Source organism: Labrus mixtus, chromosome 13 (assembly GCF_963584025.1).
Source record: "Labrus mixtus chromosome 13, fLabMix1.1, whole genome shotgun sequence".
Taxonomy (NCBI): domain Eukaryota; kingdom Metazoa; phylum Chordata; class Actinopteri; order Labriformes; family Labridae; genus Labrus; species Labrus mixtus.
This window is the reverse complement of record NC_083624.1, coordinates 10,575,100-10,636,047: the sequence shown is the minus strand read 5'-3', so window position 1 is coordinate 10,636,047 and position 60,948 is coordinate 10,575,100. Positions and strand designations below refer to the sequence as shown.

General features: G+C 43.9%; 7 protein-coding genes across 12 annotated transcripts; 4 read left to right on the top strand and 3 right to left on the bottom strand.

The window, feature by feature from the left end:
• Positions 1-237: 237 nt before the first annotated feature.
• On the bottom strand, positions 238-6,545 carry dnajb11 (DnaJ heat shock protein family (Hsp40) member B11). Its single transcript, XM_061053712.1, has 10 exons — positions 6,367-6,545; positions 5,375-5,531; positions 3,885-3,982; positions 3,557-3,689; positions 3,287-3,429; positions 2,557-2,639; positions 2,422-2,479; positions 2,210-2,321; positions 1,943-2,102; positions 238-1,247 (listed from the first exon to the last, which is right to left on the bottom strand). The coding sequence occupies exons 1-10, from the start codon at positions 6,438-6,440 to the stop codon at positions 1,183-1,185; spliced, it is 1,083 nt and encodes a 360-aa protein (XP_060909695.1). The 5' UTR covers positions 6,441-6,545; the 3' UTR covers positions 238-1,182.
• Positions 6,546-7,471: 926 nt separating this feature from the next.
• tbccd1 (TBCC domain containing 1) lies at positions 7,472-16,708 on the top strand. Of its 2 annotated transcripts, XM_061053707.1 has the most exons (9): positions 8,305-8,659; positions 8,750-8,930; positions 11,679-11,764; positions 11,946-12,104; positions 12,265-12,381; positions 12,910-13,159; positions 13,258-13,444; positions 13,676-14,203; positions 15,103-16,708. In XM_061053707.1, exons 1-9 carry the CDS (start codon positions 8,576-8,578, stop codon positions 15,317-15,319), a joined length of 1,809 nt encoding a protein of 602 aa, XP_060909690.1. In that variant the 5' UTR covers positions 8,305-8,575; the 3' UTR covers positions 15,320-16,708. The 2 variants fall into 2 exon arrangements, with proteins under 2 accessions (XP_060909689.1, XP_060909690.1); XM_061053706.1 differs by lacking the exons at positions 11,946-12,104; positions 12,265-12,381; positions 12,910-13,159; ... (1 more) ...; positions 13,676-14,203; positions 15,103-16,708 and having other exon boundaries at positions 7,472-8,659; positions 8,750-11,728.
• A 1,912-nt stretch (positions 16,709-18,620) lies between these two features.
• crygs2 (crystallin, gamma S2) lies at positions 18,621-21,875 on the top strand. Its single transcript, XM_061054656.1, has 3 exons — positions 18,621-18,629; positions 19,124-19,381; positions 21,603-21,875. The coding sequence occupies exons 1-3, from the start codon at positions 18,621-18,623 to the stop codon at positions 21,873-21,875; spliced, it is 540 nt and encodes a 179-aa protein (XP_060910639.1).
• On the bottom strand, positions 21,165-30,784 carry lcmt2 (leucine carboxyl methyltransferase 2). The gene is made up of 14 exons (XM_061053725.1): positions 30,662-30,784; positions 29,667-29,791; positions 29,133-29,214; positions 28,859-29,039; positions 28,590-28,746; positions 27,638-27,827; positions 26,314-26,421; positions 26,064-26,151; positions 25,752-25,979; positions 25,382-25,627; positions 25,195-25,292; positions 24,243-24,430; positions 23,995-24,130; positions 21,165-23,894 (listed from the first exon to the last, which is right to left on the bottom strand). The coding sequence occupies exons 1-14, from the start codon at positions 30,707-30,709 to the stop codon at positions 23,730-23,732; spliced, it is 2,040 nt and encodes a 679-aa protein (XP_060909708.1). The 5' UTR covers positions 30,710-30,784; the 3' UTR covers positions 21,165-23,729.
• A 512-nt stretch (positions 30,785-31,296) lies between these two features.
• Positions 31,297-35,868, top strand: rab5b (RAB5B, member RAS oncogene family). 2 transcript variants are annotated; one of them, XM_061053713.1, is made up of 6 exons: positions 31,297-31,425; positions 33,066-33,370; positions 33,481-33,632; positions 34,032-34,154; positions 34,609-34,702; positions 35,338-35,868. In XM_061053713.1, exons 2-6 carry the CDS (start codon positions 33,205-33,207, stop codon positions 35,451-35,453), a joined length of 651 nt encoding a protein of 216 aa, XP_060909696.1. In that variant the 5' UTR covers positions 31,297-31,425; positions 33,066-33,204; the 3' UTR covers positions 35,454-35,868. The 2 variants fall into 2 exon arrangements, with proteins under 2 accessions (XP_060909696.1, XP_060909697.1); XM_061053714.1 differs by lacking the exon at positions 35,338-35,868 and adding an exon at positions 35,194-35,329.
• Positions 35,869-39,917: 4,049 nt separating this feature from the next.
• dbr1 (debranching RNA lariats 1) lies at positions 39,918-44,739 on the bottom strand. 3 transcript variants are annotated; one of them, XM_061053710.1, is made up of 9 exons: positions 44,718-44,739; positions 43,369-43,583; positions 43,155-43,279; positions 42,987-43,067; positions 42,821-42,906; positions 42,510-42,734; positions 42,320-42,397; positions 42,089-42,234; positions 39,918-41,080 (listed from the first exon to the last, which is right to left on the bottom strand). In XM_061053710.1, exons 2-9 carry the CDS (start codon positions 43,563-43,565, stop codon positions 40,324-40,326), a joined length of 1,695 nt encoding a protein of 564 aa, XP_060909693.1. In that variant the 5' UTR covers positions 43,566-43,583; positions 44,718-44,739; the 3' UTR covers positions 39,918-40,323. The 3 variants fall into 3 exon arrangements, with proteins under 3 accessions (XP_060909693.1, XP_060909691.1, XP_060909692.1); XM_061053708.1 differs by having other exon boundaries at positions 44,593-44,728; XM_061053709.1 differs by having other exon boundaries at positions 44,698-44,722.
• A 250-nt stretch (positions 44,740-44,989) lies between these two features.
• armc8 (armadillo repeat containing 8) lies at positions 44,990-59,844 on the top strand. 2 transcript variants are annotated; one of them, XR_009675569.1, is made up of 23 exons: positions 44,990-45,271; positions 47,525-47,601; positions 48,845-48,916; positions 50,342-50,484; positions 50,604-50,701; positions 51,114-51,206; positions 51,310-51,390; positions 51,476-51,551; positions 51,636-51,726; positions 51,822-51,882; positions 51,969-52,169; positions 53,616-53,711; positions 53,838-53,920; positions 54,575-54,656; positions 54,760-54,846; positions 55,083-55,175; positions 55,262-55,411; positions 56,721-56,816; positions 57,060-57,155; positions 57,375-57,447; positions 57,881-57,974; positions 58,463-58,712; positions 58,818-59,844. XR_009675569.1 is itself a non-coding variant. In XM_061053661.1 (22 exons), exons 1-22 carry the CDS (start codon positions 45,227-45,229, stop codon positions 58,494-58,496), a joined length of 2,022 nt encoding a protein of 673 aa, XP_060909644.1. In that variant the 5' UTR covers positions 44,990-45,226; the 3' UTR covers positions 58,497-59,844. The 2 variants fall into 2 exon arrangements, 1 of the variants encoding a protein (XP_060909644.1); XM_061053661.1 differs by having other exon boundaries at positions 58,463-59,844.
• The last annotated feature ends 1,104 nt before the right edge of the window (positions 59,845-60,948 follow it).

Below are 60,948 nucleotides of genomic sequence, written 5' to 3'. Positions count from 1 at the left end.
GTACTGCATGTGAAGAATGTTCTCTGGAGGGGCATTAAATGTTAAAATGATATAAGGAAAGTAGAGGCCTCATATGTGTTCATTAGAACTCTGCTGTTCTACCTGAGAGGCTAAACTCAGGGTGAAGCCCCCGCATTGCTTCTTTGGGGAAACTCTCTAACTCCTTTCAGGTGTTTTTATTTGCCTGACACTAAACTCTGGCAACCTCTGCTGGTGAATTTTGTGTATGACATCTGATCAGACTTTGTAGAAATCTTTATTTATATTGTCAGTCAAAAGTACATTATCCCCTAAACACCCGGTAAAAATGGCCGAATATTTCACATTTAAGGCCGAGAGGACTCGCTCGTAAAATTCTGGAGGCAGCTTTGCATTTGACAGTAAAAACAGAGAGGAGGACATTTTAAAATCACGTTTATAAACCAACCAGAGGATGATAGTTCTGGTCAGGAGTCCCTTTGAGTCACAGGAGTTCAGCCCAAACAGGGAGAGAGAATCAGAGGAGGAGGATGTGCAAACCCGTCCTTGTTTCTCCAAAATAATGAAATGTCACCGTTTTATTCAAGAGGTCAACTCTCGTCACAGTGAACAGAAACGGGAAATTATGAAGCAACAGAGACCGTTCTGTCGGCACAAACAGACAAGTCAGAGGCAACAGAAATAAGGAAAACTGAAACACAACAAACTGATGAGCTTTGTTCTTCCCTATTTACAAAATAAACCATTTCAGGCGGGGCTGTTACATTCACCAAATAAGTAGAACCAAAAAGGAGAAACGTCTGTTCTTTCTTCTGGCGCAAGTTTAAAGGTTTGTAAAGATCTTCTTCTTCTTCTGTCGTCAGCAGCTCGCTCTTCAGCATACGTAGTGACTGAGTCAGAGTGTCCTCTTCACTCAGAAGAAAAATTAATTTTAGCTTTTCAAAATAAAAGAAAGGCCGTGTTACTAAATAATGAGGGGACACAGAGAGTACAACAAAACATGGCATCATTTCCATTTGTACACTTTAAATAAAAACGTCTGCATTAAATGTGCCGCTGCTGTCGGCCTGCAGAACATTAAAACGTAAAAGCTGAAGTGGGTTCGAGCCATCCTGAGAACAATCTGAAAATAATAAATACACCCTGGCCCTCCTGTTGAGCGATGAATCAGATAACTTAGTCCAGGCTGTGTCTGCTGCTGTGTCAGTATCCTTGTAGTCCATTGTAAACTTTCTGTACAGATCCCTGCTTCAGGAGGCTCCGAATACCTGCAACGACAACATGACTGTTAATAACTTCAGCTTCTAACAGCTTTATACTGATTCAAACATGTTTACTAAATACAACTGATGATGCAGCATCTTAAAGGAGCAATATGCAACTCTGACCCCTAGTGTTTAAAATGGGTACTGCAGTCCAAATTCTAAACATTGTAGAGAGCTGTCTCCCCCCGCCCCCTCCTCTCTAGAGTCGATGCTCACGCAGGTTGCCATGTGGTGGACACTGAAGCTTCAGTGTTTAGCCAGCTCTGCATCGGTCTGTAAACCTTTCTGCGTTCTAACCTCTCTCCATTTTTTCAAAAGCATCTCCAATATCGATCCTAGTTTGAGCACGTTTCTGCTCGTGGAGCTTATTAGAAACATGCAGAGGCTTTTTAGGTCGGGTACAATCACTTCTATCTGAACCAGTTCTCTTGCCCGCTTCCATCGCTGCAACACCTGTTGGTTTGACCTAATAACTGCTCTCATATCTGGCAAGGGACGTCCAAAAAGACTGTGTGGGGGTGCCTTAAAACCGCCTACCTTCTCTGGTCCAATCAAATCCAGAGCATTCAGGACCAGAATCTAAAGTTAGAAGGAGGACATACTGGCTGCTGCATTGTTGTCAGAGAAGCCCGCACTGTTGCTTTAAAATGTAACCCGCATGGTCATTTGATCGCACCAGGATGGATGTCCCTGCTCACCCTCTTTCTGCTGCTCGTCCAGCTGCGTCTGAGGAAACTCCACGTCGAAGGTGATGATGAGGGAACCTCTGATGTTGATGTTGTCGAAGTTTGGCAGACCTTCTCCTTTCTTCCACATCCGAGCGCCGGGTTTGGTGACTTTATCTCTCTCTATGTGAACCTGTGAGTCAGAGGCAGACGTTCAGTTTACACCTCTTCTCTTCGATTTGAAATAGGATGATTTTAAATACACTTTTCATAGTCTGCACTCAGAAAAAAATTTGCCACCTTATGGCCGTCCAAATGTACGATCTCCATCTTGAAGCCGACCAGCGCCTCCACCAGGGAGATGGTGACGTTGGTGTAAAGGTCGTCTCCTCTGCGCTCAAACACTGGATGTCTGAAATAATAAAAACATGTCTCAAGTCACGTAACCGCTCGTCACTCATGTAATACTTTGTTACAAAGTGCAGACACATAGAGAGAAAAGAGATTCATACTTTAACACTTTGATTCTGAATCGTAGATCTCCAGGTTCTCCATCGATGTGAGGCTCACCTGCGGTCACAGATACAGATGTTAACAGCAGGTGACATTTAAAGAACACGTTATTATTTATCTTATGACAAACTTACCTTCTCCAATGAAAGGGTACTCCATCTCATCTCTCACTCCCTGCTCGATTTCTACCTCCAGGGTTCTCTCTTCATTAACCAGCCTGTAGGAAAGCAAACATGATTTATAAATGTAATGACATCTCAGGTGTCAGCGTATGAGGAACACCTAGCTCAGGGCCATTTAAAACAGGACTGCAGTAAAAAAAAAACCTCCCTTTTGAAGTTCAGGTGTCGTTAAAAAAAATATTTTTGCGTGGCATCTCCGAGCGCTCAAGTTGAACATTTTTCAACTTTTCAGAAAGTCGCTGTTGACGTCACCGGCGCTCTTTTCCAAATTTATGATACTCCCCGTAGTTTTGCCGCCTACAGATTGTGTCTTGTACCTTCATCCTCCTCGCTCCGTGTCTGATCGGGAAATAGACGATCTCAAATAAAAATATATGCAGTAAAAAGTAACAGAGCAGTGTCGGTCATACAGCGGCCGTTGTCAACAGACTGTTGCCATAGAGACAGGACGGACGTGCAGCCCTTTTCTTCTCAGCACAAACGCTTCATGCCAGCACTTTTCTGCCCGGAAAAAACGCTAGGTAGAGGACAGGGCCTGAAGCATGGCACATGACACCTGTAGACTGTGTTGTGACCCGTTTTTTTTTTTTATTGCACAGACGTTTGAGTGCAGGGATGAGAGGGTTCCTTGTTTTGTAATTTCTGGCCCTGATAAAGAGTTTTATGAAGAGCAGCGACTTACTTCACATTTGGACACTCGTCACAGACCATCTCCTGAGTCATTTGAAAGCGTCCAGGTCCGAGCTGCGTCGTCCTCATCTCCTGCCTGCAGTTACACTTCCTCTTTCCGGGAGCTTCTTTGGCTATGGGCTTGTTACGAACGACCTGAGGGACAAAATTATTCAAGAAAATATGTTTTCACAACTTCGATAATACGACAGAGTTTAAGTTAGAAACCATCTTCAACTAGTGCAGGATTTTATTTTTTCAGAGAAGAATATTTTCTCCTCACCTCCACAAAGTTCCCAGAGTACACCTCTTCAAGCGTGACCTCCAGGTCAAGTATGATGTCATTTCCTCTGGGGATGTTCCTGTCCTGCTGCTGTCTGTTTCCTCCAAACATGAACCCAAAGTCTCCAAAGAAGCTGCAGAGAGAGGGCAGCGTGAGAGACATAGGAGCCTCAGAGGATTCTTTTTTTAAAGTTCAAACACATCTTATCTGAACTGCGATCAGATTCAGCGTCATTCTCCCTCTGTGCAGAAACTTACCAAAAAGTACCCAGGGACTAAATCTCAATATACATTTCTGTTACAGCCTCCGCTAACATCAGGAAACTCACCTGGAGAAAATGTCGTTGTGTGAGCCGTGATGACCCTCTTTGAGTCCATCTTCTCCGTATGCGTCGTACTGTTTTCTTTTCTCCTCGTCTGAGAGAACCTACGAGAGAAACAAGGTCTCAGAACGAGCGATAACAAAAGATATTTTTCATACCAGCGTGATCTAAAATAACAACATGAGAAAACATCACATCATCATTCAAAACTCTATGATACAGAGCTCTGTTTTTCTTATTATAAAAAACAGTGTTATTTTTATTTTACAAGATATGGTGGAGCTTGTAAATGTATTTTCTAGTCTTCTGACGACTCAAAGCGCTTTTACACCGCAGGTCACACCTACACATTCACACACTGATGGTAGAGGCTGCTGAGTAAAGAGTCCATCAGTATTAACTAATCCATTCATACACATTTATATGCTGCAGTCGAAGCAGTGCGAGCAACTTGGGGTTAAGTGCCTTGCCCAAGGACACATCGGACATGTAGCTGGGGGAGCTGGGGATCAAACCCCCGACCTTCATGTTGAGAGAAAACCAACTATACCAGCTCTACAGACTCCACCAACTGAGCCACAGCCGCCCCTAAGTAAGGCCGCCCACAAAAATGGCAGGGCCCCTGGTAGGCCCAGTGAATGGGCCCTCAACAGATTTTATTATTATTTATCTTAAATGCAGAAGAAGCATATAACTGTTGTTGTTGTTGTTGGTTGAGGTGGAATTATTAAGTTTTGCAACATAGGCCTGCAACTAATGATCATTGTGGACAGCTTGAATTGAGCATTAACAGATGGATTATAATAATAATAATAATAATAATGATAATATGAATGTGTTTGTGTCCTTAACACAGGGTTTAGATTTGTTTGGATTATATATACTATTGTATTATTAGATTTCTAAAATGCCCAAAAGATTAAAGTTCACTGATTTCAAGCAGATGTTTACTTTATAGGCAGATTTAACTTTATAAGTATTTATTCAATAAAAAAGACAATGAGAGAAAATCTTAAAGTTGAAGGAGTAGGAGACATTATTGATCAACTTTAAGGTAATTTAATTAATGTGTATTATGCAAAAGTAAATACTTAACAGATGAAACACATTCTCCTCTATGATAAAAGTGAAGAAGAGTGAGACTAATCACTTTGATTTGTAGGAGCAATGTGAATATTTGATCGGGAGACACCTGCTTAGAAATCCACTCCCACTGCTCCACGTCTTGTTTTTCTGTATGTCAGCTGTGCCAGGCAGCAGCCAATCAGAGGCAGACACACGGTCTAGTCAACCAATCACAGTAGAGATTCCGTTTCCAACAACAACCAAATAGCTACCGTACAAAATACTTCTGTATCGGTCTCTCAGGCTCTTCTGTTCTCAGTCATACATGAACAACTATGTAGATAAAACAATCTTTTGACTAAAAATAACGTTTACAATGCCACCATTCATCTCCAACTGAAGAAAACACACTGCAATAGCTTCATACGCACCTCATAAGCTGCCCCCAAGTCTGCAAATTTATCTTGAGCTTTTGGGTCGTCTTGGTTTCTGTCGGGATGTAGCTGCAGAGCAAGCTTTCTGTAGGCCTTCTTTATGTCCCGGATCGATGCAGACTTGGTCACACCCAAGATCTGATAGAAATCTCGCCTGCAAGTCAAGAAAGGGGAAATAATCAAAGCTATGTGGCTGTTTTTAGTCGGATAGCAGAACTAGTACTGCTACACATGGTTATGCATGTAGAAACACAGCTAACAGTGAGCTAGCTTCATAAACTAACAAGGAAGCAGGTGTGTATTCAACACCGGTTATAACTACGACAACAGACGCACACCGGTATGAAAGCGTCCTAGTCCTAGTCGATGTTCAATTATTAAAAAAAAAAAAAAAAAGGTACCCAGGTAAAACTGGCCCATTAATTTCACAGGAAAGATCAGTTTTATCCACACATTTATTTTTAAACGTCCATTCATTGAATAACTATAACTGAAAGAAAATCCGGCTACGTCCTTTACTTTGAAATCCGGAAGTGTTACGAGGATTTACGGTAACTTGTTCTTGACCTATTATCTTACAAGATACTGGAATACTACAATAAAATCGACTCCTTGCTTTGAGTTATTTAAGTTGGAGAGTATTTTTGTTTAATTGTTGACCGTTTTTCGTACCAGTTTGTTTAAAAAGTCACTAATAGGGCCACATCGTAATTACCGTAAACCTCGTATCAATGCGCACATCGCAAAATTAAACACACTGGTAGCTATCTTTAAAGCTCATAGCAGTATTCGCTGAGTTTGAGTTTAGTTTAATAAAATCACAACAATTAAAATGAGAGTTTAGTGCGATGTCAGCCTGCCCCAGATTCATCCACACATGCAGAACAGCTCTGGACCAATCACAGAGGAACATGTGTACCACCTGGCGACGCTCTCTCTCTGCTGTGTGTTTGTGTGTGTGTGTAGCATCCCAGCGTAACCACACTTACCCTGCAAGCACAGCCGAGATCACATAAAGAAGCAGGCAGCACACATTGCAGAGATTCATCCCTTTGGCAGCCATAGATCCCAGTGTACGTAGAAATGAAGGAGCGGAAAGAAGAGCCGGCTTTTTTTTGGGGCTGGATCCCGCTGCCAGTCACAAGCCTTCTTCCTCCTGTCAGAGAGAGAGAGCCCGCCCACCGGATGACGACAGATCCGCCACTCAGTCAAAGCCCCGCCCACATTTAAAGAAAAATATCCGTTTTTTTCCTCTAAAGTATATTTTTATTTATTTATTTTAAAAAAAGTTCCTCGACAGTACAAAAAACCGTAAAAAGCTAATAATTAATTAGACTAAAAACAGTGAATATACCATAAACTGTATATACTGTTGGATAAACCCTTATATTCATACGTTTATAATATAAAAATAATTCAATGTAATACACAAACACGAAAAATGTCGTCAAAAAATGAATATCGTACAAATTCGTAGCCTATTAAATTCAGTAAACATTCCATTTACTTTCATTATTTAAATGAAGTGTTATGTCAGTTTTGAACAGCCCTTAGTGTAACAGGTTGCATTTAGTCTTTTTTGTTTGAGTTTGGGACATAAAACACGTCTTTTCCCATCTCATCCTTTATTTAAAGGTGCACTATGTAGTTTTGGTGGTGAAATTTGAAAGTTGGAGAAATGAAATAATTCTATGCTATATTTTCTGAACTACACAAACTTTACCCAAAGAAAAAAATGGGTCCCTGGACACCTGTTTAGAGATTAAAAGCTTCCAGGAGAGTTACAGTTTCACAACATTTTATCTTCAAACAGTGTTACAGGGACAACATTTTCCTCTGAGGACAGTTTGTGTACAGAGTTATGAACAATCTGTACACTTCTCCAACTTTCACATTTCTCTCCAAAAACTACATAGTGCACCTTTAAATCCAGCCTCTGATGTAAGTCTTCAATTATATGCTAGAAAGTATTCAAGATGTGTAGTATAATTCAACTGCAGCACAACAATAACAGCTTTAGTTTTCTGCATGACAACAAACCAGGGGAGGCTGAAGCGCGCTCCCGCGAGCTGCGCGCAACAGATGTGAGTTCGGGTCTCGATGGAGAGAGGAGGGCGCCAAACAGGAAGATGTGTGTGTCTCTGAGTCCTCCTGGTTCTGCCTCTAATCACAACAACCAGCTTGTCAACGACATGACTTGAACGAGTGAGCTGAAGCGTCAAGAAGGAGCAGATCGTTTCCAGACGGAGAAGAAGAAGAAGAACAAAGTAAGATCAAACACAGGAAGCCATCACCCTGCTCGTCTTTGGAGCTAACGGTAGCTAAGTTAGCCGTAAACTAGTTTGGTGAAGTTAAACAGCACTTCAGTAATTCCTGTAGCCTGTAAATCTGCTTTTACATTCAGTCAAAATAAAAATAAAGAGCTGAGCGTATTCTTCGCTGTCTGATTGGATTAGTTTTAGCTTAACAGTCACATTTGTTAGCTTGCCAAACTTGATGTCAGGTGTTGGTGTCATGAACTGTCTGGCTGCCTGTTGTCATGGGAACATCATGAGGTCATTACAGGAGATGTTCATATTATTCCACCATAAAGAAACTTTTTTCACATGTTTTTGTTGTAACCTCACCCCGCTGGTGTTGCAACAGTAGTAAGTCTTTAAGTAAGTTTTTTTAATATTTCTTAACATTGCTACTTAATACTGACATTCTTACATTAGTTTTAAGTTTTCATAATTTCCGATACTTTTCCTTTTTTTTTTTTTTGTCTTGGACTTGTGTTTTTTTTGTTGCAAACGTATTCATCAGTCATTGTGTCTCTTCATTTTTCTTGTTAACCTGGAATTTATTTAATGCAAAAATTATCAGGGATCAGCCGAGTCCCTTTGCACCTTTAAGAAAAGCTAAAGACCACCTACGACCTTCATGATGATGATGATGATGTTGAAGATTTAGGTTGGTTTTAATGCTGATTAGAACTCTCAAGAACAGCTGTCAGTGTTGTGATCTTCCTCTTGTCACTTCCTGTCAGCGTCTGTGTGTCTGATCAGACTTAAAGCTGTTTGTTAGCTCTTCCTGACGTTGTTTCCTCCTCTCTAGATCCTCGCTTGTGTTCTTACTCTCTGATGTACGTCGCTTTGGATAAAAGCGTCTGCTAAATGAATTGTAGAATTAAATCGTCTATCATATGTGAGCCTTTGAATGTGTTCTTCTCCTTCAGACATGGAGGCAGAAAGCGTGAGCGTATGGCCACGCATGGAACCCTTCTTACTGGGCGCCCTGCAGGTGAATCAAGTCTTTCCACATATTCATTTTATTTTTCAGTGGATGCAATTCCTTGTGAAATAACCAGAGTTGAATGGCCTTATATTATAGGTGTCTCCCCCCTCCAAGCTCAGCCTGCATTATTTGCGCAAGATGGCGACCTATGTGCGGACACGGGACGGCTGTTTCCCCTCTCTGGGCTGGTCCATGTGGAGACACATTGCCTGCGGTAAACTCCAGCTCCCAGAAGACATTGCATGGCTCTACTTTGAGACCTTTGACCTTCTTTTAGGCCAGTGATTCTTAACCATGGGGCCGCGGCCCACACTTGGGCCGCGAGCGCCACCTAGAGGGCCGCAAAAAACTTTCCGTTTTGCACCTGTGGGCCGCGGGGGCCGCGGCACCGCACCGCAAACCGCAGGTTATCCATCAGATGCTCAGCTACAATACCGCTTCCCACCACTTGGTGGCGGTAATGCGCCAGTCAGTTGTTTAACAAGCTCCAATAAGCAGAAGAAGACACTCGGTGAGCCGTTAGCCTGTAGTGAAGTCAGAAAGTGATGGAGAAGTTTTTGAAAAGAAAAAATGAAGAGGAAAGTGGTGCCAAACCCCCCACAAAGGCAAAAATATTGCGCAGGTACAATCCGGACTTTATAAAGTACGGATTTGTGAACGGAGGTACCGAGGCAACTCCAAGAGCTCAGTGTGTTGAGTGTGGACTTGCGCTATCAAACGAAGCACTAAAGCCTTCAAAATTAAAGCGGCATCTTGAAACCAAACATCCAACGCTCGTGGGAAAGCCGGTGGAATTTTTCAAGAGAAAAGAAAATGGACTTCAGATGCAGAAAATGTCTGTCGTGTCACTGACAGGTAATTCTAAATGTGCTTTGAAAGCCAGCTACCTCGTAGCCAGACGTGTGGCACAGAGTAAGAAAGCGTTCACCATAGCGGAGGAATTGGTTCTGCCTGCCGCTGTGGATATGTGCCGTGAGATGCTCGGAGAGGCTGCTGCAAAGAAGCTGCTGACCATCCCACTCTCAAACGACACTGTGAGTCACCGTATCGCGGACATGGCCTCAGATATCAGACATCAGCTTCTGGAAAGAATACAAAGTAGCCCATTTTTCTCTTTGCAACTAGATGAGTCCACTGATGTTACAAATGCTGCACTGCTGCTGGTTTTTGTTCGCTATCGCTGGGACAGTAGTTTGCACGAAGACATACTGTTTTGTGGAGAGCTACCAACACGAACTACGGCTCAGGAATGTTTCCGCTGCATGGATGAGTATTTCACTGAGAACGGCCTGGACTGGCAGAACTGTGTTGGGGTGTGCAGTGATGGTGCAGCGTCAATGACTGGCAGGCATCACGGCGTCATCAGGCAGATACTTGATCGTGCACCAGAAGCTAAATGGACCCACTGTTTCCTCCACCGTGAAAGCCTTGCATCAAAAAAGATGTCACCAGAGTTCAACGAGGTGATGGATGTAAGTGTGAAAACCATCAACTTCATTAAAAATAATGCTGTGAACTCCAGATGTTTTGCCAAGCTTTGTGAGGACATAGAAGCAGATCATGTCCAGCTGCTCTATCACAGTGAGGTGAGATGGCTCTCAAGAGGACAGGTCCTCAACCGTTTGTTTGAACTGAGGAATGAGGTCTTCTCTTTTCTGACTGAGAAAAAATCTCCTCTTGCACATTACTATGCCAACACGAAGTTCACAGCTAAACTTGCCTACCTCTGTGACATTTTTTCATTGCTGAACCAGCTGAACATCTCACTTCAAGGGAGAAATAGCAACATGTTTTTTGTTGCAGACAAAGTTCAAGCTTTCAAGAGGAAACTTGCTTTGTGGACTAAGAGGGCCCAGGAAAAGAGGATGGACATGTTTCCACTTTTGTCTGACATTTTGGAAAACACCCCTCAGGTGAAGATCAGTGACTCGGTCTCTCAGCACCTCTCACAACTGGCAGAGAAATTTGATGAGTACTTTCCTGAGGATCCCAGAGAGGGACACATGTGGATATTGGACCCATTTTCTGTGGATCCCACTGAAAATGATGTTGCTTTGCCCTCACATCTGGAATCCGAGCTTCTGGAAGTTTCCACCGACAGCACTTTAAAGTTGCAGTGGGGCAAACTGGACCTGGGCTCCTTCTGGATTGCTGTCTCAAAGGAGTACCCATGTCTAGCACTGAGGGCTGTGAAACTCCTTCTCCCATTCACGACTACATACCTGTGTGAATCAGGATTCTCCATTGTGGCCACAACTAAGACCAAAGCCAGAAACAGACTCAGAGCAACACTGGAGGCTACTCTGAGAGTGAGCCTTTCCCCCATTCCACCCAGACTGGATCTGATCATGTCTGAGAGGCAGGCCCAAGTGTCTCATTAAGAGATGATCATAAAAAGAGTTTATTGTTGTGACTGTTGTTATTGTTCATTTGTCACCGATATGAAGAGCAAGTTCTGGTTCTGCAATGCAAAAATGAAGACAGCTGAAGCAATTGTCAAATTATTTAGCAGTTTTAAAGCTATATTTTCGTTTGCACTTTATTTCAATTTCATTTACAGTTTATTTATTTATTTAATATTAAACTTTTATTGTTTGAATTTATTTATTTTATTACCACATGATTTTATTTATCAAATTTCCTATTTTTATTTTTATCAGTAGTAAAATCTAAAATCTAATTCTAAATTATTTTTGTGTTTTTGTGTTAATAAGCCTGACGTTAGCCTTGTTAATTGTGTTGTGAATTGTTGGCCTGTTCGGCATCTTGTTGTATGTAGAGATTGACACTACACATTACAAATAAATGTCTTTGTGATGATCACATTGTATAATGTAATTTATTTCACAAGCTTTTAGTTTGTTAAACTGTAAATTGATTTGATTTAATTATTGAATACGAATCAAACCAAGAGTGAGGTCAATTATTATACCAATACAGTTTTAATATTTGAATGGGCCCTGGGCCACTTTGTACTGGAAAAGTTGGGCCCCGAGGTCAAAAAGGTTAAGAACCCCTGTTTTAGGCCACACTCCAGAGGAGAGGCTGGAGCGGGCCGAGTGTCTCTCCCAGTGCGCCGACAAAAGTGAGCTGAACCAACAAAGGACCAAGGTAACAAAAAAAAAAAAAAAAAAACAAGGGTGGAGGTGACTGAGTGTACCAAAGAATGTAACACTATCTGGTGACTTGTTCATGAAGGTGTGCTGCTCGTTGTTGTGTTTTTGCCTGAGGCAGAGGCTCGTGTCTCCACAGACTGATCTGAACCTGTTGTTTCTCTTTTCTCTTACTTCAGCTGTCTGTGGACACCCTGCAGTTCCTCCTCTTCCTCTACATCCAGCAGCTTAATCGTGTGTCTCTACGCACCTCTCTGATCGGTGAAGAGTGGCCCAGTCATCGTACTCGCTCCCCGTCTCCATCAGACCGAGAGGCCAAAACCAGCTCTCAGAACAAGGTCTGTGCTCCTGTGGAGGACAAAAGACAGTCTGAGAACTGATTCTGCAGTTCCCCGAGTTCCTCCTATTGTATTACCTTTAAAACACAGGAGCTATTGTCATGTCATTCCTTCTCATATGTCACTCATTGCCTTTTTTTGTTTGTTTTGGGGTCACTAGAACTGGGACGATCAGGCCCACCTGTCATTCGTGCAGAGTCATCTAGCTGAGATCCTGGAGCTGCTGGTGGAGCCAGGTCAGCTCTCACAGTCTGGACAGGCGCTCAGGGACTGCCAGGTGTGTGAGAGCACATCTTCTGTGTTACTTTACAGTGACAGACCAAAGGAGAAGGACATTTTTAAAATGGAGAAATGTCGTACAACAGGGTGAGAGGGGGTTGCTGTTAGTGATGAACCAACGGAAAGAAAGTCCCTAAAGCTCCTGCTGTCCCTTGGCTTTATGGGGATTTATGATTATAATAATGATAATACACGTCATAGTTATGCTTTTCTGAATACACAAAGATGCTTAACAAAGAACAACAAGAAAACAAAACAAAGAATGAATAATCAAAGAGAAGGAGGACATTACAGCCAGAAACAGACAGAAACATTTGGAGACGGGAGGTGGACATAATAATAATAAAAACAGATCTTTAACATCTTATCTCCATTTTTGTAGAAGAAGTCACTGCATTACATTTTAATTCTTGGTTCACAGAGAGCTGCTCTGGATGTGTTAGATTCAATCATCTGGTGGTTTGAGAAATGCTGAAACATTAAAACTGCCCATATGATGCATCGTAGCGTTGTTTTACTTTTCCAGATATCCCTGGAGGCTGTGCGGAGTTTGGGCCTGCTCTTGGAGGGCTCAGTCTGTCAGGGCAGAGTTGTTCAGCCCGTCCACCGACTGCTCACTAAAGGTCCGCTGCAAACACAGGCCGGCTACTCCTCGCACAGCCGCTCCTTCCCGCTGCACAAGCTCCTCTCCTGTCTCCAGCAGAGCCTCACACTCAACCCGTTCGGGATGACCGCCTGTCTACGCTCAGGAAAGAAACTGGCCTGGGCTCAACAAGGTAACCTGACACCTGCTGGCAAAAAGAAGCACTTTAATGTCCATGTCTGTCAGCTCAAGCTATTTACATTCCTTTGACCATGTCTTTGCTCATTACAGTGGAGGGCGCCATGAAGAGAGCCAAAATAGCCCGTAACACTCACATGGCTCCACCCGGCAGCAGGATGGTGCTGATGTCACAAGTGTTCAAACAAACTCTGGCTAAAACCTCCGACAAACTGACAGGCGCCAAAATCAAAATCCACAGATGCTCGGATGCCTTCATATACCTTCTGTCGCCTCTCAGGTAACGTTAGCTTCCTGTAAGGGACTTATTTTAAATCGTAAATGACTAATATGTACAAAATGGCTTTAGCCTGTAGCCGTGAAATGGGCTGTAATGGCTGCACCGTAGTCCTTGGGGGGGGGGGCAAAGGGTCCTGGTCTAAATGCATCCCGGTCTATCCCCTTAGAGATCTCTTCTGTAAAATGAATGTTTTGGACATGCTTCATCTGTCACTGGTACTTGTCGTTTCAGATCAGTCAGCGTGGACAAGTGCAGAGACACCACAGTGGTCCTTGGTCCTGTTGAGACCAGCGTCCACATCCACGGCTGTCAGAACGTACGGCTGGTCTGCGCAGCTGGAAGGATCGTCATCGGAGCCTCTTCGTCTTGCACCATCCACGCCTTGACGCCCACCCGCCCTCTGCTCCTACCAGGAAACACAGACATTACCCTGGGGCCTTTCCACACTTTCTACCCCTCCCTGGAGGACCACATGGCCAGTGTGGGACTGGCCGTCGTCCCCAACGTCTGGGATCAACCCTTACTTCTGGGGGCGGAGGGTCTCAACCCGTCGCCTAATGTGTCATCCAGCCAAGACCCTTCCTGCTACCGCCTGCTGCCCCCCGCTGAGTTCCACATGCTGGTTGTGCCTTTCAACATGGAGGGGGACTCGTGTGAGGTGCCGGGGGGGTTACCTCCTCTGTACCAGGCAGCTGTGGATGAGAAGCAGAGGAGGATACAGAACTGGCAGAAGACGGTGATGGAGGCGCGGCTGAACAAGTGAGTGTCTAAAAGGGGCCGTCCTGACGCCGTAAATAATAAGTGGAATCATTTGATAGACTGTGTAAAAGCACTTAAACGCCTGTGATCCATAACTGTAAAAATAACTCAGATTCCATTATCCAGCGTGCTTGTCTGATCAGTGGAAAGTTATAACCTAAAAGCCATCCTGAAAAATCAATAAGAATGTGAGTTAGCCTCTCAGCTGCTGAGATATCGTAGAGTTCAGAAAACAGGCTGGACAGGCTTCACACTGTGGCCCTGACTGAATAAAACAAATCATAGGATGCTGTTCCATGAGGAAAAAAAACACCTCTGATTGATTTCTATGTTCAGAGCTTTATCCAAAGGCAGCTGGACTTGGTTGAAGTTGGACTTGGTTGAACCTGAAAAAAACGCTTGGTGGATACGCAGTATTGAATGAGAATCAAAGTGTGTTGAATTCTGACGACCTCAGTGTGGGAGGAGTCTCACACCGACTCTGAGAGAGATCCGCCACATGCAGTTTGTAAGACCAGTGACGTGTCAGGAGGATTGACTACGAACAACAGTTTAAAAACCTCCAATCTCATAAAAGAGACACAAAGAATATAAAGAAGTAATGAAACAAATCTGTATCCACAATCGTCTAGATCGTTATCGTAAACATCAGTATCTGCCCGGATTCTCACCATCGATAATAATCTTCTGTTTAAAGAGGAGGTAGTAACTGTAAAGGATGCACCAGTCATTTAAACTCTTTTTAGGTGGAGGTTTTCGACATTGCAACTTCACTTTGATCACATGATCTGAAGAATGAACCGAGATGTCTTTAAATGTAATGTGTAGATCACCTGATGTGATGTTCACCTTTTCTTGTTTCCCTGTTGTGACCGGTCTTTCGTCTTTCTGACCCACAGGGAGCAGAAGAAGAAGTTCCAGGAGCTGGTCGAGCTGAAGTTCCACCAGTGGATGCTTGAAACGGGGCACAGGCTGGAACTGGACAGCCTCATCCCACCCACATTAACCTCTCTGAATGACTCCAACGGGACTGCAGCGGGCACGGCCCAAGTCAATGACGACAGAAGACCTCTGAGGAATGGCCGGCCGGTGGGACAGTCCCCTTTGGCCTGCTGAGCTGGAGGGTCTGGGTCTCTGACACGGAACAGGTGTCACTGTTGACTTGACACAGAAATATGAGCGTACATTTTGTTTGTGGTTATTAAAACCTCACTCTGACACTTCTGGAGATATCCATCCAGCGTTTAAAGAAACTTCTGAGCCTCTTATCTGTCAACAGACGGCTCGTACAGTAGAAGAAAAAGGCAGCTTAGTCGTTAAGATGCCTGAGCGAGGTAGGGAGTGGATGGGCAGGTTGTTGAACCGCATTGTAAGCACTGTTCTAACGAGGGGGAGCTTTAGTAAACAAACACACACAGGTGCAGCTCCTGAGAAGTCACAACAATCTCCTGAGGAGGTAAAGGTCAACACGGCTCTGACAGAAGCGAGTCTTGAAGTCATGCAGGGAAACTCTGTGTTTGTTACCCGTGAGCACTTCTTTACATAATCCGACGTCTGGATGGATGCATCAGTTATGACCGCATTATGGACAGGATCAGGTCAAAGATGAGGACTTCTTCCTTCAAGTATAAAGTGATTCTTCCCTTTTTCCTCCCAAACTCTGTACCCTGTGCCTCTCTCTTGTAAGTGTACTAACATGTCAGTCATGCCCAGTCACATGCTCAGGCCGTAATGTTTAGATGAAAGGGGAAAAAGAAAGGAATATGAAATGATTATTTGTAGGTACGTAATCTCACCGTCCACATGGTCACATTCTAACCACACTGGTGAACATTTGAGCGCTGCTCTGCATGAGCTCAGCCTTTTGAACATGTTTGATTTTTTCTGCCACAGCTCAGTTATTGATCCCACAGCGGGGGGGGGGTTTTCAGCTTTCGAATGGAAATATTTGCTCTGACAGCGATGAGTGCTGTTTGACCACAAGTGCACAATCACTTTTTTTTCTGCAGATTAATTTTTCGAGTACAACAAAAACAGCTGACACAAAGACGTGCCAAATGAGGCAGAATGACGTCCTGATGTTGCCTAAATGTCCGTTTATTTTTGTATGAACTCACCTGTATAAATATGTATATTTAAGCACTTAAAGCCACCCTGCACTGAAGTGTACTTCAGACCTTTGGGTTCCTGTTTGTTCCCACACACTCGTTCCAGCTTGTTTCTGTTTGAGTTTGCAGACTGGGTCGGTGTGTCAAAATCTGTACTGTACAATATGTGTCAGAGGAAATGGGATCAATATGTGACTAAAAGTTTTCCTCATGCTGAGAGATGTGTGTTTGATCTCTGAACATGATTTCACTGTACAATACCTTCCTGCTGTTACGTTGCTAACGTACCCTTTAACTTGAACACGAGTGACTCTTATGCAGCTGCTGGACGAGGAGGAGAAAATAGATTTAGATTTTTAATTATATAAAAATGAATAAAGTTTTTGGAATAAAGCTGCTTCGTCTGTCTTTACACTTCTTTGCTTCACATGTCGCAGTGGGAAAAATTATTTTTGTTTGTAATTTAAATTGTAAACAATACTTTGCACATCTACTTCATAAAGCATGTATATAGGAGAGTATTGCACTCGGTATTACTTGTAACAAACTAACCGGGAGCAAAACATTGCTAATTAATGTAATTTTGCAAGTTAGACACTGCAGGAGTTTGCATTCCAGTGCTATGCCGACGACATTGAGCTCTACCTCAGTCACTCGTCAACTTCTTTCACAGCATAAAAACATGGCCGTCATCTAACCTTCTCAAACCAAACGCTAACAGAACAGAGCTCATGGTTGTGGCCTCTAAAGCGATGCTCTGGAAGGTTGGAGACAGTCTCCTTAATGTGAACGACCGCTCAATCTGCCCAGCACCAGGAAGTCCGCAACCTGGGTGTCATTCTGGACTCCATCCTGTCATTCCAGTCACACATCAAATCCATCACCCAATCTGCACCCTACCATCTCAAAAATATCTCCAGACTCTCCGACCCTGTAGCAGAATCTCTCATTCACGCCTTCATCCCTTCTCGTCTGGATTATTGCAATGGAGTCCAGTCAGGGGAACCTAGCAAAACCCTGGACAGGCTCCAGTATGTGCAGAACTCAGCTGCCAGGGTTCTCACCCGCACTAAGCCCTGGCAGCACATCACCCCCACTGGCTCCGGGTCAAGTCTCACAGCGGCACAACATACAAAATCCTCCTCCTCATCTACAAATCTCAGCTTGTCAGACCTCCGGCACCTGTCAGACCTCCTCCACCCCTACACTTAGTCCTGAAACCTCCCGGTCCTCGGGCACCGGTTTGAACCTGAACACAGTTTGATTGGCCTCTTCATTGGTTTATTTATAAGCAGACTGAGCGAATAGTACAAGGTCCCATAAATGCCATGTGGCAAGTAACAACATGGTTCATTGTGAATGCACTCATGTTCTACTTCATCTTAATCTTAAAGGGAAGTTGGTTCTTTAATTCTCAGGTTGTTGCAAATTGGTGCAGGTTGCTGCAAAGTTTGGAAACTTATGGTGCATTCATGTGGTGTCACGTGATGAACACCTGCTCAAGTCGGAACAACAACTCAGAAACTCGGAAAAGAATGATGTGCCCGACTTCCCGACTTGAGTCTTCCCGGCTTTTTAGTCCTGCTTCAAAACGTATTTTTACATGTTAGCGTTTGAGTCCCCTGGTCCTACTGTATATATACTATAGATACTCTTACAAACGTTGTAAACTCCTGTTAGTTCTTTCTTTAATGCATTGTTTGGCTCTTTGGTCAGCTGCTGCTTTTTTAAAATGTTTATATTGTTGACAATATTACAGACATGAGATATAAAACGGAGGGTCTTTAACCTCTAATGGGGTACCCTGTGTACTTTTCCTCGGGTTAAGGATGTGAATACTTCCTCCTCCTCTGCACTCTGCTCTGTCTGGATGCATCCATAAGGCTGATAGAAGTCCTGAGTTGGCAGGTCCTCACCTGGTGGGGGCAAGCTGGTGGAGCTGGCATGTGTGTCATGGTGCGAGAGCTGGAGCGGGGGTGGGCACTGGACCCAGCTGGTACAGAAGTGGGGGTCAATGGACGCTAACCATGCCCGGCCTTTATGCCGTAATCCTTCCTCGCTTTTCTGGAAAAACTGAATAGCACTAGAATCACTGACTCAATTTTTTGGATCTCATTTTCATGACAAAGCGATTGTTCCCCTTTTGCCTCCAGTGTTGCTGTTTATGAACGTGGGAACGGCGGGGGTATAAAAGGGAGCGGTGAGGGGGCAGAGCAACATCGAGACCTCAGGGGAGCAACCAACACCACCACCAGCACCACCTTAACCAGCAGCATCTCCCAGCACCACCGAGGAACATCACATCCAAGATGGGCAGGGTGAGTGGAGACAGAGTGGCACCTGCAGGGTCAGGTTTTGGTTTAATGCGCCATTCCAGTCCAGGCGGACGGCTCGCCACCTACGAGTCTGGCTCTGTTTGAGGTTTCTACCTGTAGAGAGGAAGCTTTTCTGGCTCATGGTGGATATCGTTGGATCTCTGTAAATAATAGATAAAAAAATATGGTCCAGAGCTCCTTGTTTTTAAGTGTCCTGAGGTCATTTTTGTCATGTTTTGGATTAACTGATTGGATCTGTGGGGATTTAAGGTGTGGGAGAGGTTTTGTTTGTGGCCCTCTTTGCAGTTTTGATGTTGGTTTGAACTCATTTTAAGTGTTTTTGCAGGTTAAAGCTGAACGAGTGTTTTGAAAACTGAGAAAAATCTTGCAAAGCGATCATTCTCTGAAACTCAACTATGTCAAAAAAACAAACAAGATCAAACTTGTTGTGAAGTTTTTGCAAGAAAAATTGGCGCTCAAATCGATAATGCTCCAAGTGTGTCGCCCCCCAGATCGTCTTCTACGAGGAGAAGAACTTCCAGGGCCGTCGCTATGAGTGTGACAGCGACTGCTCCGACTTCCACACCTACCTGAGCCGCTGCAACTCCATCCGTGTGGAGAGCGGCGCCTGGGTGGTGTACGAGAGGCCCAACTACATGGGCTACCAGTACGTCCTGACCAGAGGAGAGTACCCGGACTATCAGCGCTGGACGGGCGTCAACGACCACCTCAGCTCCTGCAAGATGATCCACTTTGTAAGTCAGCCGTGGCCCGTGGTCTGATCAGCTGCACGCTCTGACTCTTCGCTGTGAAACAGAGAGAACAGCTTTTTATGACGACCCACTTTAATATTTAATCAGACGCTGTTAAAGATATCTTCATTCATGACGCGTTGGCATTGAATTCTAACGAGTTTAAAAATACATTTTTATCTCAATTCGCTGTCGTCAAAGTAGCAAAATATCTACAGTTTATTCTTCCATGGTCAAAATGTTTCTTAACAGAAGAAACTTTTATTGCAGAAATCTGGAACTGCTAAAACTGTACTTTTACCAACGACCGCTGTTCAAATGTCAATTCCAATATTCTTTCATTTTAATTAGAGCTGTCAAATGATTCAAATTTTTAATAAAGATTAATCGCATGTTTAAAATTCCATTATTTATCATTTAGAAATAAAAGTTGTCAGGCTGAGAGTACATTACTTCCTGTTTGAATTCAACCCTGCTTTTATTTTGAAATACAGTAAGGACCTTCTTATACTATAGATGGAAGCTTCCCAAACTTTTCGGCCAGGACCACAAAAATGTTGTTGAACTTAAACTTCATGCTCTATTGTTCCAAATAAATATTAACGATGCATCTATGAGAAAAGTCATCCATACAGAGAAAGTCAAAATGAAAAAGAAGCTTTAAAAAGAAAATCTGTTATTATTTATAAAGATTTAATTTTGTTACAAATGTTACTTTCCGACATGTGAAAAAGTACTTTCCACTTGTGAAATCGAAATGTTTCAGTCGCCTCTGAATGGCGTTTGATGTGCACTTTGTGGGTTTTGAACTCGAGTTCATGCCTCGGAACGCTCAGATTGTTAGACGAGCTGATAGACGCCACACAGAGTGCACGGCACAGAGGTTGTTGTTGATGCTCACAGTGACCGCGGGGCTTTGTCGATGCACACGGATATCTGGGTCGCTCTATTCCTACGATCAAACAGACACACAGCCTGCAGGCTCAGTCGGGGGTTTCATACAAAAATCAAACTCGTTCGTAGAAGCCGCTTGGCTCGTGTTGAGCGGATGACGATTTGAACAAGTGAGCTAAAAGGAGCAATTAAACAATGCTTGCTGCAAAGTGGTGTAGTGGTTAGTGCACAGTGAGGAGGTTCCTGGTTTGAATCCCTGTCCTTCAGGAGCCTCTGTGTGGAGTTTGCATGTTCTCCCCATGTATGGTGGGTTCTCTCTGGGTACTCCGGTGTTCCTCCCACAGTCCAAAAAAATGCTCATTAGGTTAACTGCTGACTCTACATTGTGGATAGTTCTCTGTCTCTATATGTCAGCCCTGTGATTGACAGGTGAACAGTCCAGGGTGTACTCCATCACTCGCCCGTTGACAGCTGGAATCGGCTCCGGCCCCGGTGACTCGAACGGGAAAAGTGGTATAGATAATGGATGGATGGATATGGAAGCAAGTCTTATCCAGGAAGCTAACGATATTGTAAAATAAAATCTGAAGAGGGCTCGTTCGCATGGCATATCAGGGGCCCTGCCATTTTTGGGGGCGGGCCTGCTCATAACCATGGCTACACTGACAACACGATGACTTGATTGACAGGATATTAATTGCTAAATATTTCAGAAGTAAAGAATCGTTTTGGTGCTTCCAGCTGCTTGAATGTTTGAAACTGCTGCATTTTGTTACATTAACAGACTAAACGATGAATCAGAGGATCGATGGGCGCCCTGTGGCCAGCCGGGTTGTAGCTAGAGCGGGAACAGACAGCTTTCTGGATCAGAGTAATCCAGCACACACCAGGATTGTGCAGATCGTCTTTAAAGTTTAATGCATATAACAGCGTGTTTCGCACAGTGGCTTCCTCAGGTTCGCTACAATAACCTTTGGGGAAGCTTTGCATTCATAGTGGGACAGGATACAGAAAGAAAAACATTATTTTTTCGCCCCAGCTGAAAGATAAACAGCCAAATCAGTGGTTCGGGGATTTTCCTCTTAAATGGCTAACAGTGTGAGTCCTACAGTGTAGCATAGAATCATATTTATGTCACGCTCTTCTACAAATATATCTTCCTCTTAGATGCAAATCTCACCTCCCTCTATATCCCTCCATCCCCTTTTTTCTTACCCCACATCCCCTCCCCATTTTTCCCCAACCCTCTGCACTAACTACCCCCTCCTCACCTCCACCCATCACTCTCTGTCTGCTACTTCTTTCCACCTCCTGCCCCCCCTCCTTCCAGACCAGCGGGACCATGTACAAGATGCAGCTGTATGAGAAGGCGGACTTCGGTGGTCAGGCCTACGAGACCTCGGAGGACTGCCCCTCCCTCGTGGAAAAGTTCCGCTGGAGAGAGGTCTACTCCTGCAAGGTCTACGACGGCTGGTGGGTTTTCTACGAGCACCCCAACTACCGCGGTCGCCAGTACTTCCTGGAGAAAGGAGAGTACCGCAAGCACGGAGACTGGGGCGCAGTCAGTCCCACCGTCCAGTCCTTCAGGCGCTTCACGGAGTAATCACCCTACATCCAAATCGCTAAAAGCAAACGACCTACCATGCTGACATTTGACTCTGATTTTCATTGACTATTTTGTGATTTGAACTGAGGTCTCGCAAATAAAAGCCTGTCCTGAAAGCACACTGAAGACATTTCTACGGGTTTTCATTCATGAGTTGTTTCATGTCCACTTTTTAGACTTTTTAACACTCGTCTGCAGCTAAACGGACAGACACTATATGTGTAAGCTCTGAATGCACCTGGTTAATTCAAGGTTGACCTTTTTATCCGTTGACCTTTTTATCCAGTTTAAAACGTTTGAATCGTCACCTCAGCTGCATCATAGGTCTCTGAGGAACTACACCGAAGTGGGTTCACTAATCGGTTTGTTTTGCAACTGACAGGCTCAAAAGTTTATCCTCGGTGTCTCAAAATACTTCAGAAAAAAACCCCACCAGACCCCACATCATTTTACCTTCCAGTTCATGGCAGTAGCTCGACTTACGCTGCCTCGATTAGTCGATTTTTATGTGTGTTGGGACTGTTACACAAAATATTTTGGATCAGATCTTACCGTCGTAAACAAGTCAAGGGATAACAACTACAGAATAACCTTTCGAGGCAGCAGTGATCAAAAAGTGATGTGCTTCTTTTGCATTGTGCTCGAAACCCATTTAAACGGAATGGAACATTTACGTGTGTATACCTTTAAGACCTGAGGAGAAGTTGGCATGCTTCTAGCTTTAAGACCAAGCAGCAACCTCTGGTGTTGAAAAAATTAAGCCGATGCTTCATCCTGCAGTCCTACAAAATCCTGCAGTTCCTCGAGTGTCCACTAGAGGCTGGCTGCAGAAACACAGGAAGTCACACACACACCCATTCTAAAAAGCCTGTTTTTACAGCAGAGATTAACATGTTTACAGCCTGGTTCAAAAAACCAAACAGGTTTGATTAGCTCATGTCTCGATGAGCACACACTGTACGGAGGGTGAATGTTTTGATGACTCATCCGTTTTGATTTGATGAAGGATAAGCGTTATTCACAATAAGGTGTGTAGCTGACCTGATTCACAGGCGGGCGCGGTGTAACGGTTTGTCAGGAGGTTTAAAACCCGCCTCAGCTCCAGCTCTCAGCCTGTCGTTAGGTCGACTGAAAGTTAGGCTGAGACAGCATTTCCAGCATAGGGACCGCCATCGATGGGACTCCAGCGTCCCCTGCAGGAACACTGACGGGGGACGTCACTCAGACTCAGTTTTTTTTTTAAAGATTTATTTTTGGGCTTTTTGTGCCTTTAATGGAGAGATAGGACAGTGGATAGAGTCGGAGATCAGGGGAGGGAGTGGGGAACGACATGCGGGAGGGAGGCCACGGGTGGGCCCGGGCCGCCCGCTTGAGGCGCTCGACAGCCTCCATACATGGGGCGCGCGCACTAACCACTGCGCCACCAGCGCCCCCAGGCTTCAGTTTTTAATAAACCTTTATATTCTGTGCTGGGTACCTGAAAACCCTCAGGTTTTGCGAGCTTGTTTTTTTAAACAGTAGGGTGTATCTTTAGGCTGCCGAAGTTCTGGGTTTAACATAAACATCTATCTCTGAAGGGATCCTCTTCTAAGCCTATTGGAACATTTTGAGCCTTTAAGTAACAACAAGCCTTGTAAGAGGAAGTTCTTTGATTCGCCACAAAGGATTGTGTTGCAGCCTTTACAGAGAGTTTTGCGGCTGCAGGCTGAAGAAATCCACTGAAGCAATTTTAATGTTTCTGGTACCTTTGACTCATGAATCAATGTAAGAATGTGTAAAAGCAGACGCAGGATGAGTGCATAATACAGGGGTTCCCCTTCTTTTTTAGTGGAGAAAAACCTTCAGTCTAGTTCATCCCAGTGCAGGTCTGAGGTCTACAGTGACAGGCTGAAGGTTGAAGTGAGTCCCGAATGAGAAACAGTTTCCTCCTCCGCCAATCAGGAGCAGCCGAGGCCGTTCTGTGTCCATCAGCTCCGAGCAGAAAGAGTGCAGCATCAGAGGCCACGGCACGGAGGTCTGCAGAGTCCAGAACACAAAATCATTCAAAAATAAACACGGTGCCAAAAAAAACTGATCAGGCCTCTAAAGCTTTAAAATCTGATAAACATTTACTGACCGTATCCAGACTGAACTCCACACTGCTGTGTGTCGCCAGGTTGATGATGAGAACGCCTGGGACGCCGTCTGAATGCAGCCAAACTCCTCCAACCACAACCAGCTTTTCACCCACCACATGAGCACGATGAGAGAACCTGAAACAAACATTTAAAACGTGCAGAAAACAAATGATTCCAGCTCTTAGCATGGAGTAAAAACTCCAGGATGTGGTCTTTGTTGAGTGATAATGTAACAGCTTTGTCACACCTGGGGAGAGGAGGGGGCTGCACCTCTAATCTCTCCCAGGTGAAGCCTCTCTCAGTGGGCCGTAGAACAGCTGAGTCTCCCAGCGGCACCCCGCCTCTGTCCAGTCCTCCAAACATCACCACTCCTCCCTGATATGAACACGCTGAGTGGGAGTGACGAGCCTCTGGTACTGCGCCCTCTACTGGCATCTGCAAATAGTACACACTCACTCAGCTTCTTACAGGACAATAAAATCAAACACTAACAGACTCAGAAACAGTTTTTTTTTCCACAGGCTGTTTGCGTTCACACATGCAGCTCCTCCTGGAAATATCAGGAGTTTTCTGCAAGTGTCAAAGTCTCATTTTTTTCTGTGTGGTGTTCTGATACGACGCAGGATTTAACAAAGAATCTCGCTACATAAGGCTTGTTTCAGTCCGGTGAGTTCAGTCTATTTACGAGTAGGTTCAGATTATTACATTTTAATTATTCTCAAATCAGACCAATTTTAAATTCTACACAATGGCTGCAAGATCTGTTATTTGTAATGTCACAAAGTGTCTATTTTGTGTGTGAGCTTTTTTTAAAGGATTATTTTTTGCCTTTTTTTTTTTGCCTTTACTTCCGAGACAGGACAGATCATAGAGTTGGAAATGAGAGTGAGGAATGACCTGCAGGAAAGGAGCCACAGGTCGAATTCAAACCTGGGCCACACGCTTTGAGGACTATGCCTTCTGACATGGGGCATGCAGACTAACCAGTAGGCTACTGGCGCTCCAGTTTGTGAGCTTGTCTTCATGCTGTCCTGTAGACGGTCCTGTGATGTAAATGTGTTTGATGTTTTCTGTACCTGCCTCAGGACGACGGATTAAATTGAGCTATAATGCTAATACCGGCATATTTACATGGACGAGTAATGCCCTTGTGTTGAAGAATGTGCACGGTCCTAATTCAATAAAAGAAACAATCAAACCTCGGTCCAGTGCTGCCGGTCCAAACACAGGAAGTGACTGTCACCCAGAGCTGCCTCTGATTCGTTCTTTCCACCAAACACAAACAGGAAGTTGTTGCCTGCAGTGAACATAAGAAGTTTTGTGATGTCATAAGTACGTTAGGATGAAACTGTATGATCACACGATATATCTTTTTTAAAATCTCACCTTTATGGCTGAGTGTAGTAGCGGTGTGCCTCCATCTTGGCGTTGGCGGATCGCCCGTGCAGACCAGCTGCTCCGCGCCAAGTTTGACTGCGCCTCTGTCCTCTGAGTCAAGAGGACCAGGTGAGGCAGCAGGGTCAAAGGTCACTCTGAAAAGACCTCTGGTTGGGTTTAAAGGAGAGGAGCGACCACCGTAAACCACAAGACTTCCTCCAGGGAGAGCGGTGACTGTGTGGTAGAGTCGAACGCCTTGGAGACAAAGTTATCATCGGTAAGAAAAAAAATAACAACGAAGGTTTCCATTTTGGATGGGCTCAGTTGTAAGAAAGCCAAAAGTACCGCTGATAGAAAACAGACATCCAAAGCCGCTCACCTAGATCTTCAGATGGTTCCACCCTCACAGATCTCCAGCCTTCCTCCCCTCTGAGGAGCATCCTGGTCCCGGCCCCTCTGCCCTCTCTGCTCGAGCCTCCTGTTAGCAGGACTCGCCCCGGGCTCACCGAGCCTGACGCCATCCCCAGCCCCTCCAAACTGACTGATGCTGTCTTTACACTCAGAGCTGTGGCGCTCAGAGAGGGCAGGGTGGATGGCACTGCAGATACTAACCACAAGAACAAACAAACTTGTGAGTTTGGAATGAGGACGCAAGTTTTATTTGATCAAATAGAAATAAAGTGTGGGTTACCTGGAGCGTGTGAGAGTAAAGCCTGAGACATCAAAGAGCCTCGAGATGCAGTGAGGATGAAATAATGTGAACATTTCTGATGCCACTCCTGAGGACAGAAAGAAAGTCCTGTCTTTAAGTCTTCAAAAAGGGTGACGACATAGATCTCATACTCTCCTCATGTTCACCTTTCATGTCGTCAGGCTGTGAAAGTTAAAGAGCAGCTTTGCATGATCTTATTTATCGGATACTGGGCGACGAACAGGCTCACCTCATATTCATCAAACGGCTCCAGACTCTCCACTCGGTGTCTCTCCTCCTCAGAAACCAGCCCGAGGTAAAACTCATTCATATCCAGACACACACACTGCTCCCAGCCCTGAAAACACACACACACACACACACGGGACGTCAAAAACGCAGAAATCATGAGTCATCAAACATTTCTGAATGAATCCAGAGTGGACACGTGGTTTTCAATAAATCGGCTCCATAAACTGCTCGAATAAGAGTGTGAACCTAAATTTAATTTAAGGCCTCGTCCACACAGGTTCTTCTGTGCGTTTTGAATTTTTCGTGCGTAAACTGTGTTTTAGGTCCCTGAATCTGCAACTTCTGTAAAACTCCATCCAGCTGTGTGCCGGTTTCTCCTCCGTTTGAAGTCATTGTGTGACGCTGTTACTTTCGTTGACATGAGATTAGTGCGATGGCAGGCGTAACCAAACTAGTACTGCTGCTAACATTGCTAACTGGACTTTTTTTACATGCTCACACACACATACACAGTTACTCTCCCACTATGTTGACGAGCAGAGACGCCTGGTTGGACAACTTCGTTAATGAAATGATCATTGCAGAGGAATAGCGAGAACATTTTAGCATGTCATGGACATCGTTGTTGACTTGGTGTTCTCATGACAGCCGTAACAGTGCCTTCAGCATTTTCATGTGGACGGAGATGTTTTTGAGAACTGAGCGTGTGTGGACGGGATTATTATTTTTTAAACGGAGGAGGAAAACCACCATTTAAAATAATACCCGCCACCTTACTGGTGCTGATTAGCAGACGGTGTTTTGGTACAGGACGAGGTGAAGAACATGTGATTCTATGTTTTGTGACGACCCCTCCACACCACTAGGTGTCCCCGTTTTGCTGGTTCTTTCTCCTCTGTTTTAGGTTCTGGTTGAGGCGGGGTCGTGATTACGGGATTTAGCTGCACCTGGGACCCGCTGTAGTCCTCATCAATTAATCCTCGTCCTCAGGCAGACGCTTCCTCCCCATGGCAGCGCGGCTTTTTCTGTTTTGTTTAAGTCACCATCTTTGTAAATAAATGGAGCGTTATTTTGCAAACACCTCGTCTCGACTGTGACTTGTGTTGCAGCCTAACAGTTCTTACTCGTATTTTTTTGTTCATGAATTAAAGGGTTGGAACATCCGACCTGAACCTTCTGACCTCATGAAGATTTGTTTTGAGTGAAGATGCTTTTTGAACACTCCTGAACAACGCCGTACAAACCCGACACCACAGACAAAAGACGCGTCTGACACACATTTTAGGAGCAATATACTCTCAAAATGTGATCTGCATACTGGCCTTGTCCAGGAACCTGTGTCTCTGAGCAGCAGTGTCGGGGTATTGTCGAAGTGCATGCAGGGTGGAATTCAGTTTCAGGAAATGCTCTTGCATGATGCGACCGAAAGCATCGTGTGGATGGATCTGCTCGTACATGACGAAGAGCGACTGTGTAAGACGCTTTGCGACCCAGCGAATGACGGCATCCGACCTGGAAGACACACAACACAAAGTACACAACTATTACAACAACAGTGGCAATTGTAGCACATTTGATAATAATCATAATCCCACTATTTTAGGAGATATTTTAGTGATCCAATTGTTGCACCAAACTGAGCAGCTGTGGCTCAGTGGTAGAGACATTGTCTCTCAACTGGAAGGTCGAGGGTTTGATCCCCAGCTCCTGCAGCCACATGTCCGATGTGACACTTAACATTAAGTTGCTTCCCTGTGTGAATGTGTATGAATGGATGAGTTACTTCTGATGGACTCTTTAAACAGCAGCCTCTGCAATCAGTGTGTGAATGTGTAGGTGTGACCATGTATGTGTTTTAAATCTCTATTATTTTAAAGATCAGTGGTATCAAAAAGTGCCAAAGCTGGAAAAAAAATCATCTATTTCACGAGATAGATTCTTAGGAGAGGAATGAGTCCATCAAAAATTGCAAGCAGCTCCTGCACACTGTTTAATTCACACTAGGCATGATCATCCCCCCTGCTGAGTCTGCCGCTGGCCTGCCCTCAAACTGCTCCAGGCCAAACCAACTCTGAGCCCAGTTACCTCTTGAACATACTCATAACGTTACATGATCATGAAGCGAGTTTACAAGACATCGGGCATCTTTGCAAATGGCTGAAACGTCATTTTTAAGTCTTGAATCAAAGTTTGAAATCACAACAGTCTTAGGTCTAAAGCACTCTTACACAATTAGGATGATATTGATTCCTTTAAGGACTATATAGACCTTACCACTGTGTTTCCATGTAGGTCAGGACCACTTCAGAGAGAATTAGAGTGGGGGCGTCCCAGTCCAGCCCAGCTGCACCTAAAGCCTCCTCCACCTGGGACTCTTCTCTCACATCCACCCCCAGCAGTCTGTACTGACCGCTCAGCACATACACAGGCCCTAAAGACACACGGATGAAGGTAAATAAACAAAATCAGTGACAGGAAATCAAACCTTTTCTGGAGTGAATAAAGCGTGCTGTGTATTTTAATTATTAAGTTAAGTTACAAACCTGCAGGAGAAGGTAAACGGGAGTCTAACGTCCCCCTCAGTGTCACATCAGACGTGATCAGAGCCGTCTTTCTCCGAGCTACGTCCGTAAAATCCACCTCAAACACGACGGCCCTGCCGAGAGCTCCGTCTGCATGCAGGCGGAAGTATAAAGAGTCGAATCCTGCACCCAGAGACAAGATCTAGAAAAAATAGAAGAAGCAGTATCTTAAATATAGAAACTCCACAATGCAAACTTGACATGAAGATTTGTGTAATAGAAAACATAAACATGCCTGTCTCGTGGGGCAGGTTTCAGTGACGTGCAGAAACGTCCTCACACAGTGGTCAACAGCTCTCCAGCGCACATAGTAGCCCCTGAAACAGTGAACTGGTACGCTTCAGACATTCCCTTCTGCAACACGTTGTATCCCATTATGGCATCCACGTGATGTGTGTATTACTAACCCCACCCGTATTCCACAAAACTAACTACAATAAAATTAAAGAGAAAAAGTTGTCGTTACTTTTTGTCTTTGACACAAACACACTGACTGACACACAGATTATCTTTACAGTTTGTCTCGTCAGTTTGTATTTGGATGATCTAACCGAAACTAGAGAAACAAATCAGCATTAAAAACTGTTTCAAACTGAACTGAAAACAAAAACCTCCTCACACACTTTAACGATCCTTTCTTTAGTGGCTAGGAAATGAAACAAAGGCTGAATCCTGCATATGCATTCTGTGTGTTTCATTAAAATGCCTCTGACACTGCTCATCGAGTCTGTTGCACAGATGAACGTGACGTGACGTAAACTCTGCTGACCTGTTGATGAGCGGGGCTCTTCTGGCCACTTTGCACACAAAGTGTCGGAGGAAGTCATCGTGGAAGTAACCCCGCGCCGCGGCGGACACCTTGCTCACAACGCTGCTGTCGTTCGTCCCCTGAACCTGAGACAAAGGACACACACGGAGACACAAGACTGTAAATGTGAGTTTGAATCTTCCTGATTGTGAAAATACAACACAGTTTTGAGAGTAGTTTGAAGTATTTTTTTAAAGGAAATACTCAAGAACTTCAACTCAAGTAACAGAAATCATTTGAATAAGCAACGTTCACTTGTATTAGAGTCATATTTGAACAGGAGGACGCGACTATGGGCGTTTACAAAGCCTCGAGAAACTCTCTTTAAGTTTAAAGTTACATGTAGCCCTTAATACTTCTTTGTAATTTGTAACTCATCCCTCATGGTTTGTCATTTCTCTCCATCATTTTGTTGTATTGTTGAACAATGATCAATAAATAAAGAAAGACAAAAACAAAGACTGACAGGAGTCATATTTGACCGCTTGACACTTTGACTCAAGTCAGGAAGCCGTGTGTAAAAGCAGAAATAGGCAGGTATTCTAAGTTTTCTTCTTCCTGCTCCTGTTTGTTCATGGACAGCATATAAACATCATGAGAAAATATTTTTAATGATGTGTTATTGTGTTGAAATCAGAGCCTTTTTACAGGGCTTTGGTTGGAATCATACTCTCTGCTAATGAAGACATGTATCAGAAACTTTGCATTCCTGTAAATGCCGAGATAAAGGCACGCTTTCTTGTAGTTTCATATAAAACAATGCTTCATATTTTGAATGGTTAGTTTTTTTTTTTAATGAAAAACTCAAATTTGTGGAGCTAAACTAGGAATAAGGACGAGTACTGTGGGAATACTCAATTGAAGACACAAGAAGAACAAATCATTATTCTGTTCAAACACTAATTTAGGAGAGTATATTCAGGTTTATTGCTAAAGTTAATAAAAGTAAGACTTACCGCGGTGTCCTTCGCCTGCTTTTGCTTCTTCCTGTTTGTGGTTGGCATGACGAAAGCTGTCACATTTTAACACATTTATAAAACATAAAATAAAAACTACAGCGTGTGATTCATCGATGTAAACAATTCAAACCTCCTTCGTGTGGTGAAGACGACTTCCGGCTACATGCCTAGCGGCGTCCGGCAGCGCCCCCGTCCGGCCTGGAGGACTTCTTCCTCCGTTTATCGTTTAGTGGCAGATCGTGAACAGCGTTGAGGCGCGTCATCGCCCCCTCCTGGACAAACGCAAGAACGGAAATTAGATACTGGTCGAGTAAAATAAAAATAAAACATACATTTTTTAATGTATCAAAACTACCAAACATTTAATAATTTTGAGGATATATTAATAAAAAAATATGTAATCAAACAGGCATTTAAAGGGTTAAAATCCTCGAAAATGATTGAATGTTTGGTAGTTTTGAGCAGGACTGATACAAAAAGCAGATATCAATATTAATCTGTACTATTTTATAGCAGTTTATTTGATGTGGACATTTGTATCCTTAATGACTTAAGAGGGTAGTAAATTAAACTGATGAAGGTAAAAAAAACAACAAAAAAAAAACTGTCACTGAAGCGACCGTAGGTGAATGCGGTTCTTCGTTTGACAATGCGGAACTCACAGCGCATGCGCAAATTTCCAGGAAGTGTTAACCAGCTGATAGCCAAATTGTCAACAGTTAAGCCTGCGATACCTTCGCCGCTAAAGGACAACAAACACGGTAAATATCTATAATTTTAGCCCCCTCTTGGTTTTCTTATGTTATTTAGATGAACACTGAGTATGTTTGGGTTCAATAAGGCGTCGAAATTCAAAGCTTTGATTCAGTTTCGTCTCGTCCGACCTGAGTGCTCGCAGCGGTGTCCCGTTAGCGCACACAACGCAAGGTAAGAGCTGCTGATCTGATAACATTTACAGCAAGAGGAGATTTTAATAATGACAGAAGAGAAGGACAGCTGCACCCTTACCCGACTCCTCATCACACAAGGACGTGAAAGCTTTGAGTCCTGTGTGAGGCTGCTGCAGTGCTGGACGATCAGCTGTGTTGTTCATGAGGAGCAGGAGAGGCGCAGCATCCCTGCACAAGCTCCAGTTTCAGTGCAGAATAATGGGACACAGTTTGCAATCGATGATGTTTTCAAACGCGGCTCTGCTTCAGCGAACAAAGGAGATAAAGAGGGCCTGTATATTTGCAGTGCTTACTTCTCTCTTATCGCTTCTCCTTGGTTTGATGCCAAGGAAGTCTCCACCCTTCCTCATAAACACAATCTTGAGAGTTAATTTGGATGCACTGGAAGAGGGGGTTTGTTGCCTTCAGAAATTTAGATGTGAGGCAGATGCAATTAGTGTCGTCACGATATCAGGATTTTAGACTTTGAGATACTAGTAAAACGACATAGCTCCCTGTTTCCATATCATAGCGACATAAATAGAAGTTTAAAACTCCCAGCACTGGGTGACTTCTTGTTTACAGTCATCACCAATTGCAAGCTAACTCCTCTTCATTGCACATTGATTCGGTAGGCTGTGAAACTGAATGATATTCCTTCTGGGATTAATAAAGTTTTCTGAATCTGAAATACGTTGGCAACATACTTCTGCAGCTAGGAAAGAAAGGAAAGGGTTTGAACACAAATCATTTTTGGAGGCCTGTGATGATGATGATGATGATGATGATGAGGAGAACCTCAAATGCCGCAGAATACCACAGCGACAAGAAACAGAAGTTGCGGATTGAGATACTAGGGTCTTGGGTTGGGAACCAGAGGGTCGCCGGTTCAAGTCCCGGTGTGGTTGTTAATATGGAAGCTGGTCTGGTAGCTGGAGAGGTGCCATGGCCCTACTAGAGTACTGCCACGAGGTGCCCTTGAGCAAAGCACCGAACCCCCAACTGCTCCACCAATGCACGTCCACAGGTCCTGTTGGTGCATGTGTGTGTGAGAAGCATGTCTCTCAAGTGAGTGTAAACCAGAATTTCCCCTCAGGGATTAATAAAGTATGTATAAAAAGACTCACAAAATTTAGGGATTTCTTGTTAATAAGCAAAAGTATTGGGTAACTCCTGCACTCTGTCTAAACTGTACAAATACTCTGGCAGCGTTTTGGTATCCAAACATTGCCAATGAATGGATTTGTACAATTTAGATAGTGCTCTCTCTCTCTCTCTATGAAACATTTGTCCAAGAGTATCAAAGTCTCACAATCTCTCAACATAACCGCGTGCGCGTCGTTAATGCTTTAAAATGAAAATAAACTTGCAGCCCTCATTGGAAGAGGCTCTTTGTATCTTGAGAAGGGAGAGAGCAGCATTAGTGCGCGATGTGACCCTGCACCTGAACAACATGTCACTTCTTCCTTCAGACCAAACAAGGAGTGCAGAGAAGTCAAGACGCCGCCTGCCTGCACGACGTGACACCACGACCTGTTAGAAAGTCAGTGTCAGTGCTCTGTTCCCGGGAGGAGGCCCAGCCCCCCCTGCCGTCCCCTACAGCGGGCCGCTATGAGCTCCAGAGGGAGTGGAGGCCGCTCCAACGGCACACTACCCCAGACCAAGATCTGCCAGTTCAAGCTGGTGCTGCTGGGTGACATGGCTGTGGGCAAGTCCAGCCTGGTGCTGCGGTTTGTCAAGGGACAGTTTGACGAGTTCCAGGAGACGACTATCGGAGGTGAGGAGGAGGAGGAGGAGGATGTGGACCGTGTGTGTGTGTGTGTGTGAACGGGAACAAGGCAGAGACGGTATAAGCTAACGTGTGATTTCTCTGCTTTTAAAATCCAGCTGCATTCCTGGCTCAGTCGGTGTGTCTGGACGACACCACAGTGAAGTTTGAGATCTGGGACACTGCGGGACAGGAGCGATACCACAGCCTGGCCCCCATGTACTACCGCGGTGCTCAGGCTGCCATCGTTGTCTTTGACATCACCAAGCCGGTAAAGATTGTTTGTCAGACATTCAGGGTTTATGTTCATTCATTTTATGCTGAAGAAACTTAAACTATTCAACCAAAAGAGATATTTAGGCCGGTGCCTGCATCCCAATATGAGACTAGAAACATCCTGGACAATACTTTACTAATAACCTGATAAACATGGGGTCAAAGAAGGATTGATGCTTATTTTAAAGAGAACATTTGTGATAATGGGGCTGATCAAATGTATAAGATTTTTCTGATAAGATGCACAGAGGGCTGATTTCAGAAACTAATAATGATCAGGGCTAACTTAGGATGTCATATTTATGCTCATCATCCACCATCTCTGTCATGTGTCGGCGGTTTTTATGTAAGTATGTGTTAGTGGTCGACTGACCTTGTCGCTTTGTTTCTTCAGGAGACGTTCGAGCGAGCCAAGGCCTGGGTGAAGGAGCTGCAGCGACAGGCCAGTCCTAACATTGTTATCGCTCTGGCTGGAAACAAGGCTGACCTGGCAGAGAGGAGACTAGTAGAGTACGAGGTAACGCACTGCTTCACACTAGGCCCAGTCATCCTGTCCCCCTTTTTACACTTTAGACTGTGCAGGAGTTAGTCTGCAATATTTGATAATTGAAAACAAGAAATGACCCGATGTTGGTTCCCCAGGACGTATATTTTTGATGTCGATATCGTTAGATTTTTACTTTTATCGTGTTGAAGTTTTAAACTCTGGTATCGTGTGAACACTTGAAATAACCTCTGATATCCATATCTTGGCATTTGAAAACATACTTTCCACACTTATTAGGCTTTTAAGTCCTCGTCGTGCAATTTGGTATCCAGGCTTGGACTCTAAACACTTCAGAGCTCAGATATTTAAGGGTCTGTTTTCTGTAAATAAGAAACATTAGAACATTTCTCAGCTGTAGGTTTCTTGTGATGTTTGTTTTTCTCTCTTTTCCGGTCATGTTATATTTGTGTTTTTCTGCGTCCAGGAAGCACAGACGTACACTGAAGACACCGGCCTGCTCTTTATGGAGACGTCCGCAAAGACCGCCATGAACGTCAACGAGCTCTTCCTGGCCATTGGTGAGTCAATACTCAACCTTTCTTTAAGAAGGCGAGGAGATGTGGGATGATATTTGGGTCTGAGGTGTTTGTAGGTCGAACGCTTCACACAGACTTATTGATTAGGTAACATGCAGATAGTGACTGATGTCTATGATAAACACTAAACTGTATGTCTGACAACTACAGAGTTTCCAGTTAATGACGACCTCACTGTGACCTTTTTGAAGGACACCTCAGTTTGCCAATTAGGACCTTCCATTAGTTGTTCCTAGCTTATAGCAGCCAATGAGAGCCTGAGTTGAAAGGTGTCTGCCCCTGTTCTGTTCCGGCCAAGTGCACACGATGGCTGACATTCACACACTAAGGAGATAGATCAGAAGTACGATATATTTCCTCCCACAGTCCAAAGGCATGCTCGTTAGGTTAACTGGTGACTCTAAATTGTCTGTAGGTGTGAATGTGAGTGTGGCTGGTTGTCTGTCTCTAAATGTCAGCCCTGTGATTGACAGGTGAACAGTCCAGCGTGTAACCCCGCCTCTCACCCAATAACAGCTGGGATCAGCTCCAGCCCACTGCGACCCCGAACAGAAAGCGGTTTCGATACTGGATGGATCGGCAATTAACTTCTCACACTTTTTTTTTTCTCAATGCAGCAAAAAAGATGCCAAAAACAGACACCCAGAACCCGACACACGCAGCGCGACATCGGGGAGTCAACCTCCAGGACCCAGACGCCCACTCCACCCGAGCCTGCTGCGGAGGGAACTAGAGCTCCACCACTCGCACCACAATCCCGCCATCCGCACAACCACCCAGCAGCCCTTCAAACATCCCGTCTCCTTCAAACCGACTCACAGAGGCGGGACCTGATACTGGGACATCCGGTATCAACTCCCCCCCCCTCACCTCACCATCCATTCATCGTGCTGTCCGAGCAGACGGAGTCAGAGACAGAAATTCAAAGGAAAGAAGAAGAGAAAGACGCAGATGAGTTTAACGCCTGTCTCTCTCGACCGACTGAGAGTCTTTGTTTGGCATGAGAGGAGGGAACTTAAGACTGTGAAAAGAGAGAGCCTGTTGTAGTATTTAGCACTAAATGTGTCATTTCTTTGTCTTCATTCTGCCTTGCATTGTTTCAGTCAGAGCACTGACAGCGTTAAAAAAAAAATGCACAAAACAAGCAGCACATGTTAGGAAGAGGCTGAGAAAAGAAAGCAGGAAAAAAAAGAAACAGGATATGAAGAAACAGTTTGGGTTTGCCTGCTTTTTTGTTTCTTCTTCAGAGCTTGCGTGCGCTTGCTTTGCCTCCTCCTCGTCCTGAATCAATCACAACCTGCTGTGAATACCGCCACATGTTGACCCCTGGAATGATCCCATAATAAGTCATAATCTCCCCCCCTCCCCCCCGGTGTCACTGTCCAGACTCACATTTCAATAACACTCATGATTTCCCCCATCACAAGTCCATTTGTACGTATTTATTCTCCGCTGTTTTGACCCCTCATGACTGCTGGTAGTGACACTCCGGTGTCTTCTTAAAGGCACACACACATTTTCTGTTCCGATAGAAACTCACCCAGAACTTCCACCAGATGCGTGTCAGCTCCGCTCCGGTACGGCTCCGTCATCCGTCAACACCCACAGGCCGCGTTCCCAGAGGGCAGCGAGATTGAGGAGTTCCTGCGGTCATTACAGAACCAGCGCCGGATTATACGACGCATGTGGTCTAAAACCCGTTTAACCACATCGACAAACACACATAAGGTCTTCGGTCGTGCTGAACCGTCAAAACAGAGTGTTTTATCCTGAAAATAAACCAGTGTCTCACTTCCTGTCCCGCTCGATTTTCTCTGTAGTAAATCGATGCGTAGTGCTCCGGCATCCGGCAAAAAAACAGAAACCTTGCGTATCTGCTGCCAGAGCTGAGATGCAGCGCGTCGAAGCACACACATTGAGAAAAGTGGCAAACTATCAGTTCGGTTGCCGTGGAGGAGCGGAGACGGAGCGAACACACATCTGGTGGAATCTGAGATTTGTTTTGGATGATTTGACATTTTGTTCCTCACACGTTTGGTCCATCGGACTTGCTCGTTTAATGAAAGATTGTTTGGGTTTTATTGCCTTGCTTGAATGCTCATAAGCACCACTTACTATTCTGTATAGAGCAACAACATAGACTTGGTGTGTGTGTGTGTGTGTGTGTGTGTGTGTGTGTGTGTGTGTGTGTGTGTGTGTGTGTGTGTGTGTGTGTGTGTGTGTGTGTGTGTGTGTGTGTGTGTGTGTGTGTGTGTGTGTGTGTGTGTGTGTGTGTGTGTGTGTGTGTGTGTGTGTGTGTGTGTGTGTGTGTGTGTGTGTGTGTGTGTGTGTGTGTGTGTTTTTCAGTGAGACTTTGAGTATAGCTTTGGTAACTGTAAACTAACTTGAGTCCACGTCTGTAGCAGAGTCCACGTCCCCCTCAAACCCAGAGAGAGACGTCTTGTGTCACACACCAGATTGACTAAGTACCTGCCCTCTAAAATAAGCTCAAAAAGGAATTTCAGTCTTTTTAACCCGAGCCCTGCTTTTCACCTTTTGTCGGGTCTGAATGAGGAATTGGTTCAGAAGGTTTTGGTGTTCCTCCAGCAGATTGCGTCATTCAGCGCCCGCTTTAACGTCTGCACAGTAATCCTCGAGGGGAAACGCTCCTGAGAACTATTTAAGTTCTTGTTTTGTTTGAACCACTTAAAGGTTCTTACATTTATTTTTAGATTCTGAAACTTAACTGAAATACTTCCTACAAAGATATGCGGAAAATGCTTTTTAGAAGAAGAAATCTTTGATTAATCCCACAAGGAGAAATTACTTTTACACTCATGCCACACACACACACACACACACATCCTGTGGACATGCACTAACAGAGAGATGTCAGAATTAGGGTGCTGAACATGGAGCGCAGCAGCTGTTAGGGGTTCTGCGCCTTGCTCAAGAGCATCTCAGCAGTGTTCAGAAAGTGAACTGGAACCTCTCCAGCTACCAGACCAATTTTAGATTTGGACTTCCCAAACCAAGTCCCTACATGCTGAGCTGCTGCCGCCCAGATACACACATCCCATCGCTCCACCAGACCTCATTGACTCACTGACCTCAAACCCTCACTGGGTTTGTTTTTTGTCTTATTGTTCATGAACGTCAGCGTAGATTAAACAAGATAATTATGTAAACACATCATAGCACAGAACTCCACGTTCAAGGCAGCGGTGGGAAACTAGTTGCTTTGTTCTTTGAGGTTAAATCTCTGTTTTTGTCAATGGAGTCTGGTGGATTTACACAGAACCATTTAACTACCGTTTCTGGTTTTATGAATCATCTTCCTCTTCCACAAAAAAGTCCACCTCTGTAGGGATCTTTTCTGGAATGTGGACACTTAAAGTCTGTTGATCGCAAAAACAAGAACATTAGGATGACGCACTTTGAGCGAGTGCAGTTTCACTCTGCATTCATCACAGCCTGTTTCAGGGCTGCCTGTCGAGGCAATCTGCTGCAGCTGTTCTCAAACTTTTTGCACCTTTTTAGACCTGAAACATGTCAAATTAAGGTCGAGGTTTATTTAGATTTTTAAAAGATTACAGATGATGTGATTGGCAGTGGATTGAATATATTTTGGTGGCTGACATCCTTGGTAGCAAATGTGTAGAGAGAGAATGAAAAGCAGGAAGATAAGAACCGGTACCATGAAATGTGGGATGATTATCCTCCCGTGTCATGTTTAACGTGTCCCTCTTCTGTCCTTCGGCCGAGTTGTTTGAGAAACATGAGTGATTCCTTTCACTTAATTTAAAGCTCTAAAACCGTATAAAGAGTTGTGTGTTTGGTTGCAATTAGTGAGCTTGGCAGAAGAGGAGTTAAGATTTGATGAAAACACAAAAAAACAGAAGTGCCTATTCCCCGTTTTCTTCATTTTCTTCTTCTGTGAATCGCGTTCTGGGCTTTTCTTTGAGTGTGTGCTTCGTAGGCAAACAGCTGAAATTTCATCCAATAACCCCGCACCCCGTCGTCTCTAGGCTGTCGTGAAGTGTCTTGGCTGTTTGTATGGATGTAAAGAGATCTCGTTGAATACACTGTATGTTAAATATTATTGTCTTACTTTTAATGAAGGTGTTTTGTTGATTTTAGGCCGAGCACACTTGTGAACTTGAAAATGGATCCGATCATTGAAACAACATGGACGTCTTGTGAGAATCTGTTTTTCGGTTGGTTTGATTCTCAGATCGACTCGTGTAAAAAAAAACAAAAAAAAAACAAAGATGGCGATCTAATTAAGGGCGTACAAATTGGCTTTTTGAATCTGTACTCAACACTAACAGCTCATTAGCGACGTGAAACCGTTTTTCATCCTTCAGGGCTCACAAGTAGGTTCACTGTTCTGTGCAATTAAAGAGACAAAAAGGTGATTAAAAACAAGACTGGAGTTTTTTTTTCTTCTTCCATCCGCACATTTTGTATGTGAAGCTCAAGCATGGTCCCAGAAGTAAAGAAACTTGTTCATTTTCTCCATAGCAGATTTGATTGTTAGCCGTGATGTCATAACCATCACAGGTAGACTGACCACGAGCTACCTGAGCGTGTAACGATGGTTTATGATCCTGAAGGAGACACAAGATCGCCTGATATAAACCTCGCTGGGAAAAGAACTACATTACCCACGATCATAGTGTCACATCGACATCTCTGATTGGTGGAGCTCGCTGTCACCATGGAGATGTTTCCCACCCTTCAGCGCCAAATGCTAATGGTTAGTTTCGCTAGCATGCTAGCTAGTTAGTTAGCTAACAGCAAATGTGGTAATAACCTTGCTATGCTGCATGTGTATTAACAGTATAAACTCTATAACAACGACTAAAGTTACATTTAAAAAAAAGAGGTATTATTCGCAATGGATTGTGGGATGTGTATGTGTAGTTCCTATACTAAAATTCTGTAGTCTTGTACCTTCAATCGTTTTTCGATGCCGCTTTTGGCACCAAATTAAAAGTACTATATTCACGAGTATTCAGGTAGCTGGTTGTCATGGTTATTTTATGAAATGTCAATGGAGGATTTTAGCGAGGAAATTTACTCCTGGGACCAGAGCCGCCAAAAAAATGGGGGCGGTCAATGTTGAGCTCTATAGCTGTGAATGATGCGTCGAGTGCAGGATGACGGTTGCTCGCCTCTCTTCTGACTTGTGCACTGGATAAGACAAACAAAGAGGTAAATAAGCAGCCATGTTTTATTGAATCCTGGAGCTGGTGGGGGGTTTGCAAACGGCTATACAGCGATGTTTGGACTCATTCATGTTTTTATTTAAAGCAGATTTACCAACGCATATGTCTTGAAGTTAGAGGTACAAAAATAAAAAAAGAAACTCAGAACATCTGATCCCGAACATCTCCTTTGTTTGATTTAAAATCATATGAAACAAAGAGACAACATTTAAACTACCTTTCTTTAGAAAATTAATCCAGAATTACATTTTCATGTCCAGTTTAACAACGCCACACCTCTCTGTGTTTTTCTTTATAAAGGCTGAAACGTAAAGGATAAACTAGTTGATCGATTTTATCAAATTAAGTAGAATCTACCCTCTGAGTCTTTACCTCCTCGTCTCACCCGGCCTTCTAATCCTCCCCCTCCTCATCCTCCACCGCCGTATAGATGACCTGGTTCCTGCGTTTGATTCGGGGAGTCGTCCCTCCGCTGCCCGGCTCTCCACTCTCATCGCTGTTACGTTTCAGGATACGTACGGACGCAGCATCCTCTTCCTCGCCCTCGCAGCATCCCTCCTTCTCTGCTGCAGGGTGAGCGTGGGAGAGTGCAGGGGTGGAGTGGGAGGGAGGGGGGAGGTTCATGAGGTCGGGCAGAGATTTTGGGGAGAAATCCGATTTGGGTTTAGGTAGAACCAAACGACTCGGCGTGCAGGTGTCACCTGCAGCTACGTCAGGGAGCTTATCTCCCTTTATTTCTGCTTTTGAGTTACCCTCCCCCTCCCCCTCCTCCCCCTCTTCCTCCCACTCGTCCTCTATCGTGATCTCATCAGGGTTAAACGAATTCGACAATCCTGAAGTGTCAGTTGGGTACTCGCTGGGTTCGTCTGCGCTCCCTACACTGCGTCTGTCTTCATCGTCCTCGTCTCTTGCAGTGCTGCCCTGAACGTCCCCTCCCTGGGTGACCAGGGCGTAGAGATCTGTGAGTCCTAATGTGGCGCAGAGCTCGGTGGTTTGTGGGTTGGTGCTGCAGCTGGGCGCGGCGTGGGGTTGGGGTTTGTTAGGGTCATAGGCGGGCACAGTCCGGCTGAAGTTGTCTGGAATGGCGAGGTCACCGCTAAAGTCCTCCACAACCTGCATCATGTCAGCTTCTGAAGCTCTGAAGTCCCACCTGATGGTCAGAATAATCCGTGTTACAAAAGACGGCAAGAAGACAACCCTCACAGCTGAGTATGAAACTCTCCATTTGAAGCTCGTCTTATGGGAGATAGTTGTAGATGGTGAACTAAAGTTTAGTGCAAACTATAAACTACAGCACGATGAAGACCTCATCAGAAAAACATTACTTTTATGTAAATGTAATTTAGAGGATTTTTACTGTTTTTGTACGGACAACATCTCAAATAGAAATACAAATTATAATTTGTAAAAAAAAAATTGTAATAAACTAAATTTTAATTATAAACTAAAAGGTTCAATCAGTGAGATGTGTAGTGAGTGAAATGATAAAGTGACCTTACTATATGATCAGACATTAAGGAAACATGCTATGTTGAAGTGCTGGCTTCTCTGACAACAATGCAGCAGTCAGTATGTCCTCCTTCTAACTTTAGATTCTGGTCCTGAATGCTCTGGATTTGTTTGGACCAGAGAAGGTAGGCGCTTTTAAGGCACCCCCACACGGCCGTTTTGGACGCCCCTCAGTTTGCCAGATATGAGACCAGTTATCAGGTCAAACCAACAGGTGTTGCAGCGATGGAAGCGGGCGAGAGAACTGGTTCAGATAGAAGTGATTGTACCCGACCTAAAAAGCCTCTGCATGTTTCTAATAAGCTCCACGAGCAGAAACGTGCTCAAACTAGGATCAATATTGGAGATGCTTTTGAAAAATGGAGAGAGGTTAGAACGCAGAAAGGTTTACAGACCGATGCAGAGCTGGATAAACACTGAAGCTTCAGTGTCCACCACATGGCAACCTGCGTGAGCATCGACCCTAGAGAGGAGGGGGAGACAGCTCTCTACAATGTTTAGAAATGGGACTGCAGTACCCGTTTTAAACACTAGGTGTCAGAGTTACATATTACTCCTTTAAGTTTTTACAATATTCACACATTACTACAGAACAGTATGACCGTAGGAACCCTGCTGTGTTTGTATGTTTACATATATGTGTGTGTACCGTTCGTGAAGGCCATTATTCTCTGGGATATTCCAGGGGTGAGGGGTGATCCTTTGCAGACTGTTGGTGGCCTTCAGGATAGCGAGCCACTCTGGATCGTACTCAAGTCCTTCAGATGAACCCGCTCTCTCTGGCACATCCACAATCTGCAGCACAAGTGTAAGTGTGATAGTTTAGAAGTACTCACATTAAACTATATTGTGTAAATTTAACAACAAAACTTTCTCCTACCTGTAAGAACTCCCTGTAGGGCAGACATTTATCCAGGGACAGGAATTTAGTTACACGTGGCGCCGAGTTACCTTTAGGCTGAAAAGAGGAGAGTTCACACTGATTAAGAGTAATACATCGATATATCAAGTACCTAAAATGTTTAAAATCACAATCAAAAGAAATACAGCAACAAGCCTCTAACCCTCACCCGATGCTGCATAACAGCAGCAAATTTGACGTGCAGATGTGCAGAGAACCAGTAGCTGGGCTGGAGGTGAGCCAGGAGCTCCTCAGCAGCGGGACTCCCCAGAGTGTTGGACTCCACTTCCTGTCGCAGGAACTTCTTCTTTCGCAACAGCTCCCCTGTACTCCCATAGTGGTAGATTCCACGAGGCCAGTCATGGCTCATGACAATGTCTATGGGCATCTGGATCTTTGTGGAAATGATATTTATGAATGAAAACAGTCAAATGTTTTGACGGTGGGTTAAAGAGAGCAGGATTACTCTGTGATATTTACCTGCTTTAATTTGAACACCTCAATATTTCGGATGTGGTAAACACTTCGGAGTGTATCGGGATTGTAAGGAGGACATTCATGGTGACCTTAAAGAGCACAGATTTCAGGTAAACATACTGAGAGTTTGTTCGAATTGTTAAAACTCTTAGACGTCACAAAATCTCACCTTTTCTGAAGTCGTGTGATTTAAAGATTCCAGATAAGCCACCGATTCTAACCCCCCTGTAACGAACAACACCAGCGTAACCTGGGGGAATAGGGCAGAGTCAGAACTTGGTAGTAAGAGACAGACAGGTGGAGAGAATAATTACTTCTATTGTCTGCTGGTCCCTACCCAGATAATAAATATTGGGGGCCACCCAGCCTCCATAAGGCAGCTCCTGCAGGTGGTTGGAGGCCTCATGGTTCCCTCCTATGAAGATGGTCAGGACTGGAGCCTTCTTTTCTCCTGAATAGTATCTGCAAAAGAAATACAGCAACATGTAAGTTTTTGAATGCTCCCACCTATTATGATGCACCGAATTTACATGAATAAACAAAGAACTGACTTGTAAAATGTCTGCATTGTTCTGTACTTGGCCGGTACTGCCATGCACTTCATGTCTCCTTCATTTCGAACTGCCTGGAAGTCTCCACAGCAGAGCAGAAGGTCCACTTTTACACCTTCCTTCTTCTCCAGATAGCCGATTGTCTCATAGATCTTGTCCAGCTCCCCATGACAACAACCTTCCACTGCAATCTTCATGCTGCACAATCAGGTAAGCTGAGGATTCATGGAGAAAATCACAGTAAGGGCTGGTGTACAATGCTACTCTTTCAATACAAAAACATGTGTCACCACTTCATGACTCCGCATCAAGGTGCTTGTGACAAGAATGAGAGTAACATTAACGGCAGTTATGTCGGATTCCTGTGTGTGAGAGCATACCAGGCTGATCCTAACGCAAACATTTCAACACTTGCTTTTCGATAAATGGAATAAATGGAACAATCTCTGTTATTTTAATTATTGATACCATCAAAATGTACTGAAGCTTCTCAGTCATATGTTTATGGTGGCACTGAAAGGTCAAACTGTAAAAACATTCAAATTAACGCAGAATCATTTCACAAAACACAAAAACATTTCATGACATTCATTACGTCAATTGTTTCAACCCAACCCATGGATATACACCCCCACCCAAAACACAACCGGACTCGGAGAGGGGTTACCAAAGTTACAAGGAAATCATCTAAACCCTGTGCCAAGGATACAATAACATATATCATTATACATCATCCATATGTTATTGTTAAATACAAGCTGTCCAGAAGGAAAATGTCTATTTATTATTATTACTACTTACTTATTATTATTCTATTTATTTTTTTATAAATGTCAGTTTCTGAAGCATGGTCAATGATTATGTTTTGCTCTAAGTTAAAGGTTTATTCGTGTCTCATTAAATATTTTCGCAGTTGACCTTCAAGGCCACCGTAAACATTTTAACAAAAGTTACCACGAGATGAAGTAAAGTTTCCAAAGTATTTGTGCAATTCTGACAATATTTAACAATTGAAAAAGAGAAATAAACCGATATTGGGTGCCTAGAACTTTTAATTTTTAATTACCGTGGTATATTAACATGTATCATTATCGTTTGGTTATTACTAGTATCATATCAAAGTAATAATAACAGAACATGCTAACAGGGCTAACTAGCTATCCTACGTTACGTGTTAAAGCAAACTCTAAACCTCATTTCAAATACATGATCTAGGCAACTTACGGAGACGAATGAGTAAAATGAGGGTCCGTGTGTCTAGTTTCCCCCCTCGTTTTGTTACAGAAGTGCTCTGAAATGCATGTTTGAGTCTCAAGCTAGCACAAGAACCACAGAATGAATTTTCCCACCTCGCGTCTGCTGTTCAAGCGCATGCGCAGAATGTCACCAAGCCTATTTTTGGATCACGAGCGGCAGATTCCAAACATTTATTAAGAGAGTTTTTTTTTAACGTGCGGATGTTTGTTTTTTTAAATAATGAAGCATAATAATATCTGTTTCTTTGTCTGTACTCTATCGTATATTTGTGCATTCATTACGTGGTCCCCTGTGGATTAAAATGTTTGTATCGAATCTGACTCAGCGAAACATCACCTACGTCACGTTTATAAACAAAATTTACCTCATTGACAAATCCACTGTCTGACAGCCTGCTCACCAAGTTAGCGGTGTTGTGTTTTTGTTACTGCTGCGCCCACAGAGGAGCTTTAATAACTGTTTTTTTATTCTTACGCTTCCTCGGAGCTGCGTGATTTAAGCCGCAGTTACTTTTTTAAAAGCCGCTCACAGCTGCTCTGGGGGGGGCGGAGTGTCTGCAAAGTGCTGCGCCGATTGGGGCGCTCAATCCGGGGGACAAGAGATGGCGTGCTTGCTGGAGGCCCCTCTCCGCATCAGTGTGCTGTCTGTGAGTGTCCCTCTCATGGTTTCAAGTGGCATTATCACACGTACAATGTGCCCGATCCGAAAGCGAGTGGTTTACATCGTTTGATCAGTCATGTGTAGAAGCTGCAGAGGGGCTTATGTCCTCTGTTAGCCCAGCGAGCTAACATGTAGCGCTGTAACTGAGGACCAGATCGTTTTACATCCCGGCGTCGTCCGGGTGGGCGGGAACGTTCTGATCACGCGATTGATTTCCCCCGTCCGCCCCGTCGGTGTGTTGATAAAACAGAATCAAACCACCGAGGTACCTGTCAGTGTCACTCGGTATGAGTTAGCAGCTAAATGCTAAAAGTGTGAGTTCTGTCACCGTTTACAAGATAGCAACGCGTGTTAAAGACACTGCGCCGTCCTGGAAAAGCATTTGAGTGCTATTATAAGCATGCTAATTGCAGCAGCAAAGTTTACCTTGGTAATATAGATAAGAGTTATGCTTTTCATTTACGTTAGCCTACCACTAGCATTCGTGATAAGCTAGCGAAGCTAAAGTAACTCATTGATACTAAATCTAAAATCTTAAATTACATTTTTTCAACCATAATGAATGAAAAAAAACTAATGTTGAATACTTAATTCATTTTTCCGTATTTTTATATATTCATAGAGTAAATTATTTAAAATACAATTTAGAAAATTTAGAAATACGAGAAGAATCCACTTAGCCTCTTTATTAATATATTTATATATTCTTTATTTATTTCTTGTATTTTTAGTGTTGTTATTTTTGTGTTTTGTGCTTCTTTCTCTCAGAGCCTGATTCAAATCAAAAATCTTATGTTGTTTTACATTTTCTACTTCAATTAAGGAGAGAAAAAGGTAGAAGTCCTTGGTAGCTAATTATTAGGATATTTATTGTTTACAGTTATTTAAAAATGCAGGAAAAGTCATTTAAATTCAGTAAGCTTTGTTGGCAGGAATGAGAGAATTTTCATTTTAAATAAAACAGCATAAACAATTACTGAACATTATTGACACCTTAGAATAATTAGGAGAAGCCTCTTTGCTTTTATTTATTAATTCATTGATATCATTATTGTGTTTTGTGCTCCGTTCTCTAAGAGCCGGAAATATCATGTATTTTTTAACATTTTCTACGTCAATAGAGGAGAGAAAAATATTAATTGCTAAATTCAGGGTTCTCACAATATCAGCATTACATTAAAATTAAATTATATTTATTACATGTGAACAAAATTAGACGTTATTTTGATTAATATTGAGGTCACAATTATTACTTATTTATTTATTTATTATGTTAAGCACTTTGAGACGTACCATCCCGCTTTCACGGGGGTCCCAACCGAAGACAATTTGCAACATGACTGAATTAAAAAAGAAAAACAAATAAATACAAAAACAAAATGTCCCAAAGGTGGTAGACTAGTGGTTAATGAGCGTGCCCCTCAAAGCGTTGAAATCTGATCTGTGGCTCCTGCAGGAGTTAGCGGGCAACTTTTGATAATCCAAAACAAGAAATGACCAAATATTTGAGACATAGAACTTCTCATCTGTAGTGGTTTGATGTTTTCTAGTATCATATTGAAGCTCGATATTCTAGTTTCATGAAACTTTGTTATGGTCAGATAGAAACAACACATATTTGAAAGGACAGGTGTGTGTGCAGGTACAAACAGAATGTGCTGAACACCTTGTCAGCAGTGTGTAGATACCAGAAACAGTAGCAGCATGACATTAGCTGGCTGAGGTTTGGCCCCCACCCCCCCCACCTCCTGGAATCACGTGGAAAGTTGTAGCTGAAGCTAGATATCCGTGATATAAACAAAGTTTCCGGGTGTCACATGTAACCCCTGGGTGCCAATGACAGCTTTTAAAGGGCCCTGCTGTGGGTGCTGCTGTATGTGTCTGTACACATGACTCTTAACGTCTAGGAATGAAAAGAGCCATCCACTGTGGGCGAATTTCTCAAAAAATATGATGTTTAAAATGCATTTTTCCCCGTTGCTCTGTGAACACAAGTCTTTGCTTGTTTGTTAAGAAATGGCCCTGATCGATAATGCACAGAAAACTCTCTGACAGGCTCTCTCACTCTGATTCTCGGCTTTGTTCTCTCATTCACTCTAAATTAAAACAGGTTATTAAGGAGGTGAAAGTCTAATGTGTGTCTCTTCATCCAGCTTGTCGAGGTTCTGTCGGTCTTGCTGGAAAATGTATGTCACTCAATTGCCTCTAATCATTCTTTTTTTTCTCTGTCCTCATGCAGGAAGTCACTGCCACTAGTCGCCATTATGTCGACAGACTGTTTGACCCCGACCCACAGAAGGTGCTGCAGGGCGTCATGTAAGTCTGTCAGCTCCTACTGTACTGTGTGTGTTGTGTTCTCTCTTTGTTAAGGCGGGGAGAGACGATGCAGAGTTAGAATGAATCGTTTCGCAGCAGGTAACAGCTTGTCCCGTCAGGATTACAGATTGTAAGGTTGGTGCTCCTGTTAGTCCAGAAGTCAGCTTCCTGCAGGGGTGTGAACTTTATTCAGCCGCTGTGATTCAGCACAGTCGGCGGCTTTACTCATCGTTTTCTTTCTTCTCTTGATTAATACAGTTTCTGTGCTGAAGTGTCAGAACTCTCACAGCTGTTGTTGCTGGATTTTCTTTCGCAATTATTTGAATACATTTGCAAATCAAAGTCTAAATTTGAATATCACATCTAGAATATATTCAGTATATAAACACTGTCGATGTTGATGTTGATCTCTGTGTTTACATGCTCAGGCTTTCATGTGACGCTCTATTTCAAAATGTGTTTCACTCCTCGGTGTGACTTAATATCTCTCTCTCACTCTCATTCTCACCTCGTGTCTCACCGTTGTGACCTGGACTCGGACTATTTCATCGTTATTTTTAACTTCGGAGGAGTCTAGCTCTGGTTACGGCTCGTACCGCTCCACCTGACTCACTTGACTGCCTGCTCCAGCTGTACTTTTCCACTAGCCTCACTCACCTGCCATTCGATATCAGCCGGGGCAGTTTCAGAGCAGAGGAAACACTGCATTCAAAAACAAAATGAGTGAATGCAAATGAACAGGCTCATTCACGTCTTATAGCTGCTTGATGTAAATCTTCTCTGCCTGCCTGCCTGGTGTCTCTATAACTTCTAGTCCAGCCTCTGCTGTGCTGCAGAGTGCCCCTCATTCTGCAAAAACAGCCTGATAACAGTTTGATCAAGTTTATCAAAAGAGAACATTGAGTGAAATGCATCTGTAAGGAAACATAACGTGCCTTTATTTAATCTGTGTTGTTGCAGAAGTTTAGAAACATAACTCCTGACTTTACAGCCTGCAGCGTATCATGTCGGTTTATAGTTGTTGTTTCATTTATGCTGCTCATTGCTCAACAGGTCAAACTGTTTTTTCATCTTCACTAACATCACCTCTCCTTCACTTGTGTGTACTGTTGCTAAGCTGTTACACGACTGTTTCAAGTTGTGTCAGAATGACGTCATATTTCACTTTTTCTGTTATCTTCTTCATTTGTCAGCGCTGCCTCAGATGAGTGTTCCTAATTGGTGTGTTTTTGTCTCACTTCAGTGACATGAAGAACGCCGTCATAGGAAACAACAAGCAGAAGGCCAATCTGATCGTCCTCGGAGCTGTGCCAAGGTTTGTCCCCGCACTAATGTAAAGCCTCACTTCTTCTTCTTCTTCTACCAAAGTTCACATCCTACCATTTTAAAGGGGACATATTATGAAAAATCCACTTTGTGTTTTTGAACATATATTTGGGTAACCTGAGTGTTTACTGACACACAAAATGTGAAATAAACCCATCCAGTCCTTTGTTTGTGGTCTGCATAAGTCTTACAACACAGAGAAAAATGCTCCGTTTCAAATTTGCTCTCCTTGTGATGTCACAGTGGGATTCTGGTAAAAACAATTTCCATCCCCTCCTCTGGTATCTCCACCCATGGACTCCACCCCCAGCCTAGAACAAAACTTTAGCGCAGGTACGGCAGTTTTAGTCCCGCTACAGAGGAGTGATGTCTACCGGGAAAACTCAGGGGGGGCTCATTGCATTTAAAGAGACACACACACCAAAACGGAGCGTTCTGATAGAGCTGGTTTATACAGGGTCACAAACCTCCTCTGGTGCTTGATTCATGTTATAAACTCCTCAAAAAAAGTTTGAAAACGTTATTTCGGTCCCTTATTTTCGCCCCTTTAATAATACTAAACATGTGAGTAGCGCTCTTCAAAAAATGTGCCAAAATCCCCTGCAATGTTCTTCTGTTGGTATTCACAGCTGCAAAATCTATTCTTCAGGATGTTGTTGGTGTTCACAAATATCTACTACGAGGCTACGTCAGCTCAGATTTCTAGAGTCCATCTTTGAATGGAAACTACTTACAAAACTACAAACAGAGAATAAGCAGCTGAAAACTGAGTGCAAATGACTTTATGGACAGGGACTTTTGCTGAGTTCATATTCAGTCATATTTATTTAAGCCAGAGTGGACAGCTGAAGGAATACAGCAAGAGATGCTAAGGTCGTGGCTGCTCGCAGGCATTGCACCTTGTTACATGAAGGCCCTCAGGGCAAAGCACTGCAAGTAGGAGAACTGAGCTTTGGTGTGTGTGTGTGTGTGTGTGTGTGTGTGTGTGTGTGTGTGTGTGTGTGTGTGTGTGTGTGTGTGTATGTGTGTATGTGTGTGTGTGTGTGTGTGTGTGTGTGTGTGTGTGTGTGTGTGTGTGTGTGTGTGTGTGTGTGTGTGTGTGTGTGTGTGTGTGTGTGTGTGTGTGTGTGTGTGTGTGTGTGTGTGTGTGTGTGTGTGTGTGTGTGTGTGTGTGTGTGTGTGTGTGTGTGTGTGTGTGTGTGTGTGTGTGTGTGTGTGTGTGTGTGTGTGTGTGTGTGTGTGTGTGTGTGTGTGTGTGTGTGTGTGTGTGTGTGTGTGTGTGTGTGTGTGTGTGTGTGTGTGTGTGTGTGTGTGTGTGTGTGTGTGTGTGTGTGTGTGTGTGTGTGTGTGTGTGTGTGTGTGTGTGTGTGTGTGTGTGTGTGTGTGTGTGTGTGTGTGTGTGTGTGTGTTCCAGGTTACTGTACCTGCTCCAGCAGAGCTCCTCCAGTCTGGAGCTACGGACAGAGTGTGCCGTAGTGCTCGGCAGCCTGGCCATGGGCACAGAGAACAACATCAAGTCCCTGGTGGACTGTCACATCATCCCTGCCCTTCTCCAAGGTTGGGAACACACACACACGCATGCACACACATAATCATGCATGCAAATACTCAAAGCCACAGATCAAATGTTGGGTGACTTGCAGAGACTGTACAACACCTGTGCTTTGTCCATGCAGGTCTCCTCTGTCCAGACCTGATCTTCATTGAAGCTTGTCTTCGATGTCTCAGAACGGTCTTCATCAGTCCGGTCACCCCTGTGCAGCTGCTCTACACTGTAGGTTATCTTGTGTTTGAATGCATCGTCTCAGCATTTCTGAAATGATTTATGCAGTCATAGATGTACATGAGCAGAAACATGCTCAAACTAGGATCAATATTGGAGATGCTTTTGAAAAATGGAGAGAGGTTACAACGCAGAAAGGTTTACAGACCGATGCAGAGCTGGCTAAACACTGAAGCTTCAGTGTCCACCACATGGAGCATCGACTCTAGAGAGGAGGGGGCGGGGGGAGACAGCTCTCTACAATGTTTAGAATCTGGAGTCTGCAGTACCCATTTTAAACACTAGGTGTCAGAGTTACATACTACTTTAAAAATGTATAAATCAGATAGCATCAGTTCTGTCTGCATTTGTGATTTTCAAAATGGAACGGCTAAATTTAACTCACCCATCTTGTCCTTTCAAGGACCCCACTGTGATCCCCCATCTAATGTCGCTACTAAGCCGCTCACAGAGAACGCAGGAGTACATCACGCAGATCTTCTCCCACTGTTGTAAGGTATTTGTTGGTGCTTTTGCTGCTCACATGCAGAGGAGTCCATCATACTAGAAGCCAGATGCAGGTTCATTGTTTATAGACGTTTTGTTTTTGTTGTTTCCAGACCCCAGAGCACCAGACGGTTCTTTTCAACCACGGCGCCATCCAGAACATTGCTCCTCTACTTATCTCCCCTTCTTATAAGGTAAATGTGAGCGTGTATATTCATGGTTCAACCGTTTCACATGCGGTACTCAGTTTTCTCTTTTGAACCCTCCGTGCTGCTGCAGGTCCGGATGCAGGCGTTAAAGTGTTTCTCAGTCCTGGCCTATGAGAACACTCAGGTCTCCATGACACTGGTGAATGGTGAGGAAATGATCTTCTTCTTCTCTGTTTCCTTTTAAAAAGAGCTTCACTTATTAACCCGTTTATCCGTGTTTTCCCCGTCAGTGCTGGTGGACGGCGAGCTGCTCTCTCAGGTATTTGTCAGAATGATGCAACGGGATCAACCTATTGAAATGCAGCTAACGGCAGCCAAATGGTGAGTCACATTTAAGTGTTTTAATCCGTAATGATTATATATTTCCTGTATGTCTTTGTCTTCATATGAGTCCTCTTCTTCTTCTTCTGTCGCAGTCTAACGTACATGTGTCGAGCGGGTGCCATCAGAACAGACGACAGCTGCATAGTCCTAAAGGCAAGGCTCACTTTAAGACATTTATTTGTCCTCTATCATATTAATGGTTCCTCTTAATTAATGTGTGTGTGTGACTTTTCTTCCAGACCCTGCCGTGCCTCGTGCGGATGTGCAGTAAAGAGCACCTGCTGGAGGAGAGGGTGGAGGGTGCAGAGACACTAGCCTACCTGATGGAGCCTGACGTGGAGCTGCAGAGGATCGCCAGCACCACGGACCACCTGGTGGCCATGTTGGCCGACTACTTCAAATACCCGAGCTCTGTGTCGGCCATCACTGACATCAAGAGGGTGAGCCTAAGAATGCACTCTTCATGGAAAGTCTTTGTTCGCGCTGCGTCGTAAAACCAATCCCAGACTCAGACTCAGAAATAGCTTGAAATGCGATTCGAGTCAGATTTCTTCAGATGTGTCTGAGTCTTGATGCGCTGGCAGCTCAAACTGGATTTAAAAATGTCCTCTGCATCACTTATGGCAGAAAACAACAGCGTCAAATCCAGAGTGAAGGAAATGAATCAAAGCAGTGGAGCAGCATCTACGCTGTTATAGTAGAGCAGTACGGAGGACAACACTGAGACTCTGTTGCTTTCGTTTTTCTTCAGCAAAACAGGAGTTCTGCTTCCACATTCAAAACTTATAGAATGTAATTAATACTCATTTTACATTTGATTATCAGCACATAAAAACAAAACAAAGCAGAGATTGATCATAGCGTCAGGGTGCACTCACACAAGGTAGTCTGTACCGTACCTGAGCACGTTTGACCCCTGAAGTCCGGTTCGTCCGAGTAGTGTGAGTCCTCCGCTCAGTGCTCAAGTAGCACGGCATACTTCTTTGTGTCTGGCACAGATGGAAGAGGTGTGATTCAGCAAAGTACAGCTGCTCATGAACGAGGACAAGCACGGCTACACGACGTGGACGTTATGTCTAAACGATCTCTGCCTTGGCTGTACCTGACTAAAATTATTCAAAGTAAGCCACAATGTCAGTAAAGCTGCAAATCAGTATTTTGTCTTTGTGTTCTGATGATGACTAAGCGACCCCCTTTTTTTTTTGTTTGCCTGTGTTGTAAATTCAGCACGCTTCATGATCACCTAAGTCCGTGAATGTTTTGTATTACGACGATAAATACAAGAGGTCATCGTTCTCAGACCCGGTTAGTCCTGGAGCAGTGTGAGTGGGCCGAGTGTGAGTGCTCATTAGTTTTAATGGAACTTAAATTTTGACCTGACGATTAAAGTCAGACAATCCATAATTTGTGCAGAAACAGCACTGAATTTCCGAGGCTTTCATTTCTAAATGTCAACCTTAGAAAATGTCATTTTCATTTCATCGAGGTCTTTTGGTTTCATCCTCTAGAGACTGTTTATGTTTGTACAAAACAATATGGAAAAAACCAAAAGCCAAAATTTGTTGGACAAAAAGACATTTAAATCCCAAGAGTGAAAACTTGAGTATCGCTAAAAAAGCTAAACATGATTAAGTTTCTTAATGAGCCATTTAGAGGCTGAGCGTTATTAGAATGGATCATTTTTACCAGATAGCATCCAGACGTTGTTGTTTTTTTATAATGAGCTGTGATCGAGTTAACCTTTCTGAATGTAGTAAACAGCAGCTTTTTTCTTCTGCCAATAAGAATTAGAATCAGTGCATTAAATATATCGACCCAATCATTAGGGAGAGAAACATTCAGAAAGTTTGCATCACCTCATCGCCTGCCCTCTCTGTCCTCTGCAGCTGGACCACGACCTGAAGCACGCACACGAGCTGAGGCAAGCTGCTTTCAAACTCTACGCCTCGCTAGGCTCCAACGACGAGGACATCCGGAAAAAGGTGACCTTACCTTCCCCTCATACGTTCATTTGCATTTATATGTCTGCATTTAAAATAATGCAAATGCATGTTTGTATTCTGATCCATCCTCCTTATTTGTTTGTTTGTTTGTTTTTCCTTCTTCAGATCACAGAGACGGAGAACATGATGGACAGAATAGTCAGCGGCCTATCAGAATCCAGCATCAAAGTCCGTTTGGCGGCTGTCAGGTAGGCTGTAATGTCTCAGAGTTCCCCAAAACATGTGTGAAGTTTCTTGTTCTAAATCCACTCTGATCCTGTATTTGATCATGTCTATAAACCCCTCTATTTCAGCCCTGCTCAGAACAGGCTGTTTCTGTGTCTGTACCTTTAAATGTAAATGAGCTGTGTCTGACCACGCCCCTTCTCTGGAAGTGCTTGGGTGTCTCGGTCTTTCTCGCTTCATGTCCTATTGTTTACGGTGAGAAGGCAGACTCAGAGGGCAGAACAAACACCTAGCTGTGGGAGTGTCACCTACCTGGGGGAGGGGTTACTGCCCTTTGTGATGTCATGAAGGGAGAATCTCCAAACGGCCTGTTTGAGCACACATTTTCTGAAAAGTGGAGCAGGCAGAAGACGGAGAGGATGGACTTCTGTCATCATTGGGGGGGTTTGTAGACAGACTAGAGACACATGTTAGAGTTAGAGAAACATGGTGAAGTGGATTTTACAGAATATGTGACCTAAGACGAGGTCAGTGTCTTCAGGTAGTTGTTGCGATTTATATTATCATATCCAATCTGGATGATAAAAATGAAACTGTAGCTGGAAATGTCCACAAGATACAGTACAACTCTCCTCTTTTTGTGTCTCTGAATGTTGTTGATTTAATTTTTTACCCAGGTGTCTTCACAGTCTCTCGCGGTCCGTGCAGCAGCTGAGGACCAGCTTCCACGACCACGCGGTGTGGAAACCCCTCATGAAGGTCGGTGTGGGCTGCATGAAGCGCACCTCTCTGTTTGTCTCTGTAGAAGAAACTGATACTCAACACTAGATAAATGAATACTCATCGATGTGTTTGTGTTTAGCTGCTTCAGAACGCTCCCGATGAAGTCCTCGTCATGGCTTCTTCCACACTATGCAACCTACTGCTGGAGTTCTCTCCTAGCAAAGAGGTACACACACACACACACACACGCGCACACAAACACGCGTACACACACACACATTCACACACACACATAAATACACACACCAACTCTCACACACACACACACACACACAATACACACACACACACCAGCTCTCTCTCTCTCTCACACACACACATCAACAAACAAACACACACACACACACACACACACACACACACACCCTTTACTCTAAAGAACTGTTCCCTGTGTCTCTGCAGCCCATCCTGGAGTCCGGGGTGGTCGAGTTACTATGCAGTCTGACCCAGAGTGACAGTCCGGCTCTGAGGGTCAACGGGATCTGGGCCCTGATGGTAAAATGATTTTCTACAGTAAGGAGTGCCTTTAAACGTGCGCCCTTCAGGAGCGTAATCGTTTCTCTTCTCCTGCGTGTGTTCAGAACATGGCGTTCCAGGCCGATCAGAAGGTGAAGGTGGAGATTGTTCGGTGTTTGGGGACAGAGCAGCTGTTCCGCCTGCTGTCAGACCCCGACACCAACGTGCTGATGAAGACGCTCGGCCTGCTGCGAAATCTGCTGTCAACACGCCCTGTGAGAGACGCACACACACAGATACAAGCATGTTGAGTTACATAAAGCATTATTAACAAACAGCGAGTGATACACACGGGGCCATATTCTGACGCCGCCTAAGCATGTGGTGCAAAGTGATTTGGGGCGTGTCTGACAACATTTTGGCAGTTAAGCGGTGCACAATCTGAGCGCAGAGCTGTTAAAGGTTGGATTAAGTCGCTTGATAACACAAAGGTTTTTTCGGGGGTAACATGAATGAACCCAATCAGAGTCGCAGCTCTCGTTCCCTTAACGATCCAGGTGATCCTGCAGGCTGGTGAGTTGCTTTTTACATGGTGGATTTCAGTCCTTTATTCTTAAACAGACTGAACTCCAGCCGGCTCATTTAACTTCTCTCCTTCTATTGTGCCCCTGAAAACACACAGGACACTGTATGAAATATGTTGATGGTTACCGGAAATCATTCCCACAACATCAGAAATGATCAGAAAGCGCATTCATACCTTGTTTTAAGACAAACACACCTCTGGGTCGCTAACGGGGGTGCACGTTCATTTGCTAATTAAACATCATGAGCCGTTGGCGTAAATTACAACTGTGTGAGGTGGAAAATAGGAAAGACACCTGCACTGTGCACCAAGATGCTTTACACCGGATGTAGCGATAGGACACCTTTCTTGAAAAGAGTGAGGGAGGTGGGGGGGGAATGAAAGTTTTTTCCAGCCTTGGTTGATTCTCGCCCCTTAAAGTGTTTGCCTCATAAAAACTTCCAGTGTGAGGGAACTTGATTGAATACTTCCTTGTCCACGTCCTGGCTCCAGCTGAGATCCACTGACGGTCGTTTGTGAAGCAGTGCCGTCAAATCTAACGCTCTTCTCTCAGCTGCTGCCGCTGAGATCGAATGATTTAGACGCTGCTATCTGGAAGAGAAAGAGTATTATAATGTTGCATCAACATCGCCAGATTCAGAGATCTCCTAAAAGAATGACAGGAGGAGGAGCTGTGTTTGAATCCGCTTCATGAAGAACATTGTAGAGCTAAAAATCACCTTCAGGGATAAAGTGAAACCCCTTTCAGGTCTATAAATAGACTGTGTTGGTTTGCAGGTCGCTTCTTTAACGGTTCAGAGCTGCGGTCAGATGTCCCACGAGGGCTTTAATGGCATGTTGCAGAGAAAGTTTCTGCAGTAACCTTGAACGCTGCGCACTTCTCTAACCTTCTCTGTAGATATTAATTCAGGGCTCCTACATGTGCTGAATTTGCATAAATTCTGCAGATATCTTAAATCCTGCATGCATACTGATTCTCTGCTCTCTCGTGTTGTCAGCACATCGACCAGATCATGAGCTCTCATGGGAAGCAGATCATGCAGGCCGTGACCCTCATCCTGGAGGCGGAGCACAGTATAGAGGTCAAAGAGCAGGTGAGACAACCCCCCCCCCCCACCCCCCCCCCTCCTCTGCTTCATGCTTAATGATGGTTTTCATGCAGAATTCATCCTGCAGCTGCATTGCAGAGAAGAGCAGTTTATAACATTCTGCTGATATTATCAGTCTGTCTGCTCCTGGTCTGTCTTCCTCCTGCGTCCAGGGATGTTGTTTTATGGAAACGGATCAGACAGAGTCAGATAAAAACAGTGACGTCACTCTCTTTTGGTCTCCAACAGACACTGTGCATCCTCGCCAACATCGCAGACGGCAACACAGCAAAGGAACTCATCATGACCAATGACGACATGCTCCAGAAAGTCAAATACTACATGGTAGGGCTTTATAGAACCAAACTGTTCGAATTCTCTGCTGCCTCCTTTTCCCTTCTTACATCTTGTCTTCTTATAAACCGATTCTCATAGTAGCCGAGGATGCAGTATGTCGAACATACCGGAGACAACTCTTTTAGTGTTAGGACATCTTGTGTGAGCGTTTCTTTTGTTCTGTTTTCCTCGCTTGTAATGTTTTTTTTGACTCTTCCGTTCCTGCAGGGGCATTCGAATGTGAAACTGCAGCTCGCCGCCACGTTCTGCATCTCTAACCTAATCTGGAACGAGGAGGATGGTAAGAGACAGCACGTCTGTTAAAGGAGGAGTAAAGAAGGGTTGGGGTGAAGAAAGAGGAATGTGTCAAAGTAGGAATAACATCAGGAGCTTTGCTTGAGTTTAGGAATTATCGCCAGCTCAATAATTTGATGCACGTTAGTCACAGAAGTCAGTTGGAGATTTTTCTGCGACCAAAGTGTGACCCCCCCCCCCCCTTCCTCTTTAAAATACTGAAACCACAAAAGTCTTCATGTGTGCGGTGGTTTGCGGCATCTTCTTGATTGTAGCTGCAGCGTTGGCTGAGTTAGCATTACAACTAGCAGGTCGCTAACGAGGCATTTCTTCTTAAAGTGAAACATTTTTATACTAAGTTTGGCGCTCTGAACAACAGACCGCTTTCATTCAAGCACAAACAAAGAATGATTCTCCTCACCTCTTTCTTTTGTCTGCAGGTTCTCAGGAGCGTCAGGACAAGCTGAGGGAGATGGGCTTTGTGGACATCCTGCACAAACTCACCCAGGCCTCCGACCCCAACCTCAGCGACAGGTGGGCAAGAAAAGCAAATTATTAAACACAAAATCCTCATCAGACAGTTTCACCCGTACCGACCTGAATATATCGGACGACCCCGATAGTAAAACAACCCGGATTATAGACTACTGACTATAAGAGGACCCGGATTATATGACGACCCTGATTATGAAACGACCCGGATCGAAGTCGACCCAGGTTTTAAAAATGGCGGTCGTTCTCATCTCCACACGCCTCTCCTCTCCTCTCTTAATACAGGCAGCGACATGCCCCCTCTCGATCTCTTTCCTGTACGTGTCAACACATTCCCCTATTTCAAATTCTCACTGCAGGGTAGAGAGAAGGCGCCGATCGATCTTACATGTTGCTCTTATACAAATAAAACGCCGTGTTGATAACCGCCTTACTTGTCTGTTAGCTTGAGCTACTTTTGAGCCACTTTGCTGCTTTGCTCTGACACTCGGGCCAACACGTTGCACTGACGGTGTCTCTTACTCTCTCAGGGCGAAGACGGCGATGCAGCAGTACCTAGCGTGACGACAGAGGACGGAGCTCCTCGACTGCCAGCCTCACTAACAATTGTCGGGAGGAAACCTGCTGCTGGTCCATTTGATTCTTGTTTTGTTGCACAAAGACACCTTTTTTTTTTTTTTGTTTTCTCTCTTTGGACCCGTGGCTGGCCTCCCCTCACCTCTCCCTCACCTCCAACTAGCACCACCTCAACAGTTCTGCTCACCTGTTGGGAAATCAACGGTTAGGAGGGGTTCTTTAATTTTTCTTTTCAACAATGAAGTGAATTCTTTCCTTTTTGGGACTTTGTGATTTTCAAACTTTCTTTTTGTTTTTTTTGGAGTGCAGCAGCTGGAAACAGGCGCCTCCGTCTCGGTGCTTTTGGACTCCTAAATGGAGGAGATTCTGGTCTCAGAGAACCTGACTGCGAGGGTTTGTCACACGAGCAGGGCTGTTGGACAGTTCCCAGTTTTATTTTTTTTTTTAAAATTCTTAATTAATATTACTATTAATATTTCCTTAAGGCGTCGCAAAGCAAGGACACATTTGGAGAAACAAAAACGGACTGCCTATTTTGAAATTTTGGGTGTTTCTTTTTTTTTTGTGGATACATACCTCGTAAATATATAAATATATATAAATATAAACATAAATATCTATTTTTGGATTCTTATTTTTGCCCCTGAACCTCTGTTTGTTTTCATTCACTCCCTCTGATCCGCGTTTCTCTGCACTCTGAGGAGAATCCGCCGCGGTCCCATTCACGGTCCGTGGAGGTGAAGTAGAATAAGAAATGTAACGCTCCTTCCTGTTCAGTTTTTCGCTGTGGTTCTGTGTGCACTGAAGCCTTCACTTCACTCCTGTCTGACATCCTTATAATCCCAATGGGAAAATGTAGTTCCAGAGTGCTGCCTCTTACCTGCCCGGTTACTAATTAACAGGCCCGAGTACACAGAACACAGAGATAAGAGGATGCATGTGTCCTCACACCTCGTTGAATATCTGCTGCTGCTGTTCCTGCACTCGCTGCAGCCCCCTCCGCCTTCTGTCTGTGTGTGTCAAAAGGGATAAATGAGAGCTCCTATTTTCTCTCTGATGATGTGTTTTGAGAAGCCAGCGAGGACGAGAGTGCATGTAAGAAAAAAAAAAAAAGAAGAATCATGTGAGTGTGGCCCCTGGAGGGTGAGGCACTGAGTGCATCCGCATCAGCAGCGGCTGCAGTAGAATCCGGCCCTGATTTGTGTTTCATCCTTTTGATCTTATAATTTTCCATCAGGATATTTCTAAAGTGTTGTTCCCTGACATTTGACACCTTACTGAAACGCTGATAGAATGAATGTTACCGTTGAAAAATATATGCAGACCTAAAGAAGAATTGCTTCTGTGTTGTGTCTTATTGCTCTCTGTCTGGTTTTGCTTTAAATAAGAGTGGAGGAGTGTTTGATTCTCATCTCATACTTTAATTAATTCTTTCTATCATCTTAAGGGATGCTTGATTTAAGTTTCATGCACGACCCTGGTTCTCTAAAGACGCAACACAAGCCAAGATATTTCCAAATCTAAATGCAAAAGAAAATAGGATAAAAAGAAGTTTGCAGCTGTTTCTTAATCTAAGCAAAGAGCATCTCCAAAAACAACACGCCTCTGCGTCATCATACAATGAAAAAATATTTTTAAAGTGTATTCATTCTTTTTAAATGCTGCAACTTTACGTGTTTCTTGCAGTTCACGGCAAGTGAATTTCTGCTGCTTGCATCTGCAGTTTTCAAAATAGGTTGACAAACGTCTTTTTTTGTGTTTGAAAGCAGATGAAATATTACCTCTGGCGTTTACAAGAGTCTTGGACAAGACTTTTAAGTATCTTTGGAGCAGTGTTCAGGGTTTTTAAAAGAGAGATTTTGGTGTTTTAAAATTTTAAACAAAAATATGTAAACCAGACAAACAGATCAAAGCATCAATAGACCCACAGCTCCTGTGGTCTGTAAGGTCAAATTATTGTTTTCATCAATGGAATCTGGTGGCTTTAAAGATTGTTAAGTAGATTCTGATTCTAGAAAAATCCTTTATGAAATGTTGACACACACTTCAAGGTCACATATCCTCCTCCTCTTCAACCAGTGTAAATAAGTCTCCTAGCTCCCCAAAACATGATTTTGTTTTCTTCTTAATCCACTCTGATCCTGTATTTGATCATGCCTATAAACCCCTCTATTTCAGCCCTGCTCAGAACAGACTGTTTCTGTGTCTGTACCTTTAAATGTAAATGAGCTGTGTCTGGCCACGCCCCCTCTCTGGAAGGGCTTGGGTGTCTCGGTCTTTCTCGCTCCATGTCCTATTGTTTACGGTGAGAAGGCAGACTCAGAGGGCAGAACAAACACCTAGCTGTGGGAGTGTCACCCACCTGGGGGAGGGGTTACTGCCCTTTGTGATGTCATGAAGGGAAAATCTCCAAACGGCCTGTTTGAGCACACATTTTCTG

Bases quoted from the DNA above. Each gene is read 5' to 3' on its own strand.
- dnajb11 (XM_061053712.1), bottom strand. From the start codon at position 6,440: ATGGCTGCCAAAGGGATGAATCTCTGCAATGTGTGCTGCCTGCTTCTT. The intron at 5,532-6,366 runs GTAAGTGTGGTT...CTTGACTTGCAG, and splicing joins ATCTCGGCTGTGCTTGCAGG to GCGAGATTTCTATCAGATCT. The intron at 2,322-2,421 runs GTATGAATCTCT...TTATTATTTCAG, and splicing joins TTCAGAATCAAAGTGTTAAA to ACATCCAGTGTTTGAGCGCA.
- tbccd1 (XM_061053706.1), top strand. From the start codon at position 9,199: ATGGAGAAGTTTTTGAAAAGAAAAAATGAAGAGGAAAGTGGTGCCAAA.
- crygs2 (XM_061054656.1), top strand. The intron at 19,382-21,602 runs GTAAGTCAGCCG...CCCTCCTTCCAG, and splicing joins CCTGCAAGATGATCCACTTT to ACCAGCGGGACCATGTACAA.
- lcmt2 (XM_061053725.1), bottom strand. From the start codon at position 30,709: ATGCCAACCACAAACAGGAAGAAGCAAAAGCAGGCGAAGGACACCGCG. The intron at 28,747-28,858 runs GTTTGTAACTTA...GTGTGTCTTTAG, and splicing joins CCGTTTACCTTCTCCTGCAG to GGCCTGTGTATGTGCTGAGC. The intron at 23,895-23,994 runs GTCAGTAAATGT...TGGACTCTGCAG, and splicing joins TGGAGTTCAGTCTGGATACG to ACCTCCGTGCCGTGGCCTCT.
- rab5b (XM_061053713.1), top strand. From the start codon at position 33,205: ATGAGCTCCAGAGGGAGTGGAGGCCGCTCCAACGGCACACTACCCCAG. The intron at 34,155-34,608 runs GTAACGCACTGC...TTCTGCGTCCAG, and splicing joins GGAGACTAGTAGAGTACGAG to GAAGCACAGACGTACACTGA. The intron at 34,703-35,337 runs GTGAGTCAATAC...TTCTCAATGCAG, and splicing joins CGAGCTCTTCCTGGCCATTG to CAAAAAAGATGCCAAAAACA.
- dbr1 (XM_061053710.1), bottom strand. From the start codon at position 43,565: ATGAAGATTGCAGTGGAAGGTTGTTGTCATGGGGAGCTGGACAAGATC. The intron at 42,398-42,509 runs GTGAGGGTTAGA...TCCTCTTTTCAG, and splicing joins CTGCTGTTATGCAGCATCGG to CCTAAAGGTAACTCGGCGCC. The intron at 41,081-42,088 runs GTACACACACAT...TCTGACCATCAG, and splicing joins AATAATGGCCTTCACGAACG to GTGGGACTTCAGAGCTTCAG.
- armc8 (XM_061053661.1), top strand. From the start codon at position 45,227: ATGGCGTGCTTGCTGGAGGCCCCTCTCCGCATCAGTGTGCTGTCT. The intron at 45,272-47,524 runs GTGAGTGTCCCT...GTCCTCATGCAG, and splicing joins TCCGCATCAGTGTGCTGTCT to GAAGTCACTGCCACTAGTCG. The intron at 48,917-50,341 runs GTTTGTCCCCGC...TGTGTGTTCCAG, and splicing joins GTCCTCGGAGCTGTGCCAAG to GTTACTGTACCTGCTCCAGC.